Source organism: Magnolia sinica, chromosome 2 (genome assembly GCF_029962835.1).
Source record: "Magnolia sinica isolate HGM2019 chromosome 2, MsV1, whole genome shotgun sequence".
Classification (NCBI taxonomy): Eukaryota; Viridiplantae; Streptophyta; class Magnoliopsida; order Magnoliales; family Magnoliaceae; genus Magnolia; species Magnolia sinica.
Genome location: NC_080574.1, coordinates 35,649,571 through 35,721,659, shown reverse-complemented (window position 1 = coordinate 35,721,659; position 72,089 = coordinate 35,649,571). Strand labels below are relative to the sequence as shown.

Sequence of the window (72,089 nt, the reverse complement as noted above, 5' to 3'; positions counted from 1 at the left end):
GTTGAGATGAGAGATCTAAGGATGGAAAGGTGGGCCACACATGTAGCTTGAGAGGAATGGGAGAGGCTCATACGTATGAGATTTTTTCTTATGGGAGAGTTTGAAATGAGAGAGAGACTTGTAAGGGAGAGAGAGAGAGAGGGAGTGATGGGTGATGGAGTGATGGATGGGAGAGAGGGATGGGTGTAAGAAGCTTTTTTGACTTTTTTGGCAAAAGTTGTAAGAGAGGTATGGGTGGTGTAAGAACTTTTTGACTTTGGGGTTTGCTTGGGAAAGGGTGAAAGGTGATGTGTACTTGACATGATGGGATTGATTGATTGATGTGACACCTTGTAGAGATTCCCTCGTAATTCGCACACGCGGTGTTTTCCTCGCACCGAACACTGGCCCACATCTCCCAATCAGGGTATCGCCTCGGCGCGCAAGTCGCGGCATCGGAACCACGGCGACGACGCGGTCGCTAAGGTATAAGTCCTGGGTTGAGTCAACTCAGGTTGACGGCGCAAATACCGGTTAAGGGTCGAAGGTTGCCGGAATTCGACCAGGAAGACCGCGGAAGCCTATGGAATGGTACGGTCTAGGATACTGGGCTTACACCTTGAATGCATAGATGATTAGAATCGCTCAATCTTCCTTATAGGAAAACATTTAAAAGAGTAGGATTTCATCATAACCTTGACCCAACCCGTCGCCATGTATTGGTACATCTTTTGAGTTACGGATCAAGGAAGCTGAAGTTCTTCATCAAAGGAGGAGATCTTTAACAATGCACTGAAAGGGACTCATCTACTTATCTGTAAGTTATTAGAGTCCAGGGGACCCTTGTGATCATTCCTTTGTAGGATTAGGTCTAAGGTATTTCTCACCCCTTGCAAGTCCTCTAGGAAGCCTCCGGCGGGAGTGTACGTGGTAGGTGTGTTGTGTTAACCCTTGCTCTGTGGAGAACATAAACAGTTGGGGTCTTGCAGAAGATCCTTGGCCAGTGTGCCTAAAAGTGGGTGCTTGTGTTGACCCTTACTCGTGAGAGCATAAACAGTCAGCCTAGGTGTAGGTTGTAAAGGTTAAAGGTGAACCTGATTTAAAACCTTGGGTTTGGGGTGAACTGTGGAAAACCTCCGTAGTGAAATCTGGTACACTCAAGGGTTGAGTGCTGTTACCGGGAGTGGAGTAGACAAGTAGTCGAACCACTAGAAAAATGACTGTGTTTGAGATTGTTTTTGTCTTTCATTTGTTTATGTGATTTCTTTAAATACTTTCATATCTGATCATCTGAGATCACACCTCACACATGCTCACAGTCATATCCATCATAAACTAGTCTGCATATTGTTTATCTCTCAAATAGTTTGTGATTGGATCCTCTATTGGGCTTGGAAGCTAGTAGAGTTACTCTTGAGTAATCTTAATATATACTTGTTGTTGGGATTAGAGTGATAGGATTTTAAACTATTATAAAATTCTTAAAAAGTCCTATTCACCCACCTCTAGGACATTTTGGCATATTCCTACTTCAACTAAAACAGTTTTTACCACAATTTCAGGACTCACCACATAAATTAAAAGAATGGTAGATCAATGACTATGAGAGTTAAAATCTATACTTTTTAATTTTATCCTGTTTAGCTAAATTATGTCGCATTACCCGTAAATTTGGGTCATTCCTTATCAAGTGGCCGATAAACTAAAGACATATCTCGACCGTCAGAACAAAAGATAATAGATCAAACCGTTAATCGAGGATCCGATCAACAGATTAAGAAACAAGCTAATAGAACATATGGAATAACTGATCTAGATTCATACTAGGCCCTTCATATTGTGATCAATCGGGCCCATCAAATTGAATAATATAATATTAAAGAAAATGAACAGTCGGATTAGATGGATACTAATATTTAAAGAATCAAAATTTGACTTTCCTTTACTTGTAGAATTACGTCTATATAAGGCCATCGATCGACGGTCAAATTTGATCATAATTATGATCTCACAATAAATACTAGATTACAGTCTAAATTTAGAAATATATTGGTCGTACCCTTGGATTTATTATCCTAATAAATAATCTTATATACATAACATGGGAAAGAGAAAATTAACCGGTGAGAAACCAATACGCAAAGAAATGAGAAGATGTCAATTTAATATAAAGAAAAAAATATTACACACACGGTAGTATGATAGTAAGTAGTCTCTTGCGTTGAGCATTCTTGATATTTAACATACAAAGTATTGAACATTATGCATGAGATTGAAATTCCATTGTGATCTTTGGTATTGATACAATTGGGTGTGATGATATCACGAATCTTAAAACACTAATAACTCGAGATTGAAGATCCTTTAAACTAGAGATGGGAAGAAATCTTGGGGTGTGATTCCCTAACTCCTTAGATGGTATCATTAGGGCCTTAAATTTTAGGTTAGATAAGAAAGGAGCCTAAACAACTCATAATTAGTTACTTATTGATCGAGGTCGAGTGAATGCACATAATAGATGAGTTAGCCACTGCCATGAAGCCTCTTATGCCTAGTACATAGACTACCACTTGGGTTAGAAATCAACTTATGCAGTCCCGATAGGTGTTGTTAGGTCGAGGTGAAAGTGGTTGATCCCTAGTTGTTCTTTGGAAATTATAGTGATGTTGTTGATATCGCATATATTTAGTACATTTCATTTTGCATATGATCTTTCTCTATAATTTATTGCATATGATTAAGAAACATGCATTCATGATTACTTAACGGGCTTCGTAGCTCACCCTATTAGAACTTAACATTCAAGGATTCAGAAAATAAGAGACATCTCCTAGAGTGTTCGTGAAACTATATTAAAATTCCTCCAAAGGAGCTAGAGAGGACATGCATGACGCTACATGATTATACCTTGGACAACTGTAGAAAGGTGATGCCTAGATGTTATTTTTTCTTTTGAATAATGAATGTACCCAATTGTAACATCCTGAATTTTTTCGTACTTGGCACTAGCATATATGTGAGTGTTATTATCGGAGAACCGTACAAGTTCGATTAATTACCCATAAGAAACCAACAAATGCGTTCGGTCACCAAATTTTTTGCCAAACCATGTGATTAATTAATTGAAGGCCAATATCTGCGCAACCCACGTCAATAAATCAAAATGATTGTAGTTAACTAAGATCCACCTAAAATCTACTTAACTAAGGGGTTATATCATGATTACCCTCTGTAAAAAAATAAAAAAATAGTAATAATTAAAAAAAATCAAATTGACAAAGTACTCATTTAGCCTGAAAATTAATGAATTATGGTAATTTGTAATGAATTACCATTTCTTCTTATTTTGAATGGCTCATGTCATAAAGATATGTAATCTAGGCCTAGTTAATCGCACACGATAAATTTTGTTAATTGTTTTATTTCATAAATGCTTAAATTAACCAAACAAGCTCTAGACTGCTCATTAGTGGACCACTAAACCAAAAACTATAAAAAGACATTCATCTTAACGGGCTTGACGTTCACCAAGGGACTTTGAGCCGAGATTATGTATCAAATTGTTCAACTTGGGCTCGCAAGGCAAGTGCGTGAGATGTGCGAATACTTTTAGAATCTGTTAGGAACTTAAGTTGATTAATTATACATGTCTAATCTTTGCCAAAGTTCTAGCTTTCGGATTGTTAAAATGTTACCTAATTTAGGGCACTAAACTAAATTAATGTCATACACATATCCCTACAGTCGAGGTTCCGATCAATGGTTGATAACCGTCAAAATGACTTTTAATCATGCCTATCGATCAACACATCTAAATGGCGAGTCGATCATATCCATACGTAGATCATCACTAGGACTAACTATACTATAGTGTAAATTAACATGTACACTCCATAGTGGACCATAAAAGCTAGAAACAACCTCTCATTGAATTATAATAGTAAGTACTCAGACTTTAGGGCCATTTATACCATTTATGGCACTCTAAATACCTCATTATTGAGTGTTAAACCTCCAGATTCAAATTTTTCTACGCTTTATAAGAATGAGATAAAGAGATAAAGAAAAAGAAAAAGAAAGAATGGGGTGGGGGTGAGGGATTGAGAGTTGGATTTGCTAGACCTTTGTTCTCTAGTGTTGCAATTATCGCAACAAACTTTAGAGGTTGTCATTTCCTTCATCGAATCTTTCTCCCTTTTATGATCGAGGTAAGAAATGAACTTTACTTTTCGATTTAGGTTTCTTAAAGATAGATTATGTGAATCTCACATACTTCTTTAGTTTGATTTAGAATATTGATATTTTTCTCCAAAAACCCTAACTCTAAGCGCAATGAGATCACGTGAAACATTTCTAAGGTGCAAAGCATTTTTCTAAGTTTCATATTATCAAGTCTTGATACTAGTAGATAATGATTTTTGATTGATTATAAGATTTCATATACTATTTGTACTTGTATTGCTTTATTATTGTAATCATAATGTTACTTGTTGTTAGTAGTCAACATTTTTAATGAAATGCTTGATCAATATGAAATTCTTACTATTAGAATCCCTTTTATACCATTTAATAAGTATTGTTGACACACGTTGGTTTGTATTGATATATATTGGATTATACTCATTAATACATGTGTTATATTGATATACTCGAGTGTGGTGTTAATTTGTGTTGTTGATATATGTGGATTGTGTTGATATATATTGGATTGTTTTAGCTTATATATGGTTTAATTGATATATCCTAATGTGGTATTAAGTGATTTGTGATTATGATTATGCATTGATGATCTAAATTATTGATGTGGTGGGTTGAGCCTTGCAAATCGCATAAGTGGATGACCCGATTTGGGTTAGTTATCTCAGACTTATATGGACGACCGAGGTTGAACATAGATGACTGTCAGTAGTTGGAATTACAGAGGATGCTTTGCACCCAATATCGGTTTTGTCTGAGGTCCCCATTTGTCAATCGGATTAGTCCAATGCATGATCTGATCATTCTTATATTTTATGGTTGTATACCATTCAAAGGAATATGGGATACCATTGTTACTTATTATTTAAATCTATTTATAGCAGTTGGTGCGTTACAATCTTATAAAGACTTATGAGCTGGGCATGGTGGTATGAGATACTATCTGAGCTGTCGACCTATGCTGGGGTGATGTGCCTATTATATTAATAAAAAATTGAGTTACAAGCCCGCCATGTTGGTAAAATATTAGGTGACGAGCCTCCCCATAATGATCATTGGTCAGTAGTGATGGCCACAGGCCTACCATATTGTTGATGGATTTAATGTCATGCCTTCTCTACATTTATGTTTGGGTGACGACCCTTACATTATTTATGATCTTCCTTAGACGAAGAATCATTACTATTGTTTAATTGTATAAATTGGACTTCTAGATGACAAATACAAAACAGAATCAAGGAACACTGGTGAGAGGCCACTATGTACCACCATGAGGTACGTGAATCCGTTTAACGACCTTTGACAAAATGGAGGTATCCGAACTTCACCAATACTGGTGTATGAAAATAGATTAATAAAAGTCAAGCTAAGCATACACACATACATGGGCATATAGGGTATGTGGCTAACTGTTAAAGGCCAATATATCTTCATGCATAGGGTGCCTATCCGACTGTGAAAGGCTAGTGCATCCTCATTCATAGGGGGCATGGTTGACTATTAAAGGCCAATGCACCCTCATTATTACGTAGATGTTTATTGGGTACCTGGCTGACTGTGAAAGGCCATGATACTATTCATTTGTTACATAGCTGACTATTAAAGGCAAAGGTGTTGTTTATTGGGTGCATGACTGACTGTTAAAGGCTAGAGCATTCAGATGACTCGTATTTTATTCCCGAGACCAGTTTTTGCATATCGTGACATACATACATCAAATCAACTAATTTAGAAACTATTTGTTTCGTATTGTTACTATTACCTAGGTTTGATTGTGTTGATAACATATGTAACTTAGAAAATGATGCTACTAAGTTACCTACTCACTCCCACCTGATACAGCATTTTAAAACACCAACCAAATGATATTATTGATGCAGGTACCACTGAGGTCTCAGATGTACACGCATAGATCGGCTCGCTTCATCACACCTTATAATTTATTTATTTTGGGCATATATATATTGGAGTCTCCAGCTGATGTGGACTCTGTGGTTTAGTTTTGTTGAATATATATTGTGGCTTGTATAGTCCTCATTTGAGTGGACACCACTTTTGGAATTATATATTTTAAATATTAGCCATATATTTCTGGGTTTAGCTGTCTATGCTTAACTTTTGGTGTCGCTAATTTAAAGATACTCTGACTATTGATCATGGGTGAATGTTAACTGGACTGCACGGGTATATGGGAACTTGTCCACGTACATTTTTCTAGGTTTATACCCCGGGAACTCTAGATCGGAGTCTCTATACTCAGATGCTAAATTTTGATGCGTGGTGCCAATTAAAAAGTTGTGGTTAAAATAAATAATTGATGTCTTGAGTATATTATATGATGATTGAGTTTGTAATTGTTGATGTTTTACCGAGTCAACTCACAACTTGGTGATTAGGTTAGGTACACCCGAGTACCGAGGATTAGGTGTGACAGTTTGATATCAAAAATATGATTTGGGCAAATAAAGAAAAGTAAAAATAAAGAGAGAAGGAGATGCTCGAACTTGCAAATGCTAACAGACTGCCTTCATTAACAGACAATGGTTGATGGGCATGTACCGGATGATGTTCTTGGCTAGCCATTGGTGCTAGATAGTTCACTTTGGTTTGAATAAAAAATCATTATAGCTTAGAAATGAATTTTCTTATGGATTTGTTTCATATCTCATTTGTTAGTTAGGTTTGGATTTTTTTTATTATATTTCTTTTCTTTTTTAAGGTATTAACAACTCCCTCATTCAAATTATAATCGAACCATTCCTATGTTAATAATGAGGAATGGTAACTTCTTGATAACAAGTCCAAGGTTTAGAAGATTACAAGTTCAACTTATAATAACGATCCAGAACTAGAATTTCAAAAAGATATTGAGTAAAATAATTATTTGATAACATAATCTAGACAAGCAATGGTACTAATTATGAATGAACTTGGAATAAAAGTTCCAATCAAGATGACTGGTTGTGATTAGAGTAGGAGTTCCAATCAGCAACAGTTATGCACTCCAGGTAAATCCTATTCTATTTTCTATATATTCTTCTTCCTCCTCTTCCTCTTCTTCTTCTTCTTCTTCTTCTTCATCAGTGAATCTCATTAGCTTGGGCTTGGGTTGAGCCTTATCTAGATGCTCCAAGTCGAGCTTGGGCTAGACTATTTTGGTCCAAGCCGAGTCTGGGCTTGAGTGGAATAATGTGGTCAAGCTTGGACAAAGCTTGGCCCAACCCTAACCCGGCCAGTTGATACCCTTAAGCCTTGGTGTTGTGATTCAGACACATGGCCACATGTGCAACGAATGGCCCAATTTCATTTATGTGTGTATGAGTATATATATGTCGGGCATGCAATAGTCGTAATTTACTCGAATCAAACCGAACACCTTATGACCCTAAGCACCAAAGTAGCCCAAATTAGGACTAAAACTGTGAAAATTTGCCTAACTACTCAGCCACCAACTGACAAGATGATAGACAATTTATGAAGGTGGGAGTTATTCCTTCGAATGGATTCTTTTTGCCTTAAAAATAAAGATTTTTATCTCAATTATGATAGCTTGATCGTGATTGTCTACAAAAATAACGTAAGAAAGTAAAACATGAATTAAATGGTCGAATGTCAGTTTTATTAAGATGGATGAAGATTCAGTACAATCGGCATATAAAAGTAAATAATTTAGAAGAAGTTATCGACAGTAATTCAAGCAAGCGAGACAGTCATGGAATGGACAATCTCCAGAACCTAGACAATTGTGAGATAGTTGTAAAAAGAATCCTGACAATGATGAGACGATCATGACTTTTTGTCAGCAAGATGTGATCGAGAAATCACTAAGTAAGAACCTAGGGATTGGAGGGGATCTAACGATGGGGGCATGAATATTTAACTAAACGAAGTTAGTTTGTTGTAGCAATGCATTAGATAGAAGTAGGAACTAAACTACGCTAAGCTAATCAATCCGGACTTGCTATAGTATCTTGGAATGAAGTGGAGAGGCTAAACTAAGCTAAGCTAATATATGTGTCCATAAGGGACAAAAGGTTGATAGGTAGTTTTAGACACCCCACCCAAAAACATGATTAACATTACTCTTCAACTTTAGGTTAGCTTCAATCAAAAGTATCCATACGACTCGACACTCGTCATATGGCCATATAAGTTGGATATGGTACAACTTGGGCGTGCAAGTCTTGGAAGCAGTCGATGAGCTAGATCTACAGATCAAAGGGCCCTCCAACCCAATTTCGTTCAAGAACACCAAGGTCTTCCGGGAACTCAAATGCACATTATTTCAATAAGGGCACCTCCATGCCTTAAAAGCCCAGGCGAGCAGGTCAGGAAAGACCCTTGACACGACCAAAAGATGATTAACAGAACAGATTAGTAGGCCTATAACCCTTTTTAACAAATCTCGACCGCTCTCCTAAGGTATCTAGGAATCATGAACCATTCAAAACACATTTTCTTTAAGCCAATGGTATTAAACATCCACAAAAGCCTAGTTGAAAGGATCCCCTACACCTCCTAGAAATAACCACTAAATCCAATTGGCTAAACTTGAACAGGAAAGTGACACAATTAAGTTGCCCACTGTAACTCTCATAAGCTCGAGAACCACCATACACGTCAGCTGCTGCGCTAAAAAAGAGCAATCCCGAAAAAAAAATAATAATAATAAATAAATAAATAAATCCCTTGAAGAGTCAATTACAAAAATGCACCAAAAAGGCAATTGTAGATACCTTGACAACAAAGTAAACATATTGCTAAAACAAAACCTATGGGTCTCAAAATGGCCTTTCAAGGGTGGACTTTGGGTCTATTTAAGGACCACAGCAGTGATCCATTCAGGGAGAGGATGGAGGGTTGAGAGCAGAGGGAATAGCCACTAAAAGCATCTACGGTTGCCTGGGGGTGTGCCGAATCGAGCTGAAATCGATGCATCATCGCCTAATCGAAGCTATACACACCCAAAATATGCTCTAATCCCCTACCTATTAAGAAGAGGTCCGAGTGCATCATTATTCCGCCAAACAAAAAATACGAATAATCAAGTCAAAAGAAGCTATTAAATTCAAAGAGTAAAGTTAGAAGCGGGGATATCTGACCATCCATTTTGTTTAAAAAAAAGTGTATCGGGTCTTTTATTTTCCTTCTCACATCTCAAATCAACCTGTATTTCAATCCACACATCCCAAGCACATTAAGAGCACACACTCACTTTTTCTTTTTCTTTTTTTACTTTGCAACACTCTCTCTTATTTATATTCTTCCCACCTGGGATCTTAAACCTTGTGAAGTCAGGCTAAGTGTTATTTATCTTCTTCTTTTTTTGTTTACCCGGAGTTTTAAATTTTGCAAAGCACGGATAGATATAGTAGTATGAAATTCTGTTAAATATTTCAAAATTTTTAAAATCTCATAAAGCAAATATCGCATGCTTTGTAAGCGGAAAAGAGTGCCGAATCCCTTACCTAGAATCTACAGTCGTTGACCATCAATGGGAGTCATTTGGATTGGAGAATCTTGCAATTCTCCAACCCTTAAGTGATCCTATAGTTTCTAGCCGACCAATGATTCTAGGCTTAATTTGACTAGTGGCAACTCCAAATTTGCATACATTATCTCATCTGAATCAACACCCCCAATAACTCCAACCGCATCAAATTAAACCAGAGTAAGAGAAGTGTTCACTCCCCAAGTATAGGGTTGTGATGTAGTAATAAACTCGGTAAGACCGAGGTCGAATCCACAGGGACTGATACCTGTACGTTATCTGAAACCAAGTAGAACTAGAACTAGACTAAGATGTGATCTAAACCAAATAGAATTTAAGAAATAATTGTGAAATAATTATCTAAAACTTTAAGGAATTCAGAGGAAGGAAACTAGGGATTCAGAGGATCCACTTGTAGAGATCAGGGAGAAATTATGCCTGCTTCAGAAATCATGGAATTTGACTAGACTTCCTTTGATATAGTTTTCAAGAGGTGAAAGGTATATGAATTAGAATGGATTCCATCACCAAGCCATGCCCAGGAGACAAAGTAAACAACAGAATTAAACTAATTACCAACCAACCAACAATGTATGAGGATCAGGAAGGGTACTGTCATCCTACCATGCCCATTGGACAATGATGAACAACAGGGGTTCCTGACTTCATAAACATAAAAAGGGAAAGAAATACTCAAAGCCATTGCAAACCCATTGTAATTTCAGTCACAACAGACCATAAAAGACTAAGAAAAATATTCCTTCAATAATCAACTATATCAAATCCAGTTTATGAATTAAAGGCACACAGTAAAATCTCCCATCTCGCTACAGGCTTCACCTCTTAGCCCTAGCTAAGAAGTTTAGCCAGACATGAATGGCTTGGACTCAAAGCAAATAAACAAGAGAGAGAAAACGAGAAAATAAAAGAAAAATAAGAAAAACTTCTTATCTTTTCTCTCCCATCTTCTCTCTCTGTCTTCCTTTCTTCCGTCCTCCACACGTTGCCAGCAGCTTGAATCCCTCCAGCCACGTCTAGCAGAAAGCCCAGCTCACGTGCTGATCTCTTCTTTCTTCAAAGCCAAGACCGCCACCCACGGTTTCTCTGCTCTTCCTCTCACGTTCCAGCTTCCAGCCTCCCTTTTTTCTCTTTCTTCTCTCTCTTTATAGGTGCCAGGGGCTGTGCAGGAGAGGCCTGGCCGGATTGCGAAATCCTTCGCGGCAGATTCCTTGCAGAACTCTGCTTCTCTCTCTTTATAGGTGTCAGGGGCTGTGCAGGGAGGCCTGGCCGGATTGCGAAATCCTTCGCGGCAGATTCCTTACGGAACTCTGCTTCTGCAACAGGAAACGCTTAACTGTTTACGTTTGGACTCAGTTTGAGAGGAGGAGTTTTCCCTTCTTTGAAATCTGCCAGCATGGCGAGTGTAAGCACCCCGTGTATGATCAAATGGATGGCTTGGATCGCTGATTCGTTCACGGACGGCGGCCCACAACTTCCCGCAACTTCCACTTTTTCCGAACGCGCGTAAGGCGTACGCAGAGGCGCTGACGTGTTCGGTGGGCCCCACAGAGGTATTTACGAAGAAATCCACCCCGTCCATTAGATTCAGGACGAAATTTCAGTCAAGAATGGGTGGTTTTGAACGTCCATTGACGCGGCCCAGAGAAGAAATCACCCCAAAAATTATTTTGAACGTCGCAGGACCGCCTGTTTGTGGCCTCTGTATCGCGCACGTGTGCTTGCATGGGTCCAAAAGTTCAGCAAGGTTTTGTAGTAGTCGAGGCCCTCTACACGATGGACGGTTTGGATTGTCCGTACGTATGCTCTGTGGGGCCCACTAGCATCCGTAAAAACAGACAGCGTCCGTCCGTTTTACATAAAACGGTAGTTGCCGTATTTGAGAAGGAGATGGGGGTCAGCGCTGCTGACCCGCGTAACGTGGTTCGGTGCGGCTCGGCACGTGTACACGTGCAGTGTACACGCCTCACGTACAAGCCCCAATGTGATGTGATTTGAAAATCTGATCCAGCCATTTACTTTCTCATCTTATTTAAACCATCGAGACCAAAGTTGAGACAGTTCCAGATATCAGGTGGGGCCCAAATTAAAGATTAATGGGCTGATCTGTCAGTTGGGGTACTTCCATAGTGATCCGATGGCTGAAATTTGATATGTACGGTTAATTTATGGCCCTCGGGCCATGTATGAAGTTTTGAGCCAATTAGATGGCGAGAACTATGTGATCTTGCATTTTTCATCAATTTCGAGCCTCTTTAACGTGAATAACTTGATTTCCTCGGATCCCTGGTGTGTAATTCCATCGATCTTGGTCCCCTAGAATCCGTCCCTTTCCTTGGGTGTCATCAGGGCGTCAAATCCATGGTTTAAGCACCCTTTTTCAGTTCATGCTTGTAAATACACTCTGCATCACAAATACAATTAAATCAGGCTATTTAAACGGTATCATGCTTGTAAATCCATGCAATAAATGGGTCCGATATGCAATATTTGACCCTCAACACAACCCCCAACCAGCATTTTGCTAGTCCCGAGCAAAATATGCGAAAAGTAAGTTGAGAATTACAGAACAATTTCTATAAACTCGCGTGATTTTTGTAGAATAATCCAGATATGAGAGTTCCCAAATTCATGAATGTTGGATATTACTTCCTCCTAGACTCAAGCGCACGGTAAACTTCATAGTCAAGTTCAAAGTATTATTCCATTAATTAGAAAAATTCTAATCATTGAGATCTATGAGCGTACAGTGTAATCTCAGGCTTATCATCATTAAAATTCACTTCTCTATTTCAGGATATCACTGGTAACCAATAAGAAGATTCATGACAACCAAAACTTGCCTCACAGATCATCTTTTCATTCCTTCAGCTTTTGATTTTTCCATTAAAAGTAACGCTAAGAAGGGGAATCAAATCCTCACCTACAGGGAGCAAACCTATGATGAAGACTGTACACCTAAAATTTTCACATATCATTCATAGGGAATTAAATCTACACCTATAAGGAGCAAACCTATGGCGTCGACCATTCGCCCAATCCTTTCAATTTCTCGGGTTGGTTCCCTTCAAGCTTAGTGAGTACCAAGTAAATCCTTCAATATCAAACTGAAACCTTAATGTGAAACCGAGATGTGACATGTGAGATCATAACTCAATCAATGTTTACAACTTCTAATCAGAGATTAACACTTCAAACTTAACTGTGAAATCTAATATAATAAATAACTGAATCTAAGAGTCATAAATTACCAACATCACTCATCTTGTAATTCCAAGTGCCCTAGATGGCCGTCAAAATCCCTTCGAATTCACAAGAAAATCCAGACAAATTAAAAAAATTTCACAATTTTTGCTCAAGACCAAGAAAACACTGATTAGGAACCCTAATCTCCCACCCCCAACCTAAAATCTACATTGTCCTCAATGTAAAAGAAATAAGCATGCAATGCACATGGGACAACAAAAATATAAGAGGAGTGATGGAAAGATAGTACCTGGACGAAAGAATCAAAAGGCTTTCCAAAGATATCTACGTAAGATCGGGTCAGCACAAGAGAGAAACCAATAGAAGTAAAATAACAAAAATAAAATCCTACCTATACCACTTTCGCAGGTGCTCTCGATTGCATTTAACATATGCAACAAGCCTTTAAACCCCTAGATTGCCCCTAGTGGAAGAGTTGTAGTCTCGCGAGGGTTTGCAGTAATGTTACCCACAAACATTAAACTAACTAACTAGGAAAATGAAACAGAATGAAAAGCTGGGTTGGCTCCCAGGAGCGCTAAGTATACCGTCTATCCTAAAATGGTATACAGGAAACTATCCTAGTCCTAAGAAAACAGGAAACCTACCTATACCTCCATCAGACTAGGAGATCATTCCTGGTAAACAGGATCAGTCAGAGGCATGGACATGTCCTCTGAATCAAATTTCTCGACAAATGGTTTCAATCGTTGTCCATTGACTTTAAACTCCTTGCCATTGTCGGGATCTCTTATCTCGGTGAAAAATTTCTTCTTATCTTGCGCAGTCCACTGTGTCGGTATGGCACCTGTAGCAAGATAATTAGCAATATCAGCGAATCAAGGTGAATGAGAGACTCTGAACAGCTGTTCATCAGGGAACATGTCGTTGATATGAGTCGTCTCAAGGGACTCAGAGGTATTGAGGCGAGAAAGGTGATCGGCCACTACGTTCTCTACTCCCTTTTTATCTTTAATTTTCAAATTAAATTCTTGGAGTAGAAGGATCCATCGTATCAAATGGGGCTTAGAATCATTCTTAGAAAGAAGATACTTAAGTGCCGCATGATCTGTGTAAATAATGATCTTAGATCCGATCAAGTAGGACCTAAATTTGTCCAAGGCGAACACTACAGCTAAGAGTTCCTTTTCCGTAGTTGAATAATTTACCTGGGCAAAATTTAAAGTTTTACTTGCGTAATGAATGACGTAGGGCCGCTTATCTTTTCTCTGGCCTAGGACCGCTCCAAGAGCATAATCAGAAGCATCGCACATAAGCTCAAAAGGTAGGCTCCAGTCGGGTGCTGCATGATAGGTGCGTGGTTAACGTGCCCTTAAGCTTGGTGAAAGCTTCATGGCATTGCTCGATCCACTCATACGGAGCATCCTTTTAAAGAAGATTACATAAAGGACGAGAGAGGAGACTAAAGTCCTTTATGAATCGCATGTAAAATCTTGCGTGTCATAAGAAGGATCGCACGTCTCTGATGTTTTTGGGGGGAGGTAGGTTAGAGATAAGATCGATTTTTGCCTTATCTACCTCGATTCCTTTGGACGAGATGATATGCCCAAGGACAATTTCCTTCTGAACCATGAAATGGCACTTCTCCCAATTAAGTACCAAGTTCTTTTCTTCACATCTTTTCAGCACACATTTAAGACTTTCCAAGCACTTGCTGAAAGATGGACCGTAAACAGAGAAATCGTCCATGAAGACCTCTAGATATTACCCCACCATATCAGAAAAGATACTAAGCTACATCGCTGAAAGGTGGCCGGGGCATTACATAGTCCGAATGGCATCCTTCGGGATGCAAAGGTGCCGTAGGGTCATGTAAATGTGGTCTTTTCCTGGTCTTCGGGGCTATCTCTATCTCGTTGTAGCCTGAATACCCATCAAGGAAACTGTAATAGGAATGACCAGCTAACCTTTCCAGGATCTGATCAATGAATGGTAAAGGAAAGTGGTCTTTCCTCGTGACGGTATTCAACTTCCTGTAGTCAATGCACATTCTCCAACCAGTAGTGACTCTAGTTGGCACGAGTTCATTATTAGCATTGGCTACGATGGTGATTCCGGACTTCTTAGGGACCACTTGAGTTGGACTCACCCATTGACTATCAGATATAGGGTATATAATACCCACGTCCAATAGTTTAAGAACCTCGGCCTTAACCACTTCCTTCATGTTTGGATTTAGTCTACGTTGTGGTTGCCGAGCGGTTTTTGCATTATCCTCAAGATATATGCGGTGAGTACAAATCGAGGGATCGATTCCCTTGAGGTCCGCTATCGTCCATCCTAGGGCTCCTTTATGCTCAATGAGAGTAGATATGAGCATACTCTCTTGTTCTTTCTCCAGGTGGGCAGAGATCACCACTGGGTATGTCTCATCTTGACCTAAATAGGCATATTTCAAATCAGAGGGCAAAGGTTTTAGGTCAAGCTTCGGCGGCTTGAGATTAGACGGAAGAGGCACTACATCGGTTTGTGGTAATTCTTCAAATTGTGGCCTCCACCGGTTAACTTCAAGTACCGGTGCAGTATCAAGCAAGGCGCACGTCTCCCTAAGCATGTCATCATCAAAATCATGGGAGTGGGCCAGGCACGTCTCCAGATGGTCGGAGGATAAGGTCAGCGGTGTCGTATCTTCCACGAAAGAGTCAATCATGTTAATGTCGTGGAAATCGTCATCATCCTCTGAGTTGCTGCCGTTATTGAAAAAAATGTTTGACTCCAATGTCAAATTTCCAAAAGACATAGTCATGACACCATTCCTGCAATTGATAATTGCATTTGACGTGGCAAGGAATGGGCGACCAAGAATGACGGGAATCTGAGTGCTCATGTTATTGATGGGTTCGGTGTCCAGGATGATAAAATCTACAGGGTAGTAAAATCTATCGACCTGGACTAACACATCCTCAATTATCCCTCTTGGTACACGAACAGAGCGATCAGCAAGTTGTAGTGTGGTTAGGGTGGGTTTTAATTCACTCAAACCTAGCTGTTTGTATACCGAGTAGGGAATCAGATTGACGCTCCTAAGTCAAGAAGTGCGTGATCAATTCGATGGTTCCCGATTACACATGATATGGTTGGGCTACCGGGATCCTTGAATTTCTGCGGCACGTCTTGCTTCAGGATGGCACTCACTTTCTCAGTCAAGAAGATTTTCTTTTGAATAATTTTTCATCTTTTGGTCGTGCATAAGTCTTTCAAAAATTTGGCATATGAAGGAATCTGTTTCATGACATCAAGTAGAGGAATGTTGACTTTCACTTGTTTCAACACCTCTAATATCTGAAACCAACCGTTGGGGGAATGGAGCAACGGGCTTCTCTAGAAGTTTCGGTTCTACTTTTTGTGGGGCATCACGGATCCATCATTGTTGTCCTCTTACGGTTCTTGAGGCTTTTCGGGCCTAACCAGGAAGAGTTTTATCAATGATCTTCCCACTCCTAAGAGTGGTGATGGATTTAGCATGCCCCATCTGATTTGAAGAGCTGGGATCATTAATCTCGTACTGCGGTTTAGGATTGGGGAGAGGTTGTGCAGGAAGCATCCCCTTTTCTATAACCGTCATACGAGAATCTATCTTTTGCATAAAATCTGTAATTCCCCGCATTGCCTGAGCCAGCTCTTGTATGGAATTTTGAACCGGTTCCTCTTGAGGTTTCACTTGATTTGGATTTTGATTGAAGAAACCTGGAGGGGTAGCCGTTTGTCCATTCCTCCAACTAAAGTTTGGATGATTTTTCCAGCCAGGATTGTATGTATTGGAGTTAGGTCCAGTAAAAGGTCTTTGATAGTTATTTACGGCATTGGCTTGTTCATTCAACACTCCTCGAAAGGCAGGTATTGTAGGACAGTTTTCAGTTGTGTGAATGTTGCAATCACAGATGCCGCAAACAATTTCATTGACCTTATCCTTCTTTCCTTCCATGGCCTCAACTTTCCTTATGAGCGTAGTCACTTTACACTTGAGATCATCCTCTTCTTTCAAGAGATATAATCCACCTTTCTCCTTTAATTGAGTCGGCCTAGACGTGGTGTTCGCCATTGGGTTATAGTCCCATGATTGTGTTTTTTCAACGAGACTATCCAGGTAATCCCATACCTCGTCAACATCTTTGTTGATGAACTCTCCATTACACATTGTCTCGACCATTTGGCGCATGGAAGATGTCAGTCCATCATAGAAAAAATTTGTAATACGCCACGTTTCAAATCCGTGTTGTGGGCATGAACTGACCAAATCTTTGAACCTTTCCCAACATTGGAAGAATGCTTCATCTTCCTTTTGGGCAAAGTTCATGATTGCTTTTCTGAGGGTAATCGTTTTATGATGTGGGAAGAATTTTTTTATGAATTCCCTCTACATGTCGTTCCATGTGCCAATGGATCTAGGACGCAGTGATTGTAACCACGTCTTAGCTTTCTCTTTTAAGGAAAAAGGAAAGAGTTTCAGCCTAATTGTATCCTCAGATACATTAGGAAAACATAAAGTAGCCATAATCTCATCGAACTCTTTCAAATGTAAATATGGACTCTCTGATTCAAGTCCATGAAATTTGGGAAGGAGTTGGATAACTCCTGGCTTGATGTCCATTTGTCCTGTGTTTTCAGGAAAAATCATGGATGAGGGCGTACCAACTCCCACCGGTTGTAGATAGTCTCGTAAAGTACGAGGCGGGGGTGCCTGTTGCACCTCATTCTCATCTTAGATATCCTCCACCCTGGGTGGAAGTAGAGGAGGTTGGTCTTCAGCCATAACTTCAATTAACTTAGGGGATTTCGAGCGGTGTCTAGTCCTGCGATGGATAGTCAACCCCTCAACCAATCCTCCTTTAGTCAAGAGACGTCGAGTGTTGTCACGAGCCCACTTGGGCATGAAACACTCGCAACCCTCAATCAAATTCACGCCTAATCCTAAGAAAGGAAAATAAAATCTAAAAAGAAAGAGAGGGAGAGTTGGAAAGAAATTACCAAATTGAAGCTCCTAAGTTAAGGACCTACAAAATAAAACAAAATAAGTTAGATTTTTAAAACAAGAGAGGAACAATGCTTTTAAAAGAAAGATAGTAGTAAACTAATTTCTAAAAGAAAGTGGAAACTTCTAAAATAAATTAGGAAAGTCCTAAACTAGAAAGTAAATTACTAAAAAGAGAATTGAAAAATGGAAAGTAGGAAAGGAGTGTACCGAATTAGAGATTTCTATCTTAAAGGCCTACAAAATAGGAAGGTTAGTTTCTAAACAAAAATTCTAAAAATAAATTAGGAAACAAATTAGATTTTAAAAGAGTTAAAATTAAAAAGTTACTAAAATAGAAAGTTAATTTCTAAAAAGGGAAAGTAATAACCTAATTTCTAAAAATAAACTATTTCCTACAGAAGGAAGGATACTAGAATTAGAAAATTTCTAAAATTTAAACCCTAATTCTAAAAATAGGAAAAAGTAGAGAGATTAGGAAGGAATTACCAATTGAGAAACTTATGTCAAGATCCTATAAAACAGGAAACAAGTTAGTTTTGAACTCAAATAAAAATAAATAAATAAACTAAAGTTAGTAAAATCCTAATCTTAAGCTGGGCCTAGCCGCCAAACCCGTTCAAGGAAGAAGACGAGCGCCGAGGCTAGCACAAGTATCGAGTGTTCACTCCCCAAGTATAGGGTTATGATGTAGTAATAAACTCGGTAAGATCGAGGTCGAATCCACAGGGACTGAAACTTATACGTTGTCTGAAACCAAGTAGAACTAGAACTAGACTAAGATGTGATCTAAACCAAATAGAATTTAAGGAACAATTTGTGGAATAATTATCTAAAACTTTAAGGAATTCAGAGGAAGGAAACTAGGGATTCAGAGGATCCACTTGTAGAGATCAGGGAGAAATTATGCCTGCTTCAGAAATCATGGAATTTGACTAGACTTCCTTTGATATAGTTTTCAAGAGGTGAAAGGTATATGAATTAGAATGGATTCCATCACCAAGCCATGCCCAGGAGACAAAGTAAACAACAGAATTAAACTAATTACCAACCAACCAACAATGTATGAGGATCAGGAAGGGTACTGTCATCCTACCATGCCCATTGGACAATGATGAACAACAGGGGTTCCTGACTTCATAAACATAAAAAAGGGGAAAGAAATACTCAAAGCCATTGCAAACCCATTGTAATTTCAGTCAAAACAGACCATAAAAGACTAAGAAAAATATTCCTTCAATAATCAACTATATTAAATCCAGTTTATGAATTAAAGGCACACAGTAAAATCTCCCATCTCGCTACAGGCTTCACCTCTTAGCCCTAGCTAAGAAGTTTAGCCAGACATGAATGGCTTGGACTCAAAGCAAATAAACAAGAGAGAGAAAACGAGAAAATAAAAGAAAAATAAGAAAAACTTCTTATCTTTTCTCTCCCATCTTCTCTCTCTATCTTCCTTTCTTCCGTCCTCCACACGTTGCCAGCAGCTTGAATCCCTCTAGCCACGTCTAGCAGAAAGCCCAGCTCACGTGTTGATCTCTTCTTTCTTCAAAGCCAAGACCGCCACCCACAGTTTCTCTGCTCTTCCTCTCACGTTCCAGCTTCCAGCCTCCCTTTTTTCTCTTTCTTCTCTCTCTTTATAGGTGCCAGGGGCTGTGCTCTAGCCGCAGAAAACCCACCTGCTGCCTCCCTGCCAAACTCTTTCTTCTCTCTCTTTATAGGTGCCAGGGGCTGTGTAGGAGAGGCCTAGCCGGATTGCGAAATCCTTCGCGACAGATTCCTTGCGGAACTCTGCTTCTGCAACAGGAAACGCTTAACTGTTTACGTTTGGACTCAGTTTGAGAGGAGTTTTCCCTTCTTTGAAATCTGCCAACATGGCGAGTGTAAGCACCCCGTGTATGATCAAATGGACGGCTTGGATCGCTGATTCGTTCACGGACGGCGGCCCACAACTTCCCGCAACTTTCGATTTTCCCGAACGCGCGTAAGGCGTACGCAGAGGCGCTGACGTATTCGGTGGGCCCCACAGAGGTATTTTCGGAGAAATCCACCCCGTCCATTAGATTCAGGACGAAATTTCAGTCAAGAATGGGTGGTTTTGAACGTCCATTGACGCGGCCCAGAGAAGAAATCACCTCAAAAATCGTTTTGAACGTCGCAGGACCGCCTGTTTGTGGCCTCTGTATCGCGCACGTGTGCTTGCATGGGTCCAAAAGTTCAGCAAGGTTTTGTAGTAGTCGAGGCCCTCTACACGATGGACGGTTTGGATTGTCCGTACGTATGCTCTGTGGGGCCCACTAGCATCCGTAAAAACAGACAGCGTCCGTCCGTTTTACATAAAACGGTAGTTGCCGTATTTGAGAAGGAGATGCGGGTCAGCGCTGCTGACCCGCGTAACGTGGTTCGGTGCGGCTCGGCACGTGTACATGTGCAGTGTACACGCCTCACATACAAGCCCCAATGTGATGTGATTTGAAAATCTGATCCAGCCATTTACTTTCTCATCTTATTTAAACCGTCGAGACCAAAGTTGAGACAGTTCCAGATATCAGGTGGGCCCAGAATCAACGGTTTATGGGCTGATCTGTCAGTTGGGGTACTTCCATAGTGATCCGAGGGCTGAAATTTGATATGTACGGTTAATTTATGGCCCTCAGGCCATGTATGAAGTTTTGAGCCAATCAGATGGCAAAAACTATGTGATCTTGCATTTTTCATCAATTTCGAGCCTCTTTAACGTGAATAACTTGATTTCCTCGGATCCCTGGTGTGTAATTCCATCGATCTTGGTCCCCTGGAGTCCGTCCCTTGCCTTGGATGTCATCAGAGCGTCAAATCCATGGTTTAAGCACTCTTTTTCAGTTCATGCTTGTAAATACACTTTGCATCACAAATACAATTAAATCAGGCTATTTAAACGGTATCATGCTTGTAAATCCATGCAATAAATGGGTCTGATATGCAATATTTGACCCTCAACAAGAAGAAAGCTAAGGAAGTGAGGGCATTCTCACTCACATGGGGGCATTCACAGTAGCATTTAGGTAAAGAGAGTTAATTGATTTGGATTGGTAAGAGTCTGGTGCTCTTCATTCTATACTGCTTTTATAAACTTAGAGAAAAGGTGGCCTTACATGTTTTTTGTTAGAAGTTTTGAATGGTAAGTCGTGCAAATCTTCTTAATCGTTCAAGTAAGTGTAACTTATCACATTCGGCACATGCATGTATAAGAGAAATTATGTATATTACTCTTCTAATCTTGTAAAGTATAAAAGGACTTTTGTTGGAGAGCTTCACGTTATTAGACTCTTGATTGCTTAAAGAGTTGCTTTTGTGGTACTCTTACGTTTAATACTTACTAGAAGTTACTTTTACTGAAATCTTACTTTGTAAAGAATTACTTTTGTTGTTCTCTTAGTATTTAATGCTTTCCAATATAATCGTACTTCTAACCTCTTGGCCACCTAATTTATTAGGCTGCCACGTGTCATTCTTAGTTGTTTTATCTAATTATGATAGGCCATATCTAAACAACTAGATCTACCTCATTTTTGGAATCGTAGCCTAAAATATTATGGCAAATGGATGGACGGTGTTATGGGAAAATGTAAGTAGACCTAATAAGGACCGACTCAATCAAATCAGATCGATCAATAAGGCCTCGGAAGGAGAACATCGCGACAAGTCCAACCTTGCTTCCGAACTACGATTCCAAAACTAGGGTTACCGGGGAGAGACAGACGAGGCAATCGAAGCCGATCTCTTATCTAAAGAATTACAGCCCTAGATTGGATAAGCCGAGCTCTTGTCTAGAACTCTCGTCCGAAGAACTACGGTCCTGGATCGGCTGAGCCGAGCCCTACTCACATCTCAGAGGCAGGAGACGTACTCTGACCACAGACTTCGACCATAAGGTCTGACCAACGGCTTGAGAGACCGAGTTCCAGAGCCAACCCCAGTATGAATGTGTCCGAAGATCATGCCTGTAGATACCCCCCATTAAGGCATACAGGAGAGTGAACTGGGGCACGATCTAAAAATAATGGCCGACATCTTCGCATGCGCGACATCCGCTTGATTGAGCGAATCATGCCGAGATTGGTGGTCATGATCTCATCGTCTCATGGGTATAAATACTAGAGGAACCCATTACAACAGGTACGCAATATCTCACACCATCTCTCTACATTACGGAACTTAAATCCAGATTCCCTAGCCTGACTTAGGCATCGGAGGGTCCCCTATTTAAGTCAGGGTCTTCTTTGCTCACCTTTTTGTGCAGGACCAAGGTCCGTTCCGAGTTCTCAGTATTGAGGAGGGTGGTCTAGATTTTGACCTCAATTGAAGATACGTACAAAACCCATAGATAAAGGTGGTCCCTCGGAGCCCTTTGCCATTCCTATGTTGGGAAGGGCGGGAGGGTGTACCCAATCTGATTTTTTGTTTTCAATTAATTTCTTTTTCTTTTTCTTTCTGAGTCTTATGCTGAAGAGGAGTCTGCCCAATTCGGGTATGGGTCATCTGTCATCCATCCAAAGGGACCACATACGGACTCGGAGAAATCAATTCACGCGGATCCCTGTTTATTAAGGAATATTCACAGGATATATGGCTCTGGCTAGGGACACTGGCCAAAAAACCCCATACTTGCATGTCGAAATAAGTCACCCATTTGTTTGAGAACAATTGCAAATGCCTCCTTTGTCTTTTAGATTATTGTAAATACCCACTTTACTAGAGAAATTAAGAGGGACATGCATCCAATTTACAAAAGACATCCTTGTTGGATGAGTTTACTTTGCATGCATAACCTGGGAATTCACCCACAATAAAACTGCTCCACCGTAAAAATTAGATGTACAAAAAAAAAAAAATCAGACTAAGCTAACCATTAGGTGGGGACACACTATATAAAGCAATGGACACCTACACAAAATACTCCAAATTCAGTTGGTAGGCCACCTAATGTTTGAAACACCCTGGGGTATCGATTTTCACGGTGAACTGACCCTACACGTACGCATTATGGTAGGCCACGTGTACGACCAGGTGCATATGGGATAAGTTAGACAGGTCAACTGCTCAAAGATATCCACTCGTTCCTTTATATGGAGGAATCTGCAAAAAAAAAAACCTTTGAATGAGGGGACAAATATATAATAATCCAAAAGCGTAGGGAGGTGATGTTTCATATATTAGAGGGAATTGTTTACAATTATGCTGCCTGCCAACATGCAACTGGTGCAGGACATGAAACCAGTAGGGTCCACAAACGAAGACTGTTCTTCTCAAAATTAGGCTGATCAGCACAACAAGTGGACAACACCTGCACGTTTGAGTCAAATGGTTGGTTGGTTGTCTATTCGTTTCAACAGTGTGACCCACCTGAAAAAAAATGTGCGGTGTGACAAGTTTATGGTACTGAGAACAATGGTTGATTATTTTCACTTGACTCATCAACTGGACATGTGATATACAGCTGCGCCGTGACCTGTACGTCCAATCACTAATACCCAATCGGAGGTGAAAGTGATTTGGATAGTTAGCATCCTAAAATAGGCATATCTTGCAAACCAAAATGAGTTATTTACCATATATAGTTTTGGGGTAAGAGAAGCTACCAACTACATCGGGTTGCTCATTCCGAATTTTTGAGATTCCATTGGATCGACGGTTGAAGATGCATTTTATTTCTGTTTTTATTATTTATAGTAAGTTTTAGTTTGATCGTAATGTTTTATCCATTGAGTTTTGAAGGTCGTGCTCAACATAAAAATGATTTAGAAAAATTAGGAGAATAACTTGGTCAGGCCACATTGGATACTTACTATTTTTAGCAAAAAAAATTGAAGCCGGCTAGAAATCATGATCCAACTATTTATAGTAAGTCACAATCTTAAGGAGTTTGAGTTGTGTTTGATTCCAAATTTCTTCTTAAGATTGATATCATTATTTAAAGGATTATAAATTTATTTTTATCAACAATCAATTTATTTTCAAAATTATTAGAATTTTATGTTTTCTTCCCTCATAAATTAAAAAAAATCCTTGTAAGGAGCCTAGAGAAACTCCATGGACTTAAGAGTAATTATCTTCGAGGGAGATGGTGCTCGACCTCATCACATCCATCCTTGCATCATTTGATCAGCGTGGTTTCTTGCACAGTGGCATGTGAAATGTGCTCTGGAGTTAATAGACCGTTGATTGATATAATTAGGCTCCAATCATGGCTCAGTGGCAGACGCAGCGTACTTCAATGTTGAGGTCGTGGAAAAATCAAATAATGCGTTAGAGCTACTGATCAGTGCTACGTGGGTTCCATCATATATATGTTTTATCCATTCCGTCCACAAAGTTTTTTACTCATTTTAAGGGATGAACCCAAAAAAAGAGGCATATCCAAATCTCAAGTGGACCACACCATACGAAACAGTTCTGTTGATTGAATGCTTACAATGAGGCCACAAAAGCTTTAGGTCAAGCTGATATTTGTGTTTCTCTTAATCCATGTCTATGCGACCTAATCAACAGGTTGGATGGAAACTAAACATTACAGTGGGCCCTAGGAAGTTTTTAATGGTGGGCATTCAATCACCACTATTTCCCAGTGGTGTGGTCCACCTAAGATTTAGATCTATTTCATTTTTGAGCACATACCCTAAAATGAGCTGGAAAAATCAATGAACGGTCTGGATAAAACACATACATGGTGGTGGTGCCCACAAAGCAACGATACGGGTTGGGTTATTATGCAATCCACGTCCAGTCTGTGAGTACAAGGAATTAAAATAAAGAAATCATGTCCCCGTAGAGACCGGATTCTGGAAACGGATCGGCTACTCCCCCTGCCACCGGCCAATGGCTGTTGGTCGGTGCTGTGTGGGCCCCACCATGATGTATGTGTTTCATCCATGCCGTCCATCTATTTATTGTATGAGACCAAAACTAAGGTATATCCCAGTCTCATGTGGACCACATTATAGGAAACAGTCTTGAACGAGCTTCAACTATTAAAAACTTTTTGAGGGCCATAAAAGTTTTGGATCAAGCTTATCTTTGTTTTTCCCCTTCATCTGGGTCTGTATGACCTAATCAACAGATTGGATGTCAAGTAAACATTACAGTGGTCTTTAGGAGGATTTTAATGGTGGATATCCAATCACTATTGTTTTCCTGTGGTGTGGTCCACTGGAGATTTATATTCCTATTATTTTCAGGATCAAGCCCTAAAATGATCTATAAAAATGGATGAACGGCATGGATGAATCACATACATCATGGTGGGGTCCACAGAGCACCGACCACCAGCCAGGGGGCTGGTGGCAAGGGGAGTAGCCAATCCGTTCCCCCGGATTCTCTATCACTGCTGGTAGAATAGGCTTGTTCTATAACTAATTCACCAACGTGTAAAAAGTTATTCACCCTCTTCTAAAAATTACTCACATACATCTTCACCTACATTTGTACTATTGCACGTGCGGGCCCATCATATTGTACGTGCGCCATGCTATCAGCGTGTTAAGCGAGTGCCACCCCAAAACCTCAAAATCACCATATTTACCTACATGATGGTTGAATCAGCCTGATTTACCGAGCGTCCATCGTTCACCACTGGGAAAACTTATTTGGACGGTTCGGATGCCACACACTCACACCATGGTAGGCCCACGCACAACCCTTTTATTGTGAGATTGTTCTGCAAGTGCCTATTGAGGAACCAGCCTCAAACAGATATAATATAATAATTTTCTTAGATATAATGGCATTACAGTTTGCCATTGCATAATGCCATTTTTTCTGGTATTTGGGATATTCATTTTTTTTAATTGTGGACCACCTTTCCACCTTTACACGTCACTACACCATTTTCGTACCGGAGTGCTCCACGACACTTATTGGACTCTACGGGTGAAACGCCTCACCTATGTGGGGCCCACCTTGTTGTGCGTGTGACATCAATCCCACCCGTCAGGTGGGGCCTCCTTACGTTACACCGTGCGGAATAATGTAAAATCACTACTAAAACTCAGTCTGCGGTGTGGCTTGCTTGATTCACGTGGAAACATACGTTCATCCCTACGTCTGATGAACGGATTGGATGGAATATTCGCACAATGGTCGACACCGTAACGGTTAGTTTCCTTTCCCACTTTTTTCCCTTGGTGTGGCCCATCTGAGTTACTGATCACACCAAGCTTCATTCCCAACGGCTAATGTAGAGGGCCACACCTAATGGACGTAATGGATTTCATATGCACAGCATTGTTGCATGGTTAGGCGAAGAGCTTATTCTTGATTTTTATTTTAATCTTAATTTCTTGCAGATATCCGACCGGCCAAACGGGCCCTTAGTAATGACCGTGTGGGCCATTTTAAACGTGCCCGTCAATAAATACGAGACTGCCAATATCAGTCTCTTTCTCTCTCAGTTTTTGAATTTCAGCGCACCAACCGACTACCATTGGATATTTTATAGGCTTTTTCAGTTTTTGGGTACACGTGTCATCATGCAGTACGTCATCAACAGTGTGGATCACCTTAATTTGGGAAACGGATTGGCTACTCCCCTGCCACCAGCCAATGGCTGATGTTCGGTGGTCTGTGGGCCCCACAATTATGTATATGTTTCATCCATGCCATCCATCTTTTTTTATATATCATTTGATGGAATTATACAAAAAATGAGGTATATAATGATCTCAAGTGGACCACATTACAGGAAACAGTATTGAATGAACATCGACCATTAAAAAAATTTTGGGGGCCATAAAAGTTTTGGATCAACCTGATCTTTGTTTTTTCCATTCATCTGGATTTTTATAACCTAATCAAAAGATTGGATGTCGAATAAAAAGTACAGTAGGCCTTAGGAGGATTTGAATGGTGGATACAATCACTATTGTTTTCCTATGGTGTGGTCCACATGAGATTTATATCCCTCTAATTTTTGGGATTTAGCCTAAAATAATCTGTAAAAATGGATGAACAGAATTGATGAAAAACATACATCATGGTGGGGCCCATAGATCACCGACCACACCCACCGGGCTGGTGGCAGGGGGAGTAGCCAATCCGTTTCCCTTAATTTGGGTACACGTGTCACCATGCAGTACGTCATCAACAGCGTGGATCACCTTAATCAGCCCTAACTGATTTTGGTGAACATATCCAGTGCATTGTGAATTGCCTCACTTGCCACGTCATGCATTTGTCTTTTACGGTATGGCCCATGTATCTGATCATGTGTATCTTTTTTCAATTACTCGAGCTCATTCGCTTTCAATACACCTGTCCTGATACAGGACCTTCATATCTGGCCTGTATGGGCCACGCCCCAACACGATGTATGTGTCCTATCCATGTCATTCCTCCATTTTTCCAGACTATTTTATGTTATGAGTTCAAAAATGAAACAGATCCAAATCTCATATGGACCACACCACAGGAAAGAATAATCACCGTTAAAATTTCTTAGGTGCACAAAAGTTTTGAATTAAGCTGATATATGTGTTTTCTCTTCATCCAGGTGTGCGTGACGTAATCAACAGATTGGATGACAAATAACATTACAGTCATCCCTTAAAAAACTTTAATGATGGGCTTTCAATCTCCACTATTTTCTTGTGGCGTGGTTTGCTCGAGATTTGGATATCCCTCATTTTTTGAATCATACTTTATAACTATCTTTAAAAATATATGGACGGCTTGGATAAAACACATATATCATGCGGGGCCCACAGAGCATTGTCAGTAGCCACCTGCTACTGACTCTGTCATTATGCAATCCGCGTCCGTTTCAAACTAGTCAGACTTTTGGACATTTTCTCTCTGTGGCTCACCTTCAAACTGAAAAAAGTCCGGATATTCCTCGCATTAATCATCCAACTTGGAATAGTGAGGCTCGAGGGACCAATGGTGGGTATTACTTGTCATTGACCTTGTGGACAGCCTGCAAAGATGTAGCTGGATTCATGTAATTGAGCTGGCCAAGTGAAATGACAGAAGCACAGACATTGGTTTCAACGCAAATGCACATTGATGCAATAGAAACTATCTTTCCACTAGGGCCTAGTTGGATCGGCGTAGAGGGGTGTATTGTATCGTATTAACAATGAATTTTTACATTATACAATGTTTGAATAGGACTTGGCATCGGATCGTACGCATGCACGCGAATACAACATTATCTCAAAATTTTCAAAAGGCGGTAGAGTAATTTTAAACGGCCTTGCATCATGCAGTGCAGTGTAGTCATCGCGTTGTATTTTCGCCGAAGCTTGTAGCTATCTCTTTGAACTGCTACATCGTCCACCCCAATGACTCGCTATCTCCGCTCAAATCATCAACCCCCCTTCCCCCGCCGCCACCATCCACATCTGCCGTCTCCTTCACCTTCCACTTCCAATCATGCAAGATCTCAGTCCTCTGCCACTTCCGAAGCTTTGAGATGTCACAGAGGAAGTCGTTCGTCTGCCCCTCAGTCATATCACTATCAACGTCGAAGATCCCGGTCTTCAGGTGGAGCTTGAGAAGATCGAAGCGGGCGACATCGTCCTCGCCGAAGAGCATGATAGGCTGCTTGAGGAAGCGGAGGCGGCGGATGACCTCGGCCCGGGGGAGATCGAGGGCATCGATCTTGGATTTCTTCCTGGCAAAGCTTCTAGATTTTCTTTTGTTCAAGTTCGGAGCATTTGAAGAATCTCTTGCCAAAGAAGCCTTCTTATTGGAGCACCTGCCGCTTCTTCTGCAGCTCTCGTTTCAGGAGATCCATCTCGGGTCCATTGGATTGGAAAGAGAGTGCGGGGAGAATGGAAATATCCTACACAAGCATTGCCCTGATCATTTCTTGCGGACGCCTTTCGTAGGAAGTTCCTGCGCTGGTAACCCAGGTAGGGCCCACTTTCATGTTTGTGAATGATCCTCATCGTCCATCGGTTCTGTGAGTTCATTTTAGGACATATTTCCATTTTAGATGCCATTTGTAAGGCTTGTATCCTAGTCCGTACCTTCCCTTAGACTTCCGCGATCCTCCCTATCGAATTCTGGCAATCCGTGACCTGTAATCAGCGTTTTGCGTGCGACCCTAGGTCGCATCCCGTAGATCTTAGTCAACTTGACTCGAAACTTATACCATTGCGACCGCGCCGTCATTGTGGTTCCAACGCCGTGACTTGCGCGCCGATGCAATACCCATGCCAGGAGTTGTGAGCTTGCGTTTATTTCGAGGAAAATGCCGTATGTTACAAATCTCAAGAGAATCTCTACCATCCATCACATCAATCAATCAATCAATCAATCACAAGTCAAGTACACAACCCATCCTTCTCTTACCAACAAAGCATGGCACTCATCTCTCTCCCATCCCCAAAGTCAACTCTCTCTCTCTCCACCCATCCCCCTCTTACACAACCCATCCTTCTCATCCCATCCTTCTTACAACACCATTTCACTCTTTCCCTCTCTCATTCTCTCTACCATTTCACAAGCTTCCATAAGAGAAAAGCTCTAAGGAGAGAAAAAGATCAAGGCCCACTTCCTACCCCCACATCTCACCATCCAACCCTTTAATCTTCATCATCCACCCTTAAAGAGGAAGCTTAGGAGCTAAGGAGTCTAAAGAGCTAAAGAAGAGGACGAACGGTGGGTGATCTTAAGATTTCCATCATTAATCTCTATTTGAGGGCCCACATGTGGTGGGACCCATCTCGATGTATGCATGTGCATGGAGGAGCTCATAATGGCGGAGCTCCTCCCATCTCCACCAATCTCTCTCTCTCTCTCTCTCTCTCTCTCTCTCTCTCTCTCTCTCTTTCTCTCTATCTCTCTCTCTCTCTTTCCCATGTGTTGTGGACCCCACGTGATGTGTGTACTCCATATCCATGTTGGCCACCTGTGCGACCCACGTTGCCGACATCCAGCAGACTAGCCCACCTTGCCCGTCCATTTTGGACAGACCCTGATGAAGGGAAACACAAATATCAGTTTGATTCAAAACTCTGGTGGGCCACACGTGGGACCCACCTGAAATGGAAGTGGATTGGCTGGGGTACCTCACACCAGCTATATAGCTGTTGTATTTACGTTAGCAAGCTATGTGGGTCCCACCAGCTGCATAGGTGCTGCTATGACGTTAGCAAGTGGGCCGATCATGAGGCATGTGTTATACCTACACCATCCCTCCATGGGACCTCATGATGTATGTGTCCTATATCAACATTGTCCATCCATTTAATGGACGTGGGACCCACCCACATGTGCTGCACGTGTGGGATGGGGCCCACCTTGATGATATGTGTTTTATTTAAACCGTCCATTTGTATGGACATCATCTAGTCTATGGACCTAGTCTTAGATATGTGTTACGTGTGGGATGGGGCCTACCTTGATGATATGTGTTTTATTTAAACCGTCCATCTGTATGGACGTCAGCTAGTCTGTGGACCTGATCTTAGATATGTGTTATATCCAAACCGTCCATCTGTATGGACGTTAGCGAGATATGTGGGTCTGATCTGAGGTATGTGTTAAATCCAGACTGTCCATCTGCTGGTGGGCCAGCAGCCCAGCCATATGGTTGTTGCATTGACGTCAGAAGTTCTGTGGGTTTCATCCCCACCGTCCGTCTGTTGGACAGGTGGGACCCACCTTTAATGCATGTATTGTATATCAGCACCGTCCATCTGATATTGCCATGTGGGGCTAACCATGATGTATCTATTCCATCCAGCCGTCCATCTGGACATTTTGCTAGGTGGGGCCCTCTTTGATTTATGTGATATACATGCACACCGTCCATCTTGATGGTGCTGCGTAGGTCACCCCATGATGCATGTGTTCTTCCAAACCGTCCATCTGTTGTGGGTCCCACATAGCAGTAGCTGCAACCCATTGACGTCAGCAAGTTTTGTGGCCCCATCATGAGGTATATGTTATATCCCAACCGTCCATCCTCTTTGCGAGCTCATCTTAAGGCTTGAGACAAGAAATAAGACAGATCTATCTATCAAGTGGACCACACTGCAAAAACTAGTGGAGGATTGAACGTCTACCATTGAAACCCGTTTGGGGTCTCAAAAGTTCTGGATCAATATGAAATTTGTTTTCCTCTTAATTCAGGTCTTTGTGACCTTATGAATAGATTGGATGGAAAATAAACGTTATGGTGGGCCCTGTGAATTGTTTAACGGTGAAATCATTATCTCCACTACTATTTGTGGTGCGGTCCAGATGATATTTCGATATGGTTCCTTATTTGGGTAATGCTCTAAAATGATCTCTAAAAATAGATGAATGGTGTAAATAGTCCAACTAGGATGATGGGTCCCACTTGATGTATATGAAGCCCATTGTTGCGGCCCATGTGATGCAGCCCGATGTGATGTATATGAGGCCCATGAGTGAGGCCCAGTGTAATGTATGTGAGACCCAGATGGTGAGGCCCAATGTGATGTATATGAGGCCCGTGAGTGAGGCCCGATGTGATGTATGAGAGGCCCATGGGACGTGGCCCATTGTGATGTATTTGAGGCCCATGGGACATGGCCCATCATGATATATTTGAGGCCCATGGGATGTGGCCCAATGCGATGTATGTGAGGCCCTTGTATGAGGCCTAATATAATGCATGTGAGGCCCATGAGTGAGGCCCAATGCGATGTATGTGAGGCCCTTGTGTGAGGCCCAAAACGATATATATGAGGACCGATGTGATATGTGATTCGACCATGATGTATGTAATAATGTTTATGATGGGCCATGTCTTGGGAGGAATGATGGTTTAATGTCCACATTGTAAGAGCAATGATGGTTAAATGTTCACATTGTAACTCTCGCTAGGGCCCATTGTTAAGCCCATTCTCACCTTCCCTTAGTGGGCTAACCCAAACCTTTGGGCCCCCATGATCGTTAAGCTCATTCTTGATATGAGTAGGCCGTCTAGGCCCATCCTTGATATGTGGAGGTACATCATCATCATATAACATGCTTAGTATAGCTGCATGATACATGCTCATGCGCATCATATATATGCTTGATATAAGGAGTGATTGATTGTAGTACATGCCATTGGGCGGATTATTATGGGACTCCCTGATAGGAGAAGTTGTCCACATGAGCGCACAGTACGCGCAGGATTGCTGCATGACTGGATAGTATGATTCATGCATTTCGTATTTGTGTGATATGATTTCTATATGCCCTAGCGACATCAGGGCCATAGCCTCCACAAGCTTATCTGAATGAGAAGATTGAACACCGAAAATACTGTTACTAGCATCAGGGTGCCATAAATGTCCCTAGGTGAAAATCTCTAAACCCGATGGTACCAAAGGATGACTCCAACGTCGAGACCGAGTGGATATATGAGCGCACAAGGGCCGTATACCAGTAGTCGCATCTCCCACCGTGTCGTGGTCGGTTGGAAAGGGGTGTGGCCTTATCCGTCCAAGGGTAGGGGGCATAACTAGGCTGAGTTTGGCTAGCTCATAAATGGGTCTGCTATCGACGTGCTGGGCCGATATTGGTAGGCGGATAGTGAGGTCTCTTCCACTTGCATGGTTGCGCGTCCAGTGGGTGACAATCTGGTGTATAGTGTACTAGACCCCGGTGATATATATATTCCAGAGATAAACTGTATTGATATGAGAATTTAGATGAGATTTGGTGTGCTTGAGTTGCACCTCGCATATAACATTGGTCCTGTACGCCTTGTATCGCATAGCCTTGGTATGACCAATAGCATTCATGCCTTACATCGCATAGCCTTAGTATGGTCGATAGCATTCATGCCTTGCATCGTATAGCCTTGGTATGGTCGATAGCATTCATGCCTTGCATCACATAGCCTTGGTATGGCTGTTAGCATTTATGGACTTGATAATATGTTTCCGCATTACTCTGATATTACATCCTGAGCACGCTTATATTACGCACTCACACCACCCTCTAAGTTTTTTATAAGCTTATGCACGACCGTTGCATGCAGGTGATGCTAGGCCGTAATTGAGTAGGAGCAGAAGTATACCGCAGAGCTTCTAGAGTTTTGTCATTATTATCATTGTATTTCCCTTTATGCGCATTGTACTCAAGTTTTGATCATAGTGGATTTTTGTGATGGTCTTCTCGTCATTGTTCGTGGGTTATGCTTATAGTTATGCTTATTACAAATCAAATTCATATTCAAAATCCTCCTTATAGAATTTCAGGATCAGAACCTGGTATATGGGTGCCGGGAGCCGAGAATGGGGTACTATGGAGGCTGTAGACGCTGGATTCAGCGATCAGAAATTTTGTGAGCCCGATTTCTGAGTTTGGAGTGTGACACCATCCATACTGTTAATAATGTCAATCCTATTGGGATACAATGGATGGATGGGTAGGATTATTCAATCACGAACATGATGGATGGGTATGATTAATCACAAACATGACAGTGGGCCCCACCTGGCATACAATGTATGAGAACTTAAAAATAGTCATTGTCATACAAGTGCTATTGTATATTATACATATATACAATACGCAGCCCTAATACGTCGTATCCAAACATTGATATGTACAATAATTTGTATACTTACCCGAACAATACCTCCTATCCAAACAATGATTAATGGCATGTTGATTTGGATGTATTCTGAAATTGATCAAACGTATACATGAACAGTAGCCGAATACAATACAATACACCCTTATACGTGAATCCAAACAGGCCCTTAGGCTAATTATGGCCATTTGAAATGACCATTTGGAAGTAATAAAATACTACTCATCTTTTAAATATATATATATATAAATAAAAATAAATAAATAAAAATAAAAAAAACCAACATATTCACTATATACATGAAAATGCAATAAAAAAAAAGTTTAATTGCATTTACCTCCCCTAAGCCATATAATGTACGCAGAGAGAGGGGGTGCAAAACACTTATTCACAAAAAAAAGGTGCATTTGGATGTTCCGGTCCATTCGATTGTTGTAATTTCTTAACCTAATAGACGGTGCAAATAGGTTGTGATATTGTATAGAAACTGTATGATCCAAACAGCTGATATTGTCGGCCCATGGCCCATGCACCTAAAATTTCTCAAGGCCTGAAGTACCATTCAAAGGTGGTCAGCAAATAAATGGTTAGGAGGGAGGTACAACAATCACTCCCAGTTCCGTGGGTTCATGATGGATAACCATGGGTCTTAGATGGAAGATCCTAAAATCATGAAAATAAAAAAATCGAATAAAAGGAGAAAAATCTCTTAAATGTCAACTTCTTTTTTCTTCTTCTTCAAAGCCCTCATTAGACTTACAAGAGTTTCAACATGAGGTCATGGGTTCGAGTACCAATTGTGGTGAAAATCTACTGTGGTGTATGTAGGGTGTAAACGTATGTAAAAAAACAAAGACCTTATTAGACATGTGTCCCTAGAAAGTGAATGGTGTGTGTGTATTGTGTTTTTTTATAACCATCTAATTAAATGGAATATACTTTTGTTTTCATGGGAAAACAATGAAATGGACATAATCTATTCATAATTTTTTAGTACCCTAAATTCTAGAACTACTTCATTGAGTTTGGATAATTCATAGTTTGTTTTGTAGTTATTGTGTTGTGAACTAACGACGAGTTCAAATCTCCACCATCGGGTATCTTATTCTTATTGTGCTTTTTTACATAAGAGTGTGATTGTTCAGTTGCTTACAAACACTCATACTAAGCTTAATTAATGGACTATCACACCGGTGAATCACTTCAAGTACCTAACTAAAACGCTCATTATGTTTGGATTATGTGGACTTGTTTGTGTGCTAACTTTAACTAATCCTCAAACCTATGGTCATATAAGGACTTCATGATCCTAGTGTTGTGGGTCTTGACATACTTTTTAATGTTATATTAGTGGTTGACACATGGGTATTGTTGGCTGCACACATTATTATATAATAAAAGTTTTACATGCACCAACAAGCGATCCACTAGTCTTCATGAAACTTAGTTATGAATAGATTGTGTTGATTGCAATGTCCATCAAGTATTTTGAAACTAACCAATGCCAATGTCTTCGAAAGATTTTTCAAAAAGTTTACAACTATTGGACTTTAGTGTTTTATCAAACTTGATGGATATTATGGATATGTTAGCCCCACAACATCGGGCGTGTGAACTCGATAGGCGTCTTGCAATGTATGTGACCTAATTTGATAATATATGGGGTGGACTTAGAATAGTGCATTTGAAAAAGTTGGAGTTGTCATTAGTCAAGGGAGGCCTAGAATCTATGGTCGGCTAGACTCATAAAATCGTTTTAGGTTGGGGAATTAAAGACTATCCAAATTAAGATATGACTCCTAAATAAGGTTTGGGACCGGGGATTCTAAGTAAGGACCTCGGTGATGGTGAGGGAATGGATTAGGCACCCTCAACCGCTCACGTTTATGCATGGTCTATACTTTACATGATCTTTTTTTTTTTTTTTTTTGAGGTTTTTAAGGTTATGAAAAACCTCATATTAATAAACTAGCATGGTTATCGACGGTACTAGAAACCGATTAGTGAGCTACTATCCCAAATCACCACTAAAGAGATCGTGATGTCTCAACCTAGGATATATTTGAAAAAGATAGTAGCTGCAAAGAAGGGAAAGAAAAGTTAATGCAATGTACGAAGAATGTAATAATATATATTAATAACTAAATGTATTACAACTTACTTAAGTTACCATATAGGGAAACCATAATGTCTAAACCTAAGGTGAACTTAAGGAAGTGGTAACTACTAGTAAAGATAAACAAATGTGATATACAAGTGATCAAAGAAAAGGAAAGCCGGTCCAAGCTAACTTGGCTTTTAATGCACCAGGATCCGAAAATTCAATAGTGCACATAGCATATAAGTAAGGATCACTCGGACTATGAGCGGGGGTATATAAGAAGCAAGATATACAAAATGGGGATAAAAAATAAAGAGGATGACTAAATTGCCGCAAATGCACTTGGAGATGTGGGAGATGAAAAGTAGATCTAAGGCATTTCTCCTAGAGGAGATGACTACAGATCTTGGATCCTAACCCTACCCCACTAATCTTGGTCGGTTGAGATGGCTTGGATGCTTCTATAGATGGGATTGGAGGGTTTGGATGGGGACACTCTCGCTTTCACTCTCTACTATCACTAATCAATCTCCATTTCTCACTAATCACTTTCTACATTCACTAATCACCTTTAAAAGCATAGTCTCTCTTCTTTACTAGCTTTTGCTGAATTAAACCAAGTATATAAAAATGAGAGGAGTGGGCCTATATTTGCGCAAGTTGGCCATGGTAATTTAGTAAATTATAACAACTTAGAGGGCAAACCCCACCACATGACATGATCTGAACAATTGGATGACATGTGGCATCATGAATTCACTTTGATAAGTGGTAAAATAGTAATTTCACCCTTTGAGAGGATGAAATAGCCATTTTACCCTATGGCGCCAATCTGATCATGCCCAGCTAGCAATTTTCCTTTACCGTTATCAAGAGAAATTTTAGAAAAGATCTTAATATCTATCCAAATTTGTGAAAATTCAGTAGGGCACATAGCATACAACTAAGGATCACTCCGACTATGAGCAGGGGTGTATGAGAAGCAAGATATACAAAATGTGAACAAAAAATAAAGAGGATGGCCAGATTACCGCAAATGCACTTGGAGATGTGGGAAAAGGAAAATTAGATCTAAGGCACTCCTCCTAGAGGAGATGACTGTAGATCTTAGATCCTAACCCTATGACTTGGATACTTATATAGATGGAATTAGACTGTTTGTGTCACGCCCTATACACGAAAATCGGATTCACAAGAATCCCGATCGCCGAATCCGGTGCCGACAGCCTTCATAGTACCCCATTCTCGGCTCCTAGCGTCCATACACTAGATTCCGATCCTGGGATCCTATAAGGAGGAATTTTTTTTTTGTATATTTAACTCGTAATAAGCATAACCACAAGATTACCCAATTCACAAAGATAACATCATCATCACATATCCACTAATATAATCATTTGAGTACAATGCTGAAAGGGAAATACATAAATCGAAAATCACGCTCCATAAGACCGCTGCAGGCTCCAAGCTCAACATTGCTGCAACCTAACATCACCTGCATGCATCTATCGTGCATAAGCTTATAGAAAGCTTAAAGGGTGGTGTAAGTGTGTGCATAAGGTAAGTGTCAAGTATCCAACGCAATGTCATAATCATACAATGTCAAAATAGGCGCAAGGTCATGAATCATACGTTATCAGAATAAGCAAAAATACTGACAAGTCCATGAGTCAAACAATATTAAAATACGCAATACAAATCAACTATACAAATGAGGAACAATATCAGAATACGCGATACAGATCAACTATACAAATGAGGAGTCATAACGAGTCAAATATCAGATGTCATATCTAAACCATATAAATGCAGAAATACAGGTAACCCAAAATGCCATATGCCGTGGATATAATGTAATATGCGGTGCGAATGAAATGACCATGCTGGAGTGTGAAGTTGGGATGATAGTACGTAGTATCGCAGGCTACGGGGTCCACCACAAAAGACTTCTATCCAAACTAGTCTCATACCTAAATTTGGATAGTCAGACTCAACGTAGTAAACTCCTGATCTCAGGTTAGTCGCGCGCCCAACCAAAATCTTGGCCATGCGAAGGTACACGTAACAAATAGTTGCGCACTACCAGCCCGAGTGGATAGTGAATGAATGATTGAATGAGTATGCAACTCCTACTCAATAAGTCCACATATCAGTACGGTTCATCTCTGGGATAATTACCGGGGTTTAGTACACTCCAAATGGCACTGCCGCTCTCCCAGCCGCACAGTCCAAATGAGCGTAAGAAACCTCACTATCCGTCTGGCCAATAGTCTGCCAATACCTATCCGGCATGTCGATAGTGGACCCATTCACGAGCTGATCAAACTCAGCCTAGCAATGCCTCCTACGCTCAGGTGGGTAAGGCCACACCCCCTTCCAACCGACCATGACATAGTGGGAGACGCGGCCTCCTGGTATTCGGTACTCGGGTGCTCATGTATCCACTCGGTCTCGACGTTGGGGCATCCTCTGGTACCAAGAGGGTTTAGAAATTTTTACCCAAAGCCATCTATGGTAGCCTGATGCTAGAACAAATTTTTGGTGTCCCATCTGGCCATCCACGACATGCCTGTGGAGGCTACGGCTCTGATGTCGCTAGGGCGTACAGTAATCACAACACAATGCAAGATGCATGAGTCATACAATCCAGTCATACATCAATCCTGTGCATGTCGTGCACTCATGTGAGATAACCTCAGCCTATCAGGAAGTCTCATATCATCCTGCCCAATGACATATGCAATGGTCAATCACATCTCATAACAAACATGTAGATGATGCGATGGGCATGTATCATGATTCTACACTGTCACATACTCATAATCGGTATCGACAATGTGGACATTTAACCAACATTGCCCCCAAGGAATGGCCCATATAGAGCCAAACATATAATGGAACCATGGCCTCACACAAGGACCTAATATACAACACCATGGGCCTTACTCAAGGGCCACATATCCACAACAGGTGGGCCCTGCTCATGGGCCTCAAATACATGACATGTGGGCCCTACACATAGGTTTTGAATACATCAAATGGGTCATGCATCATGGGCCTAATACACATCACAATGGGCCTTGCCCATAGGCCACGAATACATCACAATGGTCTTGCCAAAGGGCCTCAAATACATAACAATGGGCCTCAACTACGGGTCGCATATACATCATATAGGTCTCGACAATCGGCCTTGGCAATCGAAATCGCCCTCAATAAATCGGAATCGGCTTCGATCGATAATCGGCCTTGAATACCTCACATTGATCCTCGCCCATGGGTCTTAAATACATCATAATGGGTCTCGCCCATGGGTCTTGAATACATCATATTGGGCCTTGCCCACAGGCCTTAAATGCATTTTAGTGGGCCTCACACGTGGGCCTCATATACAACAAGTGGGTCGCACTACTTGGGCCTCGAATACACAGCATGTGAGCCCTCATATACATTACAATGGGCCGCAACCCATGGGCCCTGAATATATCATAATGGGCCTTATTAAACGGGCTGGAAATACGTCATAATGGGCCTTACCAAATGGGCTGGAAGTGCATCTTAATGGGCCACGTCCCACGGCCTGATACACACCACAATAACCCGTATGACATGGTCCTAATACGCATCACTATGGGCCACAACCAATGGGCTTCAATACACAATAGGTGGGCCTTACACATAGGCCTTAATTATATACAACCGGTGGGCCTCAATTGCATTAAATCGGGCCTCACTCAAGGGCCATAGACATATCATATGCATCTCTCTTGGGCCACATCCCATGGGCTTCATACAAGGTTCTCATGAAACAGCCCATGGCCCACACAATAAATGGGCATTATCCACAATATTCTACACACTATGTTGGGCCCCAGGTAATGGCCCCAAGGCCTAAATACATCAAAATGGGCTATATGAGGGGTAGGCCATGACCCAAAAACATCATGAGTAAGGAGAACATCCTACTCATGCATTATGTTGGGCCTCATGGGCAACGCATATGCCCCAATTAAATAGCCAAGGTGTAACCAACATCCACCAATGTGTGCTTTACAAATCAACCCAAAACTAGGCAAGTTAGGTGGGCGGCAAAGATTGAGTCACATATATAATATTGGGCCCTTATGGGGTGGCCCATGAAATCCAACAAAATAGATGGGCAGCATGTGAAACATATACACTATAACAAGCCCTCATGAGGCAGCCCATGGCCCAAAGAACCGATAAACAGTGTGCTTCCTATACATCAAGGTGGGCCTCAAAACTGTACAATGAGCGGCCAATCATACAATAAATGGGGCCCTTACACATCATAAACGGGCCTCACCAAAAGGTGGCCAGCATGGATATGGTACATTCAATATGATGCGGCCCATTTGGAATATGGAGTCCAACTCATAATGGGATCCACGACCCATACACAATCTAGAAAATGGATGGATAGCATGAGCATAGAACTTATATATGGTGGGCCTCACAAGGTGGCCCACTACCCCCAAATGGGTGAATAGTATGGATATAACATACACCTCGTAGTGGGCCTCATAAGGCAACCCCATGGTGGGACGCCCTAGCCCAACACACATCCTGATGGGCGCCCACCTGATATTTGGACCTGCTACAGCTGTGTGGGCTCACACTACAAAGCGGCCCATATCACATCAACACCAATGGACCCCACACCGATGGCCAGCGTGAATTTACAATGCTCACAGAAAGATGGGCCATCTGGTGGGCGGTCAGCCCAACAGGACACTGGACCTATTGGATGGGCTGGATGGAATATAAGGTGGGCTTCATCAATAGGCCTCATACATTATCAATGAACCTCGGTTACATCAAATGAGTTGAATCAATCCAATGGGCCGAATCAAGTGGGCCGATCAAATGGTCGAATCAATTGGGCTGATACAAATGGGCCGAATCAAATGGACCGATACAAATGGGTCGAATTAATTAAGTTTCAAATATATCAAATAGACCGCACCGATGGACCTTCTATACATCAAATCGGCCCACCCTTATGTAATTGAGATCCGACCTATTTATAAGTTAACATAGAGATAGATGAAGCGAAAGCCAAAGATCAGCTTGAGTGGGAACCACAGTGCTCCTAAGAAGTTTAAATGGTGTATGTCACCATACCCCACTGTTATTGCAATTAGTGGGGTCCACTTGAACTTTGGATCTGACTCACCCATTTATCCCATGCCATAAAATGATCTCACAAACAGTTGGACGGTTTAGATATAACACATATATCATGGTGGGTCCCATAGATAGACGGCTTAGGTGAAACAGGTGGGACCCATGGATCTCGCTACCGCCGTATGTACAGCAGCTAGTGGTGGCGTCCACATAGCTGAAGCAGGTCCCACAGACCTGTTGACGTCAATAGAGTAGCTATACAGTTGCTGCACATGTAGCTTTGCTACCACAAAGAGGGCAGAGGTGGGTCCCATGTGGGGCTCACCATCAAATATATATATATATATATATATATATATATATAATAATAATAATATATATGAGATATATTAACGCCCAGGCCCTGAATGGCCTGGACGGTACATACATCAAGGTGTTGCCCAACACCAGGGGTGGGTCCCACCGTCCTTGGACGATGGATGTATCACACACATCATGGTGTGGCCCACCCAATGGCTGGATGGCGTGGATGGGTCCCACAGACCCGGTTTGAAGAGAAAAAAAACAAATTGCATAATGCTCCAAAACTTCTGTCAACCCAAAAAGGGTTTCAATGGTAGACGTCCAATCTCCACTGTTTCTGGTGATGTGGGCCACCTGAGCTCCACAAAAGGCTGATTTTTGGGGGGCCCACTGTATCAAAGGGAACCTACCAAATGCACGGAGTGAATTTTCTACCCTCATCACAGTGGGGCCCATGGCTAGGACCCAACGGCCCCTGGCCATTCAAGTCAAACAACGTAGGACGCTGCCTGCGCATCCTCAGGCAGTAGCAGCGTCGCGCTGCACATGTGTTATATATATATATATATTATTTTTTTAATTAGGTTTTTTCCTAGGTGGGGCCCACATCAGGGAAATCTGACCCAGCCATTGGTTTTTGTGGCTCGATACAGTCTAAATGAGCCCAATATTCAATGTGTTTTGGGGTGAAGAAACATCAAGGTAGATTTTAACGGTAAAACCACTATTTCCTAGGATATGGCCCGGTTGATTATCGGATTGCCCTCATTTTTCGGCTCAACGCCTAAAATAATCTGGGAATGGAATGGACGGCTTGGATTAAATTAATGCATCAAGGTGAGGCCTGTATGAATGACCCACCCAAAAATCTAAAAACCCACTGATGTTATATATATATATATATATATTTGGTTAGCTTGTTAGTACACACCCATGTCAGTACACGCACTCCATGTTAGCTAGCTTCACGTCTAGTGTCCAGGGACGCTGAATGGCATGGATAAACACAGCATCATGGTGGGTCCCACATGTATGTGGCCCACGCTTTATCAAGGTGGGTCCCACATGAACGTGGCCCACCTAATGGGTCTGATATTTGTGTTTTCTCATCATCCATAAGGTAGGGTCCACATGACTTAGATGGTTTGGATAAGACGTACATCAAGGTGGGGTCCATCCAAGTGGGCCACACATCACACAAAAATAAAAAAGAGAGAGAGAGAAGCACCCACCTCAAGATATTGAACTCCGCCTTCCTCCAATAAGTCTTAAAGCTCCAAGGAGGTTGATTTAACGGTCGAGATGGGGTTTGGTGGGCCGGATTAGTAAGGAGATTGGATGGGAGATGGCTAGATTTTTGGGTTGCTTGGACGTCCCAAACTTACAACAATGGAGGAAAAATGAAAAAGAAAGAGGGAGGGAGGGAGAGAGGTGATGGCAATTAATGAGTTTGACTTATGGGGAAAAGGGAAGGGGTGGTTGCTTGTAAGGAGTTAGGGCTAGGGGTAGGGTAGGGTGATGTCACCCCTAGGGTGATATCATAGTAATTATGTTTCTAGGGAAGTACAACAACAGGGATAGGTAAGTCCCGCGATCAAGCGATCAACGGCCGAGATAATGCATGGGCTAGATCTCATAATCTGAGTGTCATATTGACGCACGAGACGCGTCATCGGAACCGCGGCGACGGCACGGTCGCAATGACATTGGTCTCGGCTTGAGTCAGCTCAGGTTTACAGGATGTGACTCAAGAGCATGTGCAAATGTTATCTACGTGTCGCGGGTCGTCGAAATTCGACTGAGAGGACCGTGAAAATTTACGGAATGGTACGGGATAAGATATGGGTCTTATAGTTTGGATGGGGACACTCTCAGTACACTCTTACACTCACTTTCACTCTCTACTATCACTAATCAATTTCTATTTCTCACTAATCACTTTCTAAACTCATTAATAACCTTTTAAAGCATAGTCTCTCTTCTTTAATAGCTTTTGTCGAATTAAACTAAGTATATAAAAATGAGAGGGGTGGGCCTATATTTGTACAGGTTGGCCATGGTAATTTAGTAAATTATAACAACTTAGAGGGCAAACACCGCCACATGGTATGATCTAAATAATCGAAGGACATGTGACATCATGAATTCACTTTGATAAGTGGTAAAATAGTAATTTCACCCTTTAGGAGGATGGAATAGTGATTTTATCCTAAGTCGGCAATATGATCGTGCGCAGTTGGCAATTTTCCTTTGCCGCTATCGAGAGAAATCTTGAAAAAGATTCTAGTATCTATCCATATTTACGAAGATTTGAGCAGCAATGGGATTGCCGCCCATTCATATTTTGTGCACTTTTAGTCACAATGAGTGGTTGTGTGTGTGTGTGTGTGAAGGCTTTCAAGACTTTCCTTCACCAAAGATAGATCAAGTAGAGACCTTTTACTTTGAATAATCGATATAGTGTGGATATGAGACTAAAGAGTCCGATAAAAAGATATATTGTTAGCCTTAGCTTTGTGCCTTTTTAAAATTTGACATCATCTATATAGGAAGTAGATCCACCACATAAAATTGATTTTTTTTAGAAAAAAAAAAATACTCTTCCTTCTTTAAAAAAGCTCCAATTGGCTAAAGTAGTGGTTTCAATCAATATATATATATATATATATATATAGAGAGAGAGAGAGAGAGAGAGAGAGAGAGAGAGAGAGAGAGTATGAGTGAAAAAAGAGAAGGGGAAAGGCTTAAGAGAGGAGAAAAAGGTGTGGGTTGGACATATAAGGAGGTAGTAAAATCCAAACCATTGAAGGGCCTTTCACATTTAAAATCTAGAAAGAGATAATTAGTAAAATTGTGACCGTTGAAGAGTTTTTGCAAGTAAAATCTGGATCATAGCTTACTAGCCACATGACTCTAAATTACTTAATTTCCTTTACTTGTCCATGAAAATACATTCTTCTCATGTCCCCAATAAAACCAAAAGCTCAAGTCTCCAAAAAAGATAATCGCATAGGTAAAAATGTCCATAAATACTCGCATTATATATAGCAAAGTTACGTACTTTTTCTTTGCTTTTAAATTACTATGGAAATTTCTCATCTGTTACCCTTTATCAATCGGCATTAGAGGAATCTCATTAAATGGTATGAAATGGCTCGCGTGAGGCATGCAACTAGAGAATCTAAATATTGTAGACTATAGTTTGAAAAGTCATCACACCTAATGTTCACCACGATTACTCGAAGACTGAACTCGAGTTGAATAAACATGTAATAATTACATGTTTAAAAAAATTAAGGATCTAAGCATATATTTAATGTAGTAAAGTAATATAAAATATAAATTTATCAATAAATCACTAAATGGTATGTTGGTTAAATTTATTTTTACCATAATAGAATACTCTTCTCTCTTTTAAATCTTATTAATGTTCAAACTATAACTCACAAAGAGTTTCCCAATTACTAGGATCAAAATCTCCACGGAGAGTTTCAAATGGACCCAATGAGGTTTAGAATTATGATGTAGATTATTTGATGAAAAGCTCAAATATTACAGATATATTAGCTACTCAGCCGAGGTTGACAAGGCTCCCACACACATGCGGGATTAGATTAGTTATCTTCTTCTACTTTTCTTTCTTTTGGAATAAAGAATTACATCGACTCAATTTCATAACTAATCTATTAAGGGATGGTTAAAAATAGGCATTTAACAAACAAATGTCTAGTAATAAGAGATAAGATCATTCAATTATTCTACTTTTAAGATGACGAACTACTTAAGTTGTTTGGATGCCTACAACTTTTAAGTTATAAATAAATTTTTCTAGAAGGCTTAAATGTTGCATGTCTGGATATAAGTAGTAAGTTATTTATAAGTAGCTTTTGTATTTGTGCAATATGTAAGTTGCTTATAAGTAAAATGTTGTGTTTTCACTTCAAATAGAACTCGAATTATGGAATCATTCCAAAATATTATAAGCACATAAGAAACCTTGACACGAAATACATTATTGGGTTGAGCCTATCTAGATAAATATTTAAGCTTATTCTAAGGCTAAACCAATTATCAACTAAGCCACAAAAGTGGGTTTACATATTCAACATGCCCGCAATGTAGAGTAATAACATAATATAAGCAACAAGGAAATTAGAAATATAAATAATAAATCCAAAAGCCTTTATTATTACAATCCATTACCAATAAATAAAGTGTGTCAATCAAAATATTTATTTCAAAATTATCTTCTTTAACCATATATCTCTAGCTAGGGTTCACTCTATCAAGGAACATATTGGCTAAATGTGGTCATTCTGTAAGGAATGGGTATGTCTTAGCTATACATAATTTTCTCATCGATGATTATCAAATTTCTCCAACTGATCACAAAATTTTCATCATTTTTTATTTAAATAAGATCTATTTGTCTATTGATTTGTAGTGGCCATCAAATTTTTACATGACACTTGCTATAAGAGTAGGTTCTTATTCATTAGCTTCAGAGTAGAGGTTTCTACATATGGTTAATCATTTCCTTTAGAGTATTCAGGTTGAGGTTGTCTTGTTCATATATGCATCATCCATGGTTGCAAATGGTGCATATGATTTGGAAGGACATGAGGGTAATGGAATGCCATTCATATAGTGAGATACCATTCATGTAGTGAGATGACAATGTGATATCTTCTCCTAGAGCTTTTTAACTGGAGTACATGTTGTATTACCCATAACAAAATCATGTCAACATATAATCTTGAACTCTTTTAATAGTGAGAATAGCTTCTTTTTTAAAAAAATAAAAATAAAATTTGGACTTCAAATTTTGTATGTAAAACACAAAGAATTTTAAGATTTGAAATACTCCTCACAAGTATCTTATGAAAAATATGTTAAACATTAAATATTTTTTAATTCATGTTAATAAATTTAGCTCAAATTTCTATTTCGATAGTAATACATTTTCTTTTCCCAACCTAATTGAAACTACTTTTTCTCATTGTGATTTCATCAAATAATAATTTTTTCTCGGTGTTCGTAACTAGTTCATACACTTATCAACAATCACATGCATACAAAATGTATTTTCCACCATTTTTTCGATTTTACTCATAATAGCTTCTTAAAAAAGCTTTATTATGCTTTTTCTCACTTACTAGATTAATATGTTTGTCATGCATTTATCTATATATGAAGTCCAATTAATTTGTGTCTTTCAACCGTTGTTGCTTGCTCTTCAATGTTGTGACATGCATTACAAAATTACATATTTGCAATATATATATATAAGGTAAAAATGGTGTTAGGAATGTTACATAAAATGCAAAAATACAATAATGCATTTATATATCAAGTAACAATAAGTTTATAATTATTTACATTTTTAAATAAACATTTAAAAATAATAATAATTAGCCAATATTCTATCCTGATTTATAACTTACTCAAATATACAAACCATTGGATGTGGCCCACTCAATAAGGTCATTTCTATTATGTGAAAGCCACTTTATTTAGGCATATCTGAAGTATCGTAGCTTTATTCAATCAAGTCATTGTAATATTTCTGTTTGTGCTGTGATAGTATTGTTGTAATGTTCCGGATTTTATAGCTCAAGTCTAGTACTCGTTTTCCGAAATCTCAAGTGTTAACTTTCAAGGATAGCCTACATTTCACAATAATTTTTAAAAAAAAATTTTCTATGATAAGTGGCTACCCATAGGGCTTATACAAACTAATGTCTCAAGTCATTAAAAAATTACATAAAAAAAGACTAAACTGATATAAATGAAAAATAGAATCTAGAGTCATTAGATCATCCAATTCCTCATACTTCGCATGAACGCCAACCTGCATATCATCTACGTATCATGCACCAACTGAATATGTTTTGATAGCATTAATGACTATCCTACTAAGGTATACCCCTTAAGATTTATCAAACTATCACAATAGTTACACATAGTTTGCTAAAATAGGTCTACACTAAACTATTCATAAAAATCATAATAAATGATATTACAATCCATCACATTAGCCAATGATAGTTTTAAAATGATGGATGATCTACATTAAAGGTGGGTCTACATGATAGACAATCCACATCCAATGTTTGATATGATGGATGACCCACATCCAAGGTGGCCCTGCATGATAGTAGCCAAAATGGGAGGTGAGCCTTGGAAGGTGGTGGTCCACAGTAAAGGTAGGCCCCACACAATAATGATTCACATTAAAGATAGACCAAGGTGGGCCCAATGCAATGAATGATCCATATCAAAGGTTGGCCCTAAATGATGGGCAATGGTTATTAAGGAAGAGATCATGAAACAACCACAACTAGTCTACTGGAATGAAAGATATATATATATATATATATATATATATATATATATATATATATATATATATATATATATATATATATATAAAGTGTATAAAAAAAAGATAAGAAAAAGGATGAGAAATTAACGAAAGAGATTTAAAACTTATGCTGGAAACCAAATATATATTTTTGCCTTTTACCCTATAAGTATGTTGTGTATCAAACATACTTATCTAGTGAATAAATAAAACCAAAATAAGCCATTTGAAATATAAATAAGGTGCATTGGATTAAATGGTAAGGAATTGCATTAGATAGAATAAATATCATTATTGCACAATAACTGCATGTCTAGAAATACAATGTTATTTTCATCATCCTATCTCATGTTTGTAATCAAATTCTTCCTTTAAGAAAAATATGATATTAAGTGCACCATGGAATTGCAATCAATGAATAAGATTTCATAGCTAATGCCAGCCACCTATATGCGTATACAGCTCAAATGTCACATGTAAAGGGTGTATGTGTATGGCCAACGTGGATAAAGCACATGCATCAGTGTAGGGCCCATAGATACAGTGAATTTCAAAATTCACCAGAGATCCTACAGTATCCTACCGTTAGTACTTAGATTGATCCAATTCTCCCGTTGTTTTCAAATGGTGGTTAAGATTTACATGTTGTTTGGCATTGTTTTTTGCACTAGGTGAGCGAGTGTGGCAGAATTGAAATTGTGGCTTCAATTTAAATCAAACAACAATGACCCCAAGTGCCAAGAGAGGCAGACACGTAATGTATAACCGATGTCTAAAGAAATTGGTCGCCTATTTAGCTACTCACTCAGTGTGTAAAATTGGATCATGCGATATTCAGAGGGTGGAGTTCGTCCTCTGATGATGGGTTACAACTTTGCTTTTCGTACAAAAGGACTTTTCGATATAGATCATAATGAACTGGAAAAGAGATCCTTATAGTCAGTCGCGAAGAATAGTTGAAGAACAACTTTCCGATGGATGAACTGAATTCAGTGCACGAGCGTAAACTCAAATTATAGCTAGAGCTTACTCGCTATTCGGTTACTGCTACAGATTACACTACGAAATGTAAAACAACAAGCTTGGAAAACAAAGATTATACTAATAAATGTAATTTGCTTAACAAGGTAAGTAAATATTACGCTATGGAATGTAATTTTGACAGGATAATTGAAAGATAGATTTGGTTTGTTTGAATTGGTATGAGATACATTCTTTATTATTTTACTTTGTTATTTATATTTTTTATTCGATCGTTTGTATCCTTCTCAAGTTCCGATGGTTGCCATAATCATTTTGCATTGCTAACTTGTGAATGCTTCCCACATCCTAACATCATTTGCTTCTCCTCTTGCCACCTATCATATAACCGTTTGAGCATGATCGTTTTTTCATTGGCCGCTCAAGTGCTACACGGTACCACCTGATACATTTTGGCTATACTTGCCGAGAAATTTCCTCCATACATGTCCATAGATTTTTAAATACCCCATGCATATCCCGTACAAATTACACCTAACTCCTAGATTTTTAAATACCCCATGCATATCCCGTACAAATTACACCTAACTCTGTCTAATGGTCGTGGCAGAGTATGGCAATAATGGAGATGAACACATGTAACCAAAACGCAATTCGATGCCACCTAAACCCATCTAATACTCTACCTGAGTTACCTTTAAAACAGCCCATAATTTAAGAAGCATCCGCAATGCAATTTCATAGTTTGCTCAGTTTAAGCGATGCATCCTGTGTCGTTAATTTGTGAGCGTATGTGCACCGAGTATCAAATGGCATCTCTTAGCCAAGTGGCCCAAGTCCATACAAAGTAGGAAGATATGGAATGCCGATTGCTTCCTATCCTCGCTTGTCTCTAGCCACGAACAGGCAGTTTTATGAGTGGGCCCACCGTGATGTCTCTGTTTATCTACGCCGTCCATTCTTTCTTTCGTATTATTTTAAGGTATGTACACAAAAATGAGGCAGATCCAACGCTCCAGTAGACTACACTAGCTTAGGTTGCATTAAATGCATAAATTAAATACAAGAATTATATGTAGTGCGATCCACTTAAGCATTGGATATTCCTCATTTTGGTGTTCATAATTTAAAATGATCTGAGAGAAAAGATGGACGGTGTTGATAAACAAATACTTCACGGTGGGCCCACCCACAGAACTGCCTGTTGGTGGCTAGATACGGGCGGGATAGTACACAATCCCCTTCCCAAGAGATGTAACGTTTTCTCGGAGAGTCGGGAATATGCAATCAGACGTGGCAAGCTTAGACCCGTCTAAGACGTGTGGACATGCTCGATGAATGTGGTGTCTCCGACATCTTTAGCACGAGACGACAAATGCCCTTTTTGGGCCCACCACCACCACCACCCTCGGCACTAGATCCTCTGAACCTCTTAGCCAAGCTCACCTTCTCGCCCCCACGTGTCAATAATACACTTTTCCTCCGACCACCGCTTCCCCACCTTGTGATAACGTTATCTTTCACGCATTGGCTGTGGCTGCCACATGTCAATCTCCCTGCATTTCGAGGATTGCTCCCCGGATACCTTTTGATACTCTGGCATGGTGTGGTAGATGATACTCAGCCACTGAAAGATTGCTTGGAAGTTGAATACGTGGCACACGTGCTTCAAACTAAACTGTCCGAAATATAGGTCCTATCATGACCTGCATATCTGACCGTTGACAGGTGGACATTTAAAGGACGGTTAAAAATGAAAAGTATTTTCAATAAGTGTCCCCCGATCAAAGGTCTGCATCGTGCAATAAATTTATGACTATGAGTTAGAGACATTGGATTCCACATATTAATCAGTTTAATTTCAGTTAGTGTATGCCACGTGTACCATTTTTAGTGCATGCTTATCAAGTGTCGGAAGCTGCCAGAGCATCAAATAACTCTATACTAAAGACTCCAGCCATCCAATAGTCGTACGTGGGAATCGTAACACGCATTCCAGAAAGGACTTTTGAAGATTCAGAATTTGAAATGGTTATGGATTCCCGTCAGCTGGGTTGAATGCTGGGAGATAATGGGCGCACCGACGCTCATTTGCTCTTGTGGTGCGCTGATGTAAATTTAAATTTTCACTATTGCAGAGTGGAGAAATAGGTGGCTTTGATTGAGTGGCTTCAGGACATTTCTTCATCTTTTTTAGGTGCTGATGGGCGGGCATTTTTGTAATTTAGTGGAAGTTTGTGTGAGTGGTAGAGAGTAGAACAGGTAAGTCTTCATTTTGCAATTTGTTCTTTTTCTCATTTGCTGTTGTCGTGCTTTGCTTCTCTCATCATATATGAGTGGTGTATTTGAGCTTCCAAGTAAATACGTCTTGCATTTGCAATCTGCAAAAAGAAGAAAAAAGAAAAACCATTTTCTTTTGTTTTCTTCTTCTTTTGTTCTGCTGCTGTAATCTCTGTTAGAAAAGTGGAAGATTGCAGAATTCATTTCTGGGTTTTGATTGTTGAAGTGGGTTTTTGAGATTTTTGCTTTTTCTAAGAGATTAGTCTTTTCCCTTTTCAGATATTGCTGTTTTTTGGTTGGATTTTTAGAAGGAGAGTTGGTTGAACTTGAAATAGAAAACCCAGATATATAGCTGGTTTTTAAGTGTTGGGGTACTGAAATTTCTCACTAGAGGGATTCTTAGAGAAGTCGTTATCTGGTTTGATTTGATTTTGAGTTGTTTTGGGTTGTTTTCGTGTCTCAGGAATTTTCTTTTTTTAAGGCATTATATTCAGGGCTCTACGGTTATTTTTAGCCTTTCAAAGCAGAACCCGGATTTTACCAAATTCAACTATTTTTCAGTAGTAAAGCCTGTAATAAACATCTTCTTCTTGAGTGAAAGCTGAATTTCATTCATTCTCTGTAATTTCCATTAGCTGGTTTTCCCTCTAGGAACTGGCTGTATTGATTTTATCTAGTATGAAGTAGAAAAAACAGAAAAGATAAGAGAGAAAATCCGAGGAGCGTTCGAGCATCAGGATTTCAAGATGGCCATTGCATTTTTATGGGTTGTTTCGCCTGCCGAGATCTCTGGCAGCCTTGGGTTTTCTGAGTCTGTTCGAGAGGGAGGGAGGTTTTTAAATAGTTTGAGGTCTGTGAGCAGAGGTGTGAGTTCGAGGTATGGTTGGAAGCCGAAGCAAAGGAAACCCAGTCGGAGTTCTTGCTCTTTGAATGCTGATTTGAAGTATGGTTGTTTGGGATTCGAACCGGAAAACAGCAGTAATTTCCCTATTCTTTCAAGTTTGGTTGCGAACCCAGCAGGGGAAATGGCGATCACATCTGAACAGAAGGTTTATGATGTGGTCCTTAAGCAGGCTGCTTTGGTGGAGAAGTTGAGATCGAACGGAGCGCTTGATGTGAAACCGGACATGGTTGTTCCGGGGACCCTCAATATGTTGAATGAAGCTTATGATCGTTGTGGAGAAGTTTGCGCGGAGTATGCAAAGACGTTTTACTTGGGTTAGGCTTCTTATCTGTTCTTTGATATGCAGTTTGTCTAATAAAGACAGGTTCTAGATATGGTTTCCTTAAGATGCATTCTTTGATTAGATCGGAATTGATACTATATGCAATTATATTTGATTTTCTTCTGTTTATTTTTAGGAACACTGCTAATGACTCCGGAAAGGCGACGGGCGATATGGGCAATCTATGGTAAGCGATTGATCTTCCGAGGAGTAACTGTTGAATGATTAGAGTCTATTTGGTTTCGTTTCTTTTTGAACTTTCAATTAGTAGATGGTTAATCTTCCGTGGTAAATGGGAAAGTGAGAACTTAATGGATACCTTTTTTCTTTCAATCAATGGATCGAACACAGACTATTCGCCACATGAAGTGCTCTGGTAACATGATAATACTCCGCGATTACATTATTAATTAAGATAGTATGTTTCTCTTGATATATTTTCTGTTTCAACATCATCAAGAAAACAATGGTTACAATGTTTCTAAAGAACCATGATATTAAGTTTGAGGCCCGGTGTTGTTATCCATGGACTACTAAATCGAATTAGTGATCCACTATTTGGGCCCATAATTAGTAAGAAAAATTCTATTTTATACTTAGTATTTTTAAATAAAAAAGTTAGTTTAATTGCTTCAACATTTAAAACCCTGTAGTATATTCTAGAAGATAGAAAAAAGTACTTTTTTTTGGTCAAGCTGAATTAGGCCTCTTTTTTTTTTTTTTTTCACAAAAGAAGAGAACTTGTTTTATTCAAGTTTTTGGGTGATTTAAAGATAGAGATTGGTCGTCATCGTCCATTGATGGAATTGAGTGGTAGGAAATTTAGTTAAGAGGGATTGACTTGTATAGGGATTGCTTGGAAATGAAGGATTTGAGACTCAAGTGAAACTAAGAATGATACTAACTATTCATCTCTCAGGGAAAAAAAAAAACTCACTATTTGATTACCTATGTATATTGTTACTCCTGAATATAGAAATGCTAACTGTTGTATTGGAGCTATTTTGATATCATCCACACTTCTTTTTTTAATACACGCACCCACACCCCACACACTCACACGCCCACCCACACAACATGAGCACTCGATCCCATGATCTCAATGTAGAAACAGTGTCTATCTACCACTGAGCCATGGAGCCAGACTCAGATATCATACACACTTACATGTGCATATATAGTTTTCTTTTCTTTTCTTCTTTTTTAATTTTTCCAAGTTGAAATCGTATAAAACCAGAACTTTCATCCCTCAATTTTTTGGCATGACCTTTTCTTTGACAGAGGTTGTGGACCCTTTTTTAAGGATCAAAATCAAATCAAGTGCAAGAGCTTTCCATACCTTCATCTTCTTCATTTTTTTTTTTCTTGTAGTATGGTATTTTGCTAACCATAATTGAACCGTGTGTATGGTTGATGATCAGAACCAGTCAAGAGGAAGGTCCCGCAATGAATAGTCCATGGGCAAAGTATCAGTTGCTGTAAACATCCTAGCCATTTGATCTATAGACAGATACTATCAAAGAATGGTCGATGTTTTACAGTCAACTTCATTTTTCGAATATGAGGAGCATCTTTACAACAAAAGAAATCAGCCATTGCCTATCCTAGTGGGGCCTATCTTCTGAAGTGGGTCTTATACTGATCCACATGCCCCAGCTGGTGGATTACGATTTCACTTCAGTAATCAGATTACCTTCTATTCAGAAAGTTTAGGTGATCTGCATCAAACTTTTTTTTGAATGGGTACAAACATTCCTTGATTACTTTTGGTCGCCTATGAGTAATGGTCCAAGGATCAGAAATGGAAAAGGTATAGAACCAAAGGTTGTCAGTGCATGAAATATTTTTAGCCAACCCATTCACAATGGGACTGCTAACCTAGCAACAGTCTTGGATTTGAGGCTTTTCAAGCCCGGATATAATTTATTCTATGCAATTTAGAGGTGTATTGCCCATAGAAACAGGGAAAACTCATAACAGTTTGTAGGTCACAGGTTCATCAGTTGATGGATAACGGTCTATTTCTGTGACGCCGCCTTTGTGTTGGACTAGATGTTCTGTACCCAATACAGGAATGCTTTACTTTCAGGTCCGACAAGTCGGGATTGGAACCAATCATGATTTGGGGCAGAAAAGGCAGTAAAGCAGAATCCCACTTGATCCAGTTCCTGTGTCCCGTAAGCCCGAGTTAGTTTGCCAAAAATTATGAAGAGATTGCGGTTAAAAGGTATGTTGAAACGAGCTGTAAGCATTGGAGATGAAAGATCTTTACAAGCTTAGAAACCCCTCCAGATGTTTCACACTCTCAAATAATTTCAGCTTAGAAAATTTCAACTCCATCACACTGTTACCTGAACTAACAAGATCAAAATAACAAAACACAAAAGGCTGCAAATGACTCAGAAGAGACCTTAAAACGCATCCCGTGAAAGTATGCGAGTGCAGAGCGACAGAATCACAACTACTGCGAGTAACCCACTCCCAACATTCGTCTCAGATGATCAGTACCATCCTTCTGTGATCAGTGCTGTTCTAGAAGCCCAAACAGCATAACCCTTATACGAAACATGCACCAGTATAAGATGAGCACCTTCATCTGAGTTAAATGTCACTGTCCAAATTGTGTTGCACTGTGTCATGGCCTTTCTGTTGGTTTCAACAAGTCATGTTTTCCTCAGCCATCCCTCACTTTCGATTAAATCGGAATCTAACTGCTCAATATCATTAAATCTAACTGCTACTTTTTTGGATGAAAGACAAACATTTAGAGAGATTTTCTAGTAAACCCAATATTTTCTTATAGTAGTATCTGATGTGATCATTTTCAGATTAAGAAGTTAGGAGACATGCAATTGTATGTGTCCTAATCAGTATTTAACACCCCATGATTACAAGTCATTGGCAGAATGTTAAACAAATAACCATGCCTCTTTGGATTGGTGAGATTATGATTTCTACCATGGAAAAGAAAACGTTTTCTTCTGATTGTGAGCATAAAGCAACCTGTGGAAAACTATTTTCTTTTCCATGGTTTTCACCAGAAACGGGCATTTTACTTTTCTTCCAAAAACCCTTGATAATCCACATTTCCACATTTTGTGAGAGAGATTTCACTTTTTGACCATGGACCATCCTACATTCCCTGGAATTCATGGAAACTAAAACAAACAATCTTTTTTAGGATTCTCGCATACAACTTTCCTTTATCTATGGGTTTCTTCAAATGTGATGTTTTCCTTCCTAATCTACTTTTTGAATTTCACCAATCCAAGTAGGACAAAGGAAACTATTGATAGAAAAGAAACCAGTAACATGCAATTAGGGAGCTCTCAAAGTGTACACCTCCTAAAAGTAATCATATAACTACATCTTGCATAAGAGAGAAGTTGGGCTACAGAAAATATCTAGCCTGTGAGGGATTACTTACTTCACACAAACCAAAATATAACACTTAAAACACTTTAACTGAAAACAGTGGATATTCTGATTGTATTTCATATTCTTAAGACAACTCTTCATTAGTTTATTAGTTTCGTGTCCTTCAAGTGCAAAGAAAAGCTTAGTGATTTTTTCAGAGCAAACATTACAATTAAATGATATCAATGAATTTATGCAAGCGCATGCTTAAGAGAATATCATCTTGCATGTTTGGTATTGTGGTTTCAGCATTACAGTTGTGTGGTCCTCACAAGTTCCTTTGCATGCTTCAGTGTGGTGCAGGAGAACAGACGAGCTTGTAGATGGGCCCAATGCTTCTCATATAACACCAACAGCTCTAGAAAGGTGGGAATCGAGGTTGGCAGATCTCTTTGGAGGTCGTCCATATGATATGTTTGATGCAGCTCTATCGGATACAGTTTCAAAATTCCCTGTCGACATACAGGTTGGCTGAATTCATTTCTTCTGGTTAGTTATAACTTCCATACGTCAATAGTATTCACAACTGCAACTTCTCCAGAAGATGCATCTGTTCCCAATTTTGTACCCTTTCTCTTAGTTATGGTACTTTGCTTCGAATAGTTACAACTCTTCATTAATTATTGATAATCTTGGACTAGTGTTCACCATATCATGTTGGAATAATTGGATTTTTCTCCATTCACGTTATTTCTTTTGAAAAAGTCTGCTACGCTCACATGCACCTCTATAATCAGTGACATGTTGAACCTGATATGTTTTTTGTGACATCTGAGTAGTGCATGAGGTGGGGCCCACTATGTTGATAACCCGGCATGAAATTCTGGGAGTTCCACTCATTAGAAAGTTGTGTATATGTTGAATGTAGACTATTGGCAATCTTTTAAGCCATCCTTTGCTTTGTACATCCGTAGCCTGCCTGATCAGTTGATTAGCCTGATTTGTGAGCCAGGGTACCTACATGGTGGGGTTGCCTGGTGCACAGGTTAGATGTCACATACTTGTCAGGTAACCACATATGGCTGTGTAGAGTTGCTTATGGACTTATTCTCAAACGGGTTCAATGACAAGAATGATTTTTGGATGCTGCTATTTAACACCAATTCATGAAATTAAATAGGTTTCTTGTTAGAAGTTCTGCTTGATCGATTACACGGACCAATTTACGGAGAGAGGAGCATGTCAATCATCTTTGAGTTGAATTGGGGTAGCATTTAGCTTATTTGGGACCAGGGGAAGTGGCACATGCAAGTGCAGAGAGGATAGGAGAGACAGAATTAGGAGAAATTGGAAAAAGGGGAGATAGATAAATGGATGGAGAGAGAGAGAGCATCTCCACTTTTTCCTGTTTTGTGGCCCATTGAAGCTTTAGATCTGCCTCATTTATGGACTGACATCCTAACATGAGCTGGCACAATGGATGTATGATATGGATTTCACATAGTCATCACAGTAGGCCCTGTAGAGCCTTTGTTTCATGGTCTCCCTACTACTAAACTCCGTGCGAGCTACACACAAAAAAAGATTAGAAGTTTTGAGTGGGCTACTCACATCAAAGAATGGAAAAGATGCGTGTAAAATCTAATCCGTTGCAAGCTTTTTGCAGCTGAAATCTGAAGCATATGCCAATCAATGGCCACATTTTCCAGTTACCAAAGTATCCCTTCATTTAAGATGTCTTCTCATGTCCTTTGAATATTGAAAGCTTTCCTCCCTACGAAACGAATTCTGGTGGCAAAAATGTCCAAAATCTGCTTGCATTATTATATATATTGTAGATAACTACAAGTGTTTCTCTTGCATTTGGTTGTTCAGAAACATTCACAGGCAATTCTTTCATATGTTCCATTCACTGTATGCCTCTCATTTGTTACACAGGATCAATGATTTCATGCATATTATCTTTATCCTTCCGTTTTTTTACTTCTAGTCGATCTGTCATGACACTAGATTCACACTTCTCATCCAAAACCTGATTATTATTTTTTTTGGTCTTCCAGCCATTCAAAGACATGATTGAAGGAATGAGGATGGACCTTGTCAAATCAAGATACAAAAACTTTGACGAGCTCTACCTCTACTGTTATTATGTTGCCGGGACTGTTGGCTTGATGAGTGTTCCTGTGATGGGTATAGACCCGGATTCGCGGGCAACAACAGAAAGTGTGTACAATGCTGCGTTGGCATTAGGAATTGCAAATCAGCTTACCAACATACTCAGGGATGTTGGAGAAGAGTAAGTGAAATGCTATAGAACTTGTTCTTATTATCTTCGCATCTTTTCCTGCTAAAGCTCATCGTTAACTCCAAATCTCCAAGCCATTGATTTAGGTTGTGTTCGGATGATCAAGTGAACCGAATCTCAATTAATTCATTTGGGGGATTGGACCATTTTAATTCATATGTAACCATACCCCTAATTGCAATGGGTGCATTTCGAGTTCGATTTGAAACTATAGAAACTGCAATTTGGGGGTTGGACCCTTTCTATGAATGAAGTGGGGCCCACATGTTGGTCATTCCATGCAACGTCAAAATCTATACAATTTTCTACCAACAACAAAGCCAGTGCAATAATTCTCTCTTCTTATGGGTGTTTCTTATTCAGCGCGAGAAGAGGACGGATTTACTTGCCACAGGACGAGCTCGCTCAAGCAGGGCTTTCCGATGAAGACATATTTGCAGGGAGGGTGACAGACAAATGGAGGACCTTCATGAAGAACCAAATAAAAAGGGCGAGGATGTTCTTTCAGGAAGCGGAGAAAGGAGTAACGGAACTCAATCAAGCTAGTAGATGGCCGGTACGTAAAAGATTCTTATGAAAATTTCATTATCAAACTATCCCTAACCTTTTTCAAATTCAAACCAAAGATTGGTAATATCCATAGATTAAAAACTCGAAAAAATTGACTCGACTCAATGTTCATTTGGGTCGAGTCAACTCGAAGACTCGACCTGAATTGACTCGAGTCGTCTGGATGGTTAACTATAAATTAAAAAGAGAAGGTATTGCAGGAAATATTTAAATAAGTGTAAAAAAAAAATTAAGAAAACAAGATACCTGTTACTGCATGGCTTAGTGGCTGAGTGTTCTAACTCTTTGAATGAGGTTGTAGGTTCAATCCCATGTACCTTTTCCTTTTTTGCGTTTAAGAAATACTCCAGTGTTCCCAAAGCACTAGAAGTCACAGTTTTCCTAGTTACATCGAGACACTTGGACAGTACAATCGATTGACCATTTAGTTCAGAACATATTTTATGGGTTACCATGCGAAAAATCACCCTAATCGGATGATCAATCCATCCTTAATTCCACCTTATTTATAGTGGCCATTTTTTTTTTCCATGCAATGGATGGGATGGTTACAATTGCCTAAAAAAAGTGATTCTTTAGAATAATAAGCTATCCATGATAGTCCCTAACAACTCATTGACTGTAATCAACTTGTTTATTGCAATCAACCTATGTAATAGTCTATGAGTTTTATGCTCTCATTGTTGGTCCCTGGCCTGGCTATAGGAGGGTTGCATCAGGTCGGCAGCCAACGTCAAACCTATGCTAAAACTTCCAACATGAATCTAAACAATACGATATTCCAAAACTCATACTAGGGCATTCCTTGTAAGCGGTGAGCTGCATCAAAACCTGGGTGCAGTGAGAAATGGGCAATTGTTGGTTATTGATCAATCCGTAAGGACTGCTGGGTGATACGTAGAGAGAGTTTGACTGCGTAACATAGGTTAATGGTTATGGATGCTTACATTAAGAGATAGAAGAAAGAGAATGAAATTAATAGATACCTAAAAACTAGGTGGGGGAATTTAAAATGAGAGAAGACCAATGTAGACTTGGAAGTGTAGGGGAGATATTGGGTTATTTCGGTTGACAAAGTTGTTCAACAAGATTATAAGATCAAAGAAAATGGCAGACAAATGGAGGAAAAATACCGCGGTATCTATCTTATAAGAATAAAAGAGACATACAAAGCTGCACTAATAATTGTGGGACTAAACTTATGAGTCATACTATGAAACTTCGGGAAAGAATGATTGAACAAAGGCTAAGGCGTGAGATGAATGTATCAGAAAATTAGTTTGGTTTCATGCCAGGAAAATCTACCATTAAAGTTATTTTCCTACGTAGACAATTGATGGATAAATATAGGGAGAGGAAGGATCTCTACATGGTCTTTATTGACTTAAAGAAAGCTTACAATAGGGTCCCTAGAGACTTAATCTAGGGGTTATTGGGAGAGATGAGTTTCGAGAGGATCTATTGACTTGATTTAGGATGTGTGAGGGGGTAGTAACAAATGTGAGGAACACTAGTGGAGAGACAAGTGAGTTCTCAATTACTGTAGGCTTGCACCAAAGATCGGTATTGAGCCCGTACCTTTTCACATTGGTTATGGATGAATTAACGAAGCATTCATAGGAAGAGATCCCATGGTGTATGTTGTTTGCAGATAACATAGTTTTGATTGACGAGATGTGGGAGGGCGTAAACACAAAGCTAGATTTGTGGAAAGATGCTTTTGAATTTAAAGGATTTAAAATTAGTCTGACTAAAATAGAGTATACAAAGTGCAATTTTAGTAACAATAGGAGTGGGAACAAGGAATCAGTAAAGTTTGTTGACCAAATAGTTTCCCAAAATGACCAATTTCAATATCTTGGGTTGATAATTCATTAGAGTGGACAGATTGACGAGGATGTTGAAGATAGAATTCAAGAGGGGTGGAAGAAATGGAGATTTGCCTCTAGAGTTCTATGCGATCATTGTATACCTCCCAAACTAGAAAGGAAATTTTATAGGATGGCTCTAAGACTAGCCATGCTTTATGGGACAAAATGTTGGGCAATTTAGGAGCAACATGCCCATAGGATGAGTTTAGCTTAAATGGGGATATTGAGATGGATGAGTGGCAAGACAGGTAAGGATAGAATTAGAAATGAATCATTCAAGGGAATTTAGGAGTGGCACCCATAGGGAAGGTAGACTTGGTTTGGTCATGTGCAACTTAGACCAAGAACTAATTGGTTACGAGTGAGTTCATATGAGTTGAAGGCTCTAAAAGGACAAGGGGAAGATCCAAAGGGATGTGGACGGAGGTAGTAAGAAAATACTTGATGACCTATGGTATAACTGAAGTTTTGGCCCCTGATAGAGTGGATTGGCGGAAAAGGATTCATGTAGCCAACCCCAATTAGTTGGTATAAGGCTTATATGATGATGATGATGATGATGGTCCCTAACAAATAGATGAATCAAATTGTTCACTGGAGCTATTTTTGCATAAATGATCTATACCATCCCATTTCAAAGCCATTGATCAAATGGTGAAGTTTGTCATATGTGTGTGATGTTTTCATGGTAGCCCATGAAATGTGTTAGACATAATGAACAGTCATGATTGATGGATTGGACTGAATGTCTGAATGCAACTAGGAGCACTACAACTTATAGTGCTCTGAGAGCACTGGAGCATTTCTCATTAATTAACAACAAAACTAATAAGGTGAGTCGCTTGGCCCGAGATGGAGCTTGTCACTTCGAGTTGACCGAGTTTGCAAGTCGAATCATTGAGTCTTACTGTGACTCGGCCGATTTATTCTAAGCTTCGAGATTGCAAGTGACTTGATACAGATTTGCAAGTGACTCTGCTTGAAATCTCACCTAGTCAAGTTGACTTGGCTGCTTGTGAGTTGAGTCATCAAGTTTTCAAAATATGGTAGTGCTAGAATCCTTCTCCCATCTTCAAAAGAATAAATCCTTACCTTTGATTTCTCCCAAGGACAGAGATTTCATGAAATGACCAAATACCATTTCAATGATCGTATGCAGGTATGGGCCTCTTTGCTATTGTACAGTCGGATACTAGACGAAATTGAAGCAAATGACTACAACAATTTCACTAAGAGGGCGTACGTTAGCAAAGCAAAGAAGATAATGGCATTGCCGGCTGCCTATGCGAGATCCCTTGTGAGCCCTTCAAGAACACTTTCGACCCTCGTAAAAGCATGATGGTGTAGACAAGAACCATCTTATATGAAAATTCCAAGAACTCCTACTGAAAAGAAAGAGAAAGAACAAGAAAGGATTATATCTGTATATTAGAATTAGCGTCCCAAAATGAACATCTATAGTCATTCATGGTAGTATTGTTCCTTTGTATAGTCTTGTCTTTTACTTTTATTGAGACAAGTATGGGAAAATGATGTTTTTGTCACAATGACCTTTGTAAAAAATGGTGTTTTCTCATTCGCTATTATGAAAACAGCTATGGAAAGATACGGATTCCCATTGAGAAAAGGCCCTCTTTTGTAAGTATGGATGTGTTTGGATGTCCATTGCAATTAGGAATGGGTCGGGTGCCGTTTCTCCGTGAACTACATCAGGTATGTTTTGAGCAGGGCCTCAAACGTAGCCAATGTTGATTTGCACAAAAAAACATAGGAAAACGGCATCCCGCCTATTAGAGAAAGTAGTGGAAACATGGTATCCAAATGACAGGTTCCAAATCCATGTTGCACTTATGCTTGTTTGGGTGCATCCAAACATTGCCTGGGAAAGCTTCTGTTCTTCGGGAAATGATGACAAGGAAAATGCACTCACTCTAGGTGCATGGAGAGTTGGTGTGCTTTGTTTTCCGCCATTTTAGGGAGCGCTTCGATAGTATGTCACTTTACATATGCCGCTTATGCCTCAAATTATCTTGGTTTTTACTCATCAGTGGTATATTTGGTAAACAATATACTTGTCAACCAAAAAGTAGTATTTATCCCTCAAGTTTCTTCCGTCCACCCTTAATATCCACCGTCGATCATGTGAGCTCAATTGTGAAACGTGGACCATTCATTATATTGGACCCACTTTGGCCTGTCTTCAATGTGAATTGTCCAACATGTGGGGCTTACCTTCAATGTGGGTTGTTTGCCTCACAAGACTCACATTTGATGTGGGCTATCCATTACGTCGTGCTTACCTTGGATGTGGACCATACGTCATGCAGGCCCACCTTTAATGTGGACTGTCCATCATATAGCACCTAACTTCGAAGTGGGTCATCCATCAAGTGGGGCCTGCCTTGGATGTGGGTCATTCATAATTATGGGCTGACCTTCAAGATCAACTGTCCTCATGTGAGCTCACCTTTAATATCCATCGTACATCATGTGGAGCCCACCTTTGATGTGGATTGTCCATCATGCGGGGCCCACCTTGGATGTAGGTAATTCATTATCAACACCTTTGATGTGGACTGCACATTATGTGTGGCCCCCTTGTTGTGGGTCATCCATCATATGGGGCCACCATCAAAATAAATTGTCCATCATGTGGGGCCCACCTTCAATGTCCACCACCCATCATGTGGAGCCCATCTTTGATATGGATCATCCATCACGTTGGCCCCAACTTCAATATGGGTCGTTGCTCATTCGAGGCCTGCCTTGGATGTGGGCCATTAATCATTAGGGGTCGACCTATGATGTAAGGTTGTCCATTATGTGGGGCCCACCTTTAATATTATTATCCATCATGTGGGGCCACCTTCAATATCCACCACCCCTCATGTGCCCAACCTTAATATGGATCATCCATTGTGTGGGCCTGCCTTCAATGTGGGTTGTCCATCATTTGGGGCCTGCTTTGGATGTGGATCATTCATCATTAGGGGCCTATCTTTGATATTGACAATCCATTACGTGGGCTCACCTTAATGTGGGACCCACCTTTGATTTGGACCCTCCATCATGTGGGCCCTGCCTTTGATGAGGACCGCCCATCACGCAGGGTCTCCTTTAATATGGACAAGAGAGGCGGGAGGGAGAGACGGTAGAAAAGTTAGAAGTTGAAAAGCAAGAAAAAAAAAAATAGAAGTCTTTACCAAAAAGAATCCTGGGAGTATGATATTCCCATAACATGGTTTGATTTTTCATATATATATATTTATCAAAACATTCATCTAAACGGATGTAAGATTTAAAGTCAAAATTACTTTCGGAGAATTTCAAAGAACCAGAAATGTATCTTTTCTCTCCTCAAAAGAAAAATATGCCTTGAAAAACCAGAAGCTATGTTGTGTTTTCAAAAATTCAATCTAACCACCATTTGAATAATCTAATTTTAGGCGTAAATCTAAAAAATGAGGCCCATCCTTTATTTAGGTGGACCATACGATTGGAAACATTGTACACGGCGATGCCCACGCTTTAAACTATTTCCTTCTATATAACTCACCTAAATCGTGGATTGTCTAGATTCTTGGCCCTAAGCCTAAATATTTTTGTGGAATCTAATGGTTGGAGAGGATTTCTTATAATCTTCATGGTGGGCCTTATAAAAAATCAATGTTGGACACCTCTCTTAACTGTTTCTTTTAGTGTGGTCGATCTGAATCATAGGTTATCCTGATTTATTTATTTTTTTCCTTAGACCTAACATGGGATTACACAACTAAGGGTCGAAGTGAATTTCACATAAATATTACAGTGGGCTTGGGTGTACCTTGAAATTGTGTCGATTGTCTAACATGACACCATGCTATGCGAAAGCTTACGAAGCTTAGAATTATGGATAAGTCCTAGAGGGAGGTAAATATAATCACTTAAAAATTCTATCTAATTAAACAATTTACCAATTTAAACAAATAAAGCACAAAGGTCCAAAATCATAGACTACAAATTATTCAACTAATTGAGCTACTAGTATATGACAAGAGATATGAAATACCAACTATGTGTGCTACAATTTAAATGCCTAATATACAATCTATTCATGCATCCATATGAATTAACAAATCACTTGCATTCACCTAATCAATCGCAAACATAAGGATGTATAGTAATTCGGCTAATTGCCTACTCCACTCCTGACGAATGCACTCTCTTCAAGTGTACCGGATTTCACTATCTTAGAGATTTTCAATAGGTTTACCTCTAACATTTACAATGGTTTTACAGGTTTACTACAAACCTATACATACACACCATTGTCGGTGACGGTCCTATACAAATTCCTACACGTACTCACTCATGCTGGTGGAACACATTTTCAACTGTGTCAGTGGTTTCCGCGAAGACTTCCTAGGTTTTCTATTAGCTCACCTAGAATCGATGCGATTCTAATTCAAGGACCTACTTACTTTTCCATCGGAGGCTCTCATTGAGATTAATACGTACACATCCGTGTCTGGTGAATTCGTTTCTACACAAGGACCTACGTATACTCTCGTCGAAGGTGATCATATACAAAGACCTATTTGAGTTTAGATCTCAAACTCAATGGACTCTAAAATAACAACTTTACTTATTTAATTGAGCCATGTTGATGCACCTTTCTTGAGATGTATCTTCTCTTCTTGAATCCAGTTCTCTTGTGCTCCTCCGATCTTTGATGCGGATACTTCAGCTTCTATGATCAATTACCTTGCATATGATATACTTATGAGGCTACTAAGACAATGGGAGGATGATTGAATCTCCTACAACTATTGGGATAGTTGTTTTCCAATTAGTGATTCACCTAAATGGGTATTCTATATGATATAGACAAGGTTATATATATGGGTTTGTGTCTAATCTCTAGAAAACGGGAGAAAACATGACACCTTCATAATGCTTGGATTGCTCATTGAAGTGATTAGTCATGAGAAGTGTATCATGAATCTCTTTGGTTTAGAGTCTAGAAAAGGAATAATGAGTAGGGAATCACATAGGCTCTAATTACACAAAAAACCATCAATATGCTCAAGGTCTGAATGCCTATTATATGGAAAAAGGTTTACAACGACTATAAAACGGGCAAATAATGGCTTTGTCGATAGGATCAAGTGAGCCTTCAATAGAATCAAAGAACTTGATTTAAGTAGATTTGTTGTTGGACTGTTTTTACTGATCTTCGATACCATCAAGTAGGGTTTTCGATCAAATCGAGTCCTACCGACGGCATATCGATAGGATCGAGATCTACTCGAAATGCTAAGAGTTTTGTTGTTTTAGGTTATTGATTTACAACAACTCTGAGCCTCTAAAGGTTATCTTAGCATGATCAAATTAAGGTCCTAATGCTATGGGATGATCAAACAAATGTTTACCTATTGGAGAATGGATCATCTTAGAGGCTAAAATTGTTTTAAACCTAAAGGAGTTTAAGGTTAAGGTCACTGAGGTACCTCAAGTTACCTGTTTCTATACTCCCTTATGCTTCATGACTTCACGTGTATTCAGTTTTCAACTTTCAAGGGCTTAACCGACTCACTGATAAACTGACACGCATGATTGACAAACAAGTATACATACACGCCTCTCACAATTTTATTATTGTTATTTTTTAATATACGAAAAGCTAGATCTCTTCAATCAATTGCAGGAAGGACGTCATCGAAAGCGGATTGCATGGTGTATCACACCATGTTTGTTGACGTCACCAAGTTTTATGGGCCCCCCCATGATGTATGTGTTATATCCACACCGTTCACCCATTTGACAAGATATTTTAGGGCATGATCCAAAAAATGAGACAGATCCAAAGCTCAAGTGGACCACACCACATAAAGCAATGAGGACAATGATGCCCACAATTAAAACCTTTCTCAAGCTCACCATGATGTTAATTTGCCATCTAACCTATTCGTAAGGTCACACAGACCTAAATGAAGGGAAAGAAATATAAGCTCAATCCAAAACATATGTGGCCCCCAATAAGTTTTCAATGGTAGGTGTTTAATCCCCACTACTTTATGTAGTGTGGTCCACTTGAGATTTGGTTCTAGTTTATTTTTGGGTTCATGCCCAAAAATGATCTTGCCAAATCGATCAACAGTTTGGATATAACACATACATCATGGTAGGCCCCATAGAACTTTGTAACATCAACACACCACCTAGGTCACTGGTGTGTGACATACCATGCAATCTGCTTCCGACGCCACCGCATATTATTGTGAATGCGGGAATCGCACTCATAGGAGTCTTTTCAAGCTTTTGCTTATGCGATTATGCGGTTTGACTTGGAATATGAAATATTTGATTTGTAGTCGTCACTAGCTAGTTAACTCAGATTTATGCAGTTAACTAGACCCTTTGGAATCCTTAAAAATTAGAGGATTTGAAGATTCCTTATTTTATAATGACTCTTAATCTACGTCTTGGAATTCTGAGTAAGGGACCACAGTAACAAAGGAGGGGGTTAGACACCTTCTTTACCTGCATGAATGTACGATCTTTACTTTATGGAACTTAGTGAATTATAAGGAATTTGATTAGCCTAGAGTTAAATAGTGTAATGAATGGAGTGCAATGTCCAACTTAAAAATGTAAGTGAGAGATCAAAACACAAGCGATATGTAAAAAATAAGATAGACGGTAAAGAAATGAAAAAGAACTCTGATCGGTCTGAGTTTTTTATGTGGCGAGATCCAAAAAACCATCATGCCAAAGAGCATACACTCAAACTGACTTAAATAGTAGAAACGTTTAGAAGGGAGATGCTGATGCTTAGAATGCAAGAATGATGAGGATGAAGGAATGCAATGTCCAACTCAAGAGTGGGAGCAAGGGATAGAAACGCAAGTGATTTGAAAAAACCCGTTTACCTGGGAGAGACGTTAAATTAAGAAAAAAATAAAAGGCCCTAGTCAATCCAATTTTTATGTGGTATGGTTTGGAAATGTAGCAAGCCCTAGAGCATACACTCAAATAAACTAGAGAAGCAGGGAGTTAAGGAGAGAGAATTATTGCAAATGTTGGTTCATGGATGAATGCAGCTAATCTGTGGCTTTGGTATCTGTGAGAGAGGGTGATGGATGGATAGGTTGTCACAAGGATCAACTCGAGAGAGGTGGATCGACCTTCTGGTAATTCGAGCAAATAAGGTTTGGGCATGGCTCCGCTTGCATACGGCTGGAAAGATTCCTCCCATTTGCACTCTCTCTCTCCTTGGTAGATGGATGTGATGAGCTAAGGCTCTCTCTTTTCACTCCCTCTCCCTCAAGGAAGTGTGGTGTGTGGAAATTAAAAGAGGAGGGGGTATTTATAATTGTGGTGGGAGGCTGTTTAGTAATTTATGAGAAGTTTGGGAGCTGAAGAAGATGGAAGGTTGTAATTGGTTGAGGATATGAGTGTGCCACATGGCGTCCTATCACTGTTAAGAGATATGGAATGGGGTGTAAAATTTTGAAAGCCCAAGGGTAAACTAATCATTCGGACTTGAGCAACACAACCAAGGTGAGGGTAGAATTCTCTCTCCTCCACCTTAGCAAACCTTCATGATAATCCACTCATCATTAGCTACTTGAAGTATGCATTGCACCCCGTTTTTACTAGGAGTTCTGGTGGGACCTTAGTACTTCTTGGGCTTCCTGGCTTAGTTGTTAAGGGTTTGTAGCTAAATGGACCTGGGTTTGAGCTTGAATCTGGGCTTTGAATTCGGTCCAGAGATTTCAAATATTTTGGAAAGATTTGGCCATGTATGGATTAGTTGTGCTATCTGAGTGGGTTGTCTAACTAAATCTCTTGAAGTAGTTGCAGAACGGATGCCATTATTAATTTTCGGTGAGGCCCACCATGATGTGTATATGAAATCTACTCCAATCATTAGTTGCGTAATCCGACATTAGGTCCATGGCGCAAAAAAAAAAAAAAAAAAAAAAAAAAACCGATGATTTAGATGAGCCACACAAAAGGAAACATTTACAAGAGATGTCCAACATTGATCTTTCACGGGGACACTCCAACCATTAGATTCTAAAAAAAAAAAAACATTTAGGCCTTTCGGTGATGCAGATGGGGCAATGCCCTCCAAATTTCCGATATTGGATGATCCTGACCCTTGCATTAATGGATTAGAAATAGAGGGTGTAGAAAAAAACAAAGAGTAATGGTGTTAAAGAAAGGCTAAGATTATATGGCTGGGATCTCTCAATCTGAAAGATTTTTTCGGCACCCGCATTTGGAGCAGGCCTCATCTTATTGATGGTTTGGATCACCAAATCATCGGCTCCAGTAGTTCTGATTGGCCCACCACCATGATGACAATGCCACCAAGTGCTCTAGCAAAATTATACATGCACACTCCATGATCTGGAAATCCAAACCATCTATCTGATGGACCACACAGTGGATGGTGGATGCCCCAAAAATTTTCCAGATTCAAAGATCCGAACACTTAGATATGGTGGCCAACAACATTTCTTAATAGGGATTTGGTCATGGGACCTTAGCATTCTCCCCAATTGAGGGACTCGGACATGGCAGTCACCCTACCGAGATCTCGCACTGGTCGGTGCTGTGGGCCCCACTATAATGTATGTGGTTTATCCACTCCATCCATCCATTTTATCATCTCATTTATGGCAGGAGCCAAAAAAATTAAGAAGATATAAATCTCAGGTGGACCACACTACAGGAAACAGTGATGATTGAATGGCCACCATTAAAAGCTTCCTAGCGCCCACTGTAATGTTTATTTGCCATCCAAGCTGTTAATTAGTTCACACATATCTGGAAATGGAAAACACGAAGACAGCTTAATCCAAAGCTTTTGTGCCCCTAGGAAGTTTTTAATGGTGGCAGTTCAATCACCACTGTTTCCTGTGGTGTGGTCCACCTGAGATTTGGATCTGTCTTATATTTGGGCTCTTGACTTCAAATGAGCTGAGAAAATGGATGGACTGCATTGATAAAACACATACATCATGGTGGGGCCCACAGCTTTTCCAGCACCGATAAGTACCCACCACCGTAGTGGAGGGATCATTACCGAAACCGAATCCCCAATCGAGTAGGAAGCTGGTGTACCACACACCAGCTATATAGCTGCTGTAGGTACCTGGAGCTCCGAGTTGTACGAACGGTTCAAAGGAGATCAAAGTTACATGGGCCACACAGTTATGTATTTATTATATCTACACCGTTCATATATTTGTAGAGATCATTTTAGAGCATTATCCAAAAAATGAATCATATCCAAAGATCAGATAGACCACACCACAAATAGCAGCGGAGATAATGATTTTCACCATTAAAAAATTCATAGGGCCCACCATAACGTTTATTTTTCATCCAATCTATTCATAAGGTCACAAAGACCTGGATGAAGAGGAAAAACAAATTTCATATTGATCCAAAACTTTTGTGACCCCAAAAAGGGTTTCAATGGTAGATGTTTAATCTCCCACTGCTTTTTGTAGTGTGGTCCACGTGATAGCTAGATCTATCTTATTTTTCGTCTCAAGCCTTAAGACGAGCTCGCCAAATAGATGGACGGTTTGGATATAACACATACATTATGATCAGACCCACAGAACTTGTTGACATCAATATGCTAGCTATATAGCTGGTGTGAGGTACACCATCGAATCCGCTTCTAATCGAGTGAGAGCAGATTCAGTGCGGCCCACCCTCACCTAACACGGTGCCGAACGAAAGCTGATTGGCTGGTGTACCTCACACCAGCTATATAGATGTTCTATTGACGTCAGCAAGTTTTGTAGGTCTGATCAAGAGGTATGTGTTATATCCAAACTGTCCATCCATTTGGTGAACTTGTCTTAAGGCTTGATATGAAAAATAAGATAGATCTAACTGTCAAGCGGACCACACTGCAAAACAAAAGTGGGGGATTGAACATTTACCATTGAAACCCTTTTTGGGGTCACAAAAGTTTAATATGAAAATTTCTTTTCCTCTTCATTCAAGTCTTTGTGACCTTATGAACATATTGGATGGAAAATAAACGTTATGGTGGGCTCTACAAATTGTTTAACGGTGAAAATCATTATCCACACTGCTATTTATGGTGTGGTCCAGATGATCTTTGGACATGATTCGTTTTTTGGATAATGCTCTAAAATGATCTCTAAAAATAGATGAACGGTGTAGATATAATAAATACATCACTTTGGGCTCATGTAACTTTGATCTCCTTTGAATCGTTACAACTCGGAGCTCGAGGAGCGTCAGTGCTCGTCTTCGCACGAAACTTACCTACAACAACTATATAGTTGGTGTGTGGTACACTAGCCAATCTGCTTCCGTGCCAGACGCGGACTGTGTATTGACAGTGTCAGTAGGGAGGTGCCTGTTGACAGTGCTCTGTGGGCCCGACATGATATATGTGTTTTATCCAAGTTGTCCATTATTTTTCCATATCATTATAGAGCATGAGCCCAAAAATGAGGAAGATCCAAATCTCAAGTGGACCACACCACAAGAAACAGTGGTGATTGAATTCCCACCATTAAAAACTTCTTAAGGCTTATTGTAATGTTTATTAGTCATCATATTAGGTCACGCACATCCGGATGAAGAGAAGACACAAATATCAGCTTAATCCAAACCTTTTGTGGCATATAAGAAGTTTTTAATGGTAAGTATTCAATCACCACTCTTTCCTATGCTGTGGTCCATATGAGACTTGGATTTGCCTCATATTTTAGGCTCACATTATAAAATAGTCTGGAAAATGGATGTATGGCGTGGATAGGACATATACATCATGGTGGGACCCATAGAACGCTGTCAGTAGCCACTTGGCAATCTGCGTCCAATGGTGTCGCCCTAACCATGGCCCCACTTTGATGCATGTATTATATGCACGCTATCCATCCCTTCTGCCAATATAATTGTATTGTCACTGATTTTATTAATTTATTGATTGCAGCCAAATCTTTTATGATTGGATTTAAAGTTAGTAACTTATTTTCTTTTTCTTTTTCTTTTTTTTTTTTTTTTTTTTTGTTCTTTTCTTCTCCTTAAAAGAGTTCATGGACAAGCTTAAAGACATCGGAGGAATAGTTATTTTGTAATGTATCAGCTGTGTTCGAAATGATTTCGCTAAGGAATAGTAAGGCATTTTTAGATATTGTTGGTAGCTCGATTTATTATCTATTGCACGGGCATGTCAGAATTAATACAACGACTCGATCCAAACCGATCAACTTTGACCTCAAGCGCTAAAATAAACAGATATGCCCAATATATATGATCAAATTCTAAGAAGATTCGTGGCTTACTTGGCCACTTGCAGAATTTGATCATGATCAGGCGATAATCGAAGGGTGGGGTTCTTCCTCCGAAGATGGGTTGTTGTGCAGCACGCCAACAACGCAGTGAACCGAGATCCAATCTCTGGTCTCACCCACAAACGATAAACAATAAGAAATATAGACTAGAAACAGAATCAAAATATTCCAAACAAACCACATGATAAGATATACGTGGAAAAACCCCAACAAGGGTAAAAAATCACGGATGCAAACTTCCACTATGAAGAAAAACGAAGATTACAAGGCAATATACTAACCTCTCCCTTGAAAGTATAGAAAAAACCTTTGCCCACACCTTAGAATTATTTCCCATACACTAGAAAAGCTTTCCCATTACCCTAGAAAAGCCTTAGGGACACCTATTTATAGTTTAGGCAACTCCCCTTTCACACCTCTACGAAAATCGACTCAAATTTCCGCAGTCTGTATCAAATCCAGACTTAAATTTGCGTAAGCTGGACTGGTCGTGCGGAGTCTTCGACCGGTTGAGCTGCACCCACCACTGGTCGAGCACCTCGAAAATCCAAAATCCCAACTCGCTGGAAAACGAGTCGAGCCAGTCCACGACTGGTCGAGTGGGCCACTCGACCAGTCGAGCAGGTTACTCGACTGGTCGAGCAGCCATACAAATGTGGCTCTACATCTCAACAATCTCCCACTTGAAGACACATTGCCATAAACTTTTGTCTTCTACATTCGAAGTGCACCACCTCCCCGTTTTCAAGCTTGAAGACCAATCAAAGCTGAACAAAACT

The 72,089-nt window shown here is 39.8% G+C and overlaps 1 protein-coding gene and 1 non-coding gene across 2 annotated transcripts; both read left to right on the top strand.

The window, feature by feature from the left end:
* The first annotated feature begins 17,160 nt into the window (after positions 1 to 17,160).
* LOC131238166 (small nucleolar RNA R71) lies at positions 17,161 to 17,267 on the top strand. Its single transcript, XR_009167576.1, has one exon. It is a non-coding gene; the product is annotated as a small nucleolar RNA R71 (small nucleolar RNA).
* A 33,099-nt stretch (positions 17,268 to 50,366) lies between these two features.
* Positions 50,367 to 61,518, top strand: LOC131236946 (phytoene synthase 2, chloroplastic). Its single transcript, XM_058234496.1, has 6 exons — positions 50,367 to 51,860; positions 52,005 to 52,055; positions 55,579 to 55,751; positions 57,286 to 57,521; positions 57,894 to 58,086; positions 61,131 to 61,518. The coding sequence occupies exons 1-6, from the start codon at positions 51,389 to 51,391 to the stop codon at positions 61,308 to 61,310; spliced, it is 1,305 nt and encodes a 434-aa protein (XP_058090479.1). The 5' UTR covers positions 50,367 to 51,388; the 3' UTR covers positions 61,311 to 61,518.
* Positions 61,519 to 72,089: the final 10,571 nt, after the last annotated feature.

Bases quoted from the DNA above. Each gene is read 5' to 3' on its own strand.
- LOC131236946 (XM_058234496.1), top strand. From the start codon at position 51,389: ATGGCCATTGCATTTTTATGGGTTGTTTCGCCTGCCGAGATCTCTGGC. The intron at 52,056-55,578 runs GTAAGCGATTGA...TGCATGCTTCAG, and splicing joins GGCGATATGGGCAATCTATG to TGTGGTGCAGGAGAACAGAC. The intron at 58,087-61,130 runs GTACGTAAAAGA...GATCGTATGCAG, and splicing joins ATCAAGCTAGTAGATGGCCG to GTATGGGCCTCTTTGCTATT.